Here is a 51,118-nt window from a genome sequence, read left to right as displayed (position 1 = left end):
CTCAAAAGAACCCCACACACACACACCCCAACACACACTCCCCTCCAGGCCATGGCGCACCCCTCTCCCCTCCCCACACAGATACGACCTAGCCCAGGATCAGCTCAGAGGAACCTTAGCCCTGTGGGGCGCGGGGGCAGGATCTGACCCAACACCCAAAGTAGGGGGGTATCCCCCTTCCTGTGGCAGCCACAGCCCCAAGCCTAGAACCAGGCCAGGACTGAGTGATGCTTGAAGGAATGGGAGGAGCAGCCCCTCCGCACGCTCCTGACAAGGTAAGCCACTGCCATGAGTTCCTGAGACACAGTGTCCAGAGCAGAGTCAGCCCTCAGGCAGAGGCCACTGGTGCCCAGCGGCCCCTGCACTTCCCATGGGGAAGTCCTGGCTTCAGGAAGTGGGTTTCCTGCAAACTCAGCCGGAGCTAGTCCCTGTAGGAGGAAGCACAAAGCTGAGAGCCTAGAGAGGGCTGGGAAGGGCTGTGGTGACCTCCAGTTGTGACCAGAGGTGGCCAGAGCTGTGCCCGGAAGGCTGCCTCTGATAACAAAGGGACAAACTCTGCCCCCCACAAGCCAGAAATCCGGGAAGCAGGCTGTAGATCCATTCCTTACTAGCTAGGAGTACTTGGACCATTTACTGAACCTCCTGGTCCTCAGTTTCCTCATCTGCAGAGAGGATGATAACAGTACCTATCTCGGGTTGTGAGGGTTAAGTGAGTTAAAGCATTGAAATATCCCTAGCATATCAAAAGCACTCCCAGAACTTAACCATTATGACTGTCTAGCTGTGCAGCTTTGGAAAAGCCACTTTCCCTTCTCTAACCAAAGGGGGTTGTATCAGATGCTCCTTTGGGCCACTTCTGACTCTAACCTGTCACTTCAGTTGATCTCCACAATGCAGGAAGGGAAGAGGGCACCGCACTGGACAAAGTCCGGGGAACACAGGCAGTGTGTGGCAGAGGAAGTGGGAGCACGCAGCTAGCTGGCTTAGGGTGGGGACAAGGTCAGAGGTAAAAGACCAAAGACTGCCTGTCCCCAGCCTCCTCTGCTGACCAACTCTTAACTCCGTTCTTCCAGAGGAGTTTGCTCCCGAGCCCAGGCTGATTGTGTGGCTACAGAGAAACCTGGCGCTGAAATACTCAGGACCCCCGGAAGGAGAGCCGGCTGCCACACCAAAGAACAAGGGCCAGAGGGGGATGTGAGCTGGAACCTACAAAGCCTTCGGAAGGCATTCGACGCCTCACAGAATACCCATCATTTCACATGTCCCCACTCCCCACTTCTCCCCCTCCACTCCCATGACACTGCTGGCCCAGTATGGCATACTACATACAGTTGGGAATCTATCCATAGCAGTAATCCAAACCATCTTTTCCAACCTGTCACTTCTCTGCTTACAACCTTCCAAGTGTTCCAGAGCTGGGCAAGGTTAGCTCACGCCTGTAATCCCAACACTTTGGAAGTTCAAGGTGGGAGGATGGCTTGAGGCCAGAAGTTCGAGACAAGCCTGGGCAATATAGCCAGACCCCATCTTAAAAAAAAAAAAAAAAACTTAAAAATTAGCTGGGTGTGGTGGTGCCTTCCTGTAGTCCCAGCTACTTGGGAGGCTGTAGGAGGATCTCTCGAGCCTGGAAGGTGGAGGCTGCAGTGAGCTAAGATTGCACCACTGCACTCCAGCCTAGGCAATAAAGCAAGACCCTGTCTCAAAACAAAGTGTCCCTAGAGCCTCAAGGGGAAGTTCAAACCACTTCTGGCATTGTCAGCTCCCCTCCGATCTTATCTCAGTGTTCCCATTGGCCACTGCTCTGAGCTAAGCATCCCTCCAGCGGCCACCCCATCACTCAGCATTCCTCTTCTCCACCTCTCCAAGACCCAGCCCTCCTTTTGCATCATGGCCACTGCTTTGAACTCACGGGACGCTCCTCCGTGCGTTCCAAGGTAGCCCTTAGCGCTCACTACCACGTCCCCTTATTAATTCATGCCAGCTCAGTCGCTGCCACTGGCCTTCTACCTCCAGGAAGGCGTGAGGAGTGCTGTATCCTTCCGTACTCCCACTGTGCCCAGAAGCCCAGTGTTGCCCCGTGAATGGGCCCCGCCATGGGCTGCACTGGACACTAGGTGGCGCCAAAGAGGCTACCCCGTTTCTGACCAGCGCCCGGGACCCATAGATTCCTGAGCCAGACAGCCTTGATCTTTTCTGTAAAAATAAAGACCTTTCTCAGGCAGCCATCCAGGCAATAGGTGAGACGATGATATCATGGTGTAAATTATATCTACAGGTGCCTGAGGAGGCAACACAAACATCTGTGCCAAGATTCCTTCCACAAAGAGCCAGAGAGCACAAAGCTGCCGGCAGGGACCAGCCAGGCACCCTGGGAAGCCCAGCTTTGATCTCTGAAAAGAGAGCTGGGGCTGCCCCCTCCACAGCAGCCTCTGGGACTAGCACTAGGGGTAGTGGGTGAATCAGGCCCAAAATCCTAGTCTGGCAGGGGGGACCACTGTCCCCTGCCTCAACTCAAGTGCACCCCCAGGGCAGCTCACCTGGCACTGGCCACATGCATTCGTTTTCTTGTTTTTTCAAGAGCCAGGTCTCTCTCTCCCAGGCTGGAATGCAGTGGCATGACCATAGCTTAAGGCAGCCTCGACCTCCTGAGCTGAAGGACTCCTCAGGCCTCCCCAGTACCTGGGGCTACAGCCTGAGCCACCCTGTCCTTTCTTTTCCCCGCTCCAAATCAATCACCAATGAAGCCAGCAGAGTCTCCCAGGAAAGAAGTGGAAGGTGTCAGTAGATCAACCCGGCCCTGGGGGCCCAACCCTTGGTGGGTGGCCGGCCTTCAGGGTCACAGGTTGTCTCACCAGCTTGGCTGGATGGGTCTCCTGGTCTTCCTCCTGTCCCTCTGCTTGGCACCCTCCACCATCCCCTCCAAAGCTTCCAGTGACAACCTCATTCCCTCCATAGCACAAGGGTCCTCCTGTACAACAGGCATCTTTACCAAAAGATTAAGGAACACCATGACCCCCAACCTAAAAGAGGCAAGGCCGTTCCATGGGAAATGTGAGGTGCAGGCAACTGGCAGGGGTGGGATTTGAGGGAGGGAAAAGAAGAAATGTACATTTCATAAAGACCCTCCACCCAGTGGTGGGAGCAGGTCATACCCAGGGCTGGCGGTAGGAAAGACAAGGAAGGGACGTCCACTTTATTTTGTCCGTATTCATACATTTATACAGCTCATAAGTCAAAAACTTTACATAGTGACACCATTAGCCCCTGGCCCACCTTTCTCCTTCCCACTTCTGTGTTCAACCCTACTTAGACCCTGGCACACAAAGGTTCATCAAAGGCAGTGGCCACCTCAGACTAGTGCAATACCAGTCCTGCAGGGGAGAGGCCTGGCAAGGTGAGGGTGAGACTCCCACAGTCCAACACAGGTCCCAGACCTTGGCCCACCCAGTGAGGACAAAGGGGCCTCAGGTCTCCAAACTTAGCTCATGTAAGAGCAACTGCCCACCATTGTCCCTGCCATGCCAGCTTATATAGGCATGACCCTGGCCCAGCAGGGAGGCAGGCTGAGGGCATGGCGGGCTCAAGCCCGAGAGCTGAGGGTGGCAGGTGCGGAGTAGCGCTGGCGGGCATGCTTCTCACAGTACAGCTCGTCACCCACCCAGAAGTGCCCGCGCATCTTCAGGTTCAGCCCACAGTCGGCGCAGGTGTAGCAGCCGGGGTGGCGATACCGGCCCTCCTGGATGCGCACAGCCTGGTTCCTGCAGGGGAGGGAGAGGCTTTAGCTCAGAGCCGCAGCACCAAGCAGGAGGCCACCACGCCCAGGGGCCTGGTCCCCACTGTAGCGTCAGGACCTGGATAGAGTCCAAAACCTTCTCAGAGACTTGACTTTTTTTTTTTTTTTTTTTTTTTTTTTTTTTTTTTTTTTTTCCAGACGGAGTTTTCCTCTTGTTGCCCAGGCTGCAGTGCAATGGCGTGATCTCAGCTCACAGAAACCTCCACCTCCAAGGTTCAAACAATTCTCCTGCATCAGCCTCCGGAGTAGCTGGGATAACAGGCATGTGCCACCACACCTGGCTAATTTTTGTATTTTTAGTAGAGACGGGGTTTCACCGTGTTAGCCAGGATGGTCTTGCTCTCCCAACCTCAGATAATCCACCCTCCTCAGCTTCCCAGAGTGCTGGGATTACAGTCATGAGCCACCGCACCCGGCCCGAGACTTGACTCTTGAAGCTGCACGCAGGAATCTCACTTTGATGAACCCCCTAACACACACATACCCCCACCACCGCTGCCACTGCTGGGATGCCTAATTAAAAAAAAAAAAAAAAAAAGGCCGGGCTCGGTGGCTCAAGCCTGTAATCCCAGCACTTTGGGAGGCCAAGACGGGCGGATCACGAGGTCAGGAGATCGAGACCATCCTGGCTAACACAGTGAAACCCCGTCTCTACTAAAAAATACAAAAAAAAAACTAGCCGGGCGAGGTGGCGGGCGCCTGTAGTCCCAGCTACTCCGGAGGCTGAGGCAGGAGAATGGCATAAACCCGGGAGGCGGAGCTTGCAGTGAGCTGAGATCCAGCCACTGCATTCCAGCCTGGGTGACAGAGCGAGACTCCGTCTCAAAAAATAATAATAATAAAATAAAATTTAAAAAAACAAAAAAACACAAACAAAAAACAAAAAAAAAAAACAGGCCCAGTAGCTCACGCCTGTAATCCACACCTGGGATCCCAGATGGCCAGATCACTTAAGGCCAGGAGTTTGAAACCAAACTGGGCAACACTGCAAGACCTCATCTCTACAAAAAATTTAAAAATTAGCCAGGTATGGTGGCACACGCCTGTAGTCCCAGCTACTCAGGAGGCTGAGATGGGAGGATCGCTCGAGCCCAAGAGTTCAGGGCTGCAGTGAGCCATGACGGCACCACTGCACTCCAGCCTGAGCGACAGAGTGAAACTCTATTAAAAATATTAAAGTTTTTTTTAAAAAGTTGTTCCTCCCACACAAAGACCGACCAGTCTGTCCCACATTGCCTGGATTTTTCACAGAGCAGTGATTCTCAGTGTGGTCCTGGGTCCCACAGCCAGCAGCATCGGCATCACTGGGGAATTCGTAAGAAATGCACATTCTCGGGCCTGCTGGCCTCCTGGAGAGGAGGCCCTGGGGTGGGCCCAGCCATCGGCATTTAACAAATCCTCCAAGGGACCCGACACACACACCTTTGAGAACCAGGATGGAAAACATGCTTTTTCCCTATCTGTGCACAGCAGGGGGACTGGATATTCTCCCACTCTGTAGATGAAAACACTAAAGCCCAGAAAGGTTAAGGGATTTGCCTAAAGTCAATCACCTGCCCCTCCCACGCTATACACTTCAGAAATTTACCAGAGAGGGGTTGGTGGGGGCGGGGCGGGGGGTGTTCAGCAACCTTCCAGAGAATGTGGTTGCATTATAAATGCCACCCAATGAGAAAAATGAACCCACCTCGGCCGGGAACGGTAGCTCAGCTGTAATCCCAGCACTTTGGGAGGACGAGGCAGGCGGATCACCTGAGGTCAAGATTTCGAGACCAGCTTGGCCAACATGGGGAAAACCCGTCTCTACTGAAAACACAAAAATTAACTGGGAGTGGTGGTGAGCGCCTGTAGTCCCAGCTACTCGGGAGGCTGAAACACGAGAATAGCTTGAACCTGGGAGGCGGAGGTTGCAGATAGCCGAGATTGTGCAACCGCACTCCTGCCCAGGCAACAGAATGAGACACTGTCTCAAAAAAAAAAAAAAAATGAAAAGAAAAATAAGAAATATGAGCCCATATCGGGAAAATTCAGCCTGCTCCAAAGGGGGAGAAGGGGGAAAAAATCAAGATTTTCCAGGAGGATGTGCTGTACCTCCAGGGAGATCTCCAGAGGCTTTGAAATTATGGAAGATAAATCAAAAGGGATGGGCAAAGGAGGAGAGGGAGAGGGAGGAGATGCAGCTGGAAGCAGCTAGCACAGGCTCCTAAGAAGCCTATAACTAAAGCCCCCAAAGCTGTGGGACACTGCTTCCCCTAGGGTCCCTGACTGGGTGCCCAGTGCTAGCCCGATGGGCCCGGCCCTTCCTGAAAGCATCCAGTGCCCTGTCCCCCTCCCCCCTCCCCTGCCAAGGCTCAGGTCCCCCACCCTCCTCCACACTCACGCGATGCTGGTACTGCACTTCTCACAAGTGTGGAGCTTGGGAGGGGTGGCCAGGGCCCTGGAGGCGGGCAGGGAGGACTGGGGGCTCAGTGAGCTGGGCAGGAAGGCTGGCGTGCCACCTGAGGGCAGGGCAGACAGACACGTGGTGAGAGCCCACCAACCACAGCAGCCTCCCAAAGATGCTCTAAGGTGGTGGTCTTGGAAAGCACCCTTATAAGAGGACCCCTAAAGTCACACTGACGGTGGCACTGGGTAAGGAGGAAGGTGATATTGCCAGACCCATGGCTGAGGCTGGGCAAGGGCATGAAGGAGGCAGGTACAAGGCCTAGTTTGCCCACCTGGGGCCATCTGTGCTCCGTGTGTGACATGTCAGGTGAAGCAGGCGCTCCCTTCTCTAGTGAGCCAGTAATGACAGTGTGATTAGATAATAACCCGAGATGGCAACAGGAGTGCAATGCCTCGGTGTGGCTTTCAAAGGGCTTTTCCATGCATTATCGCATGTGAGCTCTCAAGCCACACGAAGATGAAGCCCAGGGCTATGGGGCAGCTGTCACCCCTGCCTGCAGCTAAGGACGCTGAGGCTCCCTTGGCAAAGGCACTGCCCTCTCCCTGTGCTGCCTCCTGGGACCTTCTGAGGCCTCAGGGCCAAAACAGACAAGATTTGCTCCAAACCTCCTCACCCCACCCCCATGCCTCTGCAAATGCCCCTTGGAGCTAAACATCAGCATTAGAACCAGCTACCTGCCCATCTCCAGGTGTGCCCTGTCCATCTGGGCTCTTCCATGTGCTCCCAACATGGAAATCTCACCTTCAACCTCACTGTTGTTCCTGGAGGCCAATTTCCAGCCTGCATCTCTACTCCCCACTCCCCTGTTCCCTTTCCATTGCCACCCCAATGGGACTCAGCTGAGCTCCAGGAGCCCACACCAGCCACTGGAAAGGAAAGCCTTGGAGATAGCCAGGTGGGCCGGTGCCCAGGGCCAGGGGCACCATTTCCTGGGAAGTCAACTTCTCTCCATTTTAAAATTCAAAGTCATGGATGAGTTATGCAGCCTCTCTGGTCACTCTCCTGCCTGTCCTGTTGCCTCCCTCCCCTTCTCCCTGCTGTTCTAAAGGGCATTGGTGCTGAGCGTCTATAGGAACTCCCATAGCAGCGCCCACTTCCATGGGAGCCGGCCAGGCCTGTCTGCCCCAGTGAACAGAGCTCCCCAAGGGCAGGAGTGGGGTCATAGTCACCTTCTATCCCCAAACTCTGCACACATCTGGTCCCTCAGATGGACACAGTCAGTGTCTGTCACATGAATAACTGAACTCTGGCAAGCCTCCATATGTCCTGCTCACCTGGCATCTGTATTTAATGGCTCTCCTGGGTCAGGGCACTCCTCAGTCTGGTTCCTGAGGGCCCTCACTGCAGGGGCTTGGCCTCCAGTGGTGCCCTGCCATGCTATCAGGCCCCCATTCTCTCGCTCCCACACCCCAAAGCCCTCTGGCCGCCAGCCTCCACCTTCCACGGCGCTTCCTGCCAACATCTTAATGCTGTTTAAGTCTTGATGTTTTTTTCTGAGGCCAAGAGGCCAAGTCAAATCCCTCTTCCTCCAAGAAGCCCTCCCTGGAGGGCCAGCCTCAGGCCCTGCCACCGCTTTTATCACTCGAATGACACTTTCCCATCCCAGCCAGCTACTGCCCACTACTGTCTGGGAGCACGCTGGTGACCCTCCCAGACCGTCAGCTCCTTAAGGGCAGGGTCTGGGGCTTCGCGCCCTGCTGGGCTCCATGCCTAGTCCGGGGGTGAGCGCCTCACAGGCACTTAAGAACACTGGTTCACTGACCCATCCAGTCAGGGCCCGGGATATGGGAGGGAATCTCCTTCCCCTCCCCAGCCCCCGAGGCCCTCACCTCTCTCCTCAGCCTCCAGGGCTTCCTGCAAGAGCCGAAAGGAGCTGGACTGTCGGGGGGCCGCCCGACCCTCGCGATTTTCCTGGAGCATCTTGAAGACTTCCGAGTCCTCGTCCAGGAGGAGGCTTCCCCCTTCCAAGTCCACGCTGTTGGGTGGACGGCAGCCAGGAATGAGGGTCCCTTGCCGGGGCTTAGGCAAGCAAGGGGGTGGAGGACAGGAGAAGAGAGTGGGGGGAGGGGGAGGAATCTGGGAGGTGGAGGAACCAACTGGGCCTGGAGGACCCCATCCCTCTCGGGGAAACCCATCTCCCTCCTGCCCCTCCCAGCCTTACGAGACCCCACCCGACCCTCCGGGCCAGCTGGTACCTGGGCCTGGAGGAACGAGGGCCTGGGGAAGGCGGCAGCACCAGCACCGCCGAGTCGCCAGCTCGGCCGAGGCCGGCCTGTGGGGAGGAGGCAGTCGGGGAGGAGTCAGGGCCGGAGCCTTGGACCAACACACCCAGGAGGGCCTAGCCCGGCTGTTCCCAGGCCCGACACCAGGGGGCCCCCGGCCCTCGCCGACCAGCGGACCCCTGCCCCTTCCCTCGGAGCCAGGGCACAGAGACTGCCAGGGCCCAGAGGGTGAGGGAGGCATGTGGGTTCTGCCAGGGACCAGGCAGCAGGAAGGCAGCAGGTGACAGCTAAGCACAGAGTCCTCTGTCACGCACGCTATTATCTGTGTGCAAAGACATTGCACACTGGGGCCTGGCTCGGATCCCACGGAACCAGCAGAGAGGAAGCACGCTGCCCTTTTGCACTGAGGAGATGGAAACATAAAGGGATGAAGCAAGGGGTCGAGGTCCCCTGGGAGCCAGGGCCAGCGGGGGCAGAGGCCGTCTTCCCAAGGAGAGCTGGTTCCTCTCACGAGAGGCAGGGGTCTAGGCTGACCAGCCTGTCCCTGCTTTGCTGGGAGGTCTGGGCCTGCCCCATGGAGCTTTGGGCAGCCGAGCCCTCCCTGGGCCACACCCTGGCAGCAATGCCCATCTCCAGGTGTGCCCTGTCCATCTGGAGCTCTTCCATGTGCTCCCAACATGGAAATCTCACCTTCAACCTCACCGTTGTTCCTGGAGGCCAATTTCCAGCCTGCATCTCTGTACTCCGCACTCCCCTGCTCCCTGTCCATTGCCACCCCAATGGGACTCAACTGAGCTCCAGAAGCCGGCACCAGCCACTGGGAAGCAGAGCCTTGGAGACAGCCAGGCAGGCCGGTGCCCAGGGCCAGGGGCACCATTTCCTGGGAAGCCAACTTCTCTCCATTTTAAAATTCAAAGTCATGGATGAATTATGAAGCTAGATGGAAAATTGCATAAATCCTTAAGCTAAAGCAAAAACTTCTGGATCTTAAGAAAACAGCCCTAGACCCTCGCCCCACCAGCAGTTCCCCTCACATCCCTCTGCTCTCAGGGTCCGTCAGTAAAACGTTCTATAGGTAAGGAGACTGCAGGTCAGAAGGGCAAAGTGGCTGGTCTAAGCCACCGGAAGCATCAGAGGCAGGGCTGGGACTCCACACCTGGGCTGCAGGGCAACTGCCTGGGGCTGTGCGGTCACCTGAAGGACCTAGAGATAGTTTCTGCAGGTACTCAAGAGCCACATCACATCTCCAGACAGACCATGAGCCCTGCCTGGGGCACCGGCCCAGGATCCCTCCATGAGGCAAGTCCTCATTCCCAGCCAGAGGGAGAGGGGCTTTTCCCACTTGGCCTCTGCTCACCAAGGCATGTGATTACCAGCAAAGGGAACTTGTAATTTCCAGAGGCACCATAAGGGCATCCTGAGCCTCCGGCTCTCTGCAGCCTTGGCCATGTCAGGAGGCCACAAGGACACAGCACTCCTGCCTCTCTAGCTCACAGCATTCCTCCCATACACTCCCACCAGACTGGCCGGCCCAGAGAAGGAGCCCAGCTCCCCCACTGGGAGAGGCAATGCCTTTCTCCTCCCTCCCGTCCTCCCAGGCGGTTAGTGGTTAGGGACCCTTGCCTTCACAGAAGAGAAATTTTGCTGTTCAACAAGTTTAGGATCTAAAGAAAAATTAAGTGGGTTTCTTTCTCATGGGACTTCTTAGAGCTTTTAAGACTCTTAAGTGACTTTTTTTTTTTTTTTTTTTTTTTAATAGAGATGGGGTTTCACTATGTTGCCCAAACTGGGTCTGGATTCCTGGACTCAAGCAGTCCTCCCGCCCCAGCCTCCTGAGTAGCTGGGACTCCAGGCGCGTGTTACAGCACCCAGCCACACAGTGATTCTCCAAAGGCAGCTGTGGGACCACAGCCTCATTTGTAGACTAGAACGTCAGCTCCATAGGGTCAGAGGTGTCACTCTGTTTTTCCACGAGTGCATCCCCAGAGCCCAGATGAGTGTCTGACATGAAGCAGCTGCTCGACAAATATTTGCTGAAGGAATGAGCAGAGTCATCAAGGTCAGAGAAGGGAACTCGGAGTGTCTAGTCTGACCTGAGGCCCAGGGAGAGGAAGAGGGACTGGTCCAAGTCGTCATGGCAGAGGTGGGACCGGCCCAGGTGGGTCTCCCCACATCCAGTTCTGGACACGTGACCCGCAAGCCCCAGGCCCAACTCAGCGGGTATAGGTTGGAGCCTGGGAAATGGAATTTCCAACAGGTTCTCAGGTGTTGCCGCTGGTTTGGGATCCATGCCTCTGTACCTTCCACACCATTCATTTTCCTGGACTGGGGGCAACACGAGGGGGAAGCCCAGGAAGCCTTGCCCTTGAGCATGTGGTCCTGCTGAGACCACAGCTCGCCAGAGGCTTTGCGGAAAGGAGCCAGGACTGACACTGACTAGCCCTGAGACAAGCTCATTCCTGGCTTATCTCAGAACAAAGCTTCCCCCTAAAAAATCCCCCAGCCCCAGTACACCAGGCCTCGCCTGGACCACGGTTTCCCCATCTCCCAGCGTGTCGGGCCTCCTGCTCATCCTTCCCTAAACCCTCCCGCCGCCACCTCCAATGTCCAGCAATACTCGTCACACAGCCTTCCTTCCCCAACTCCCCCACCAGAACGCCTCCTGCTTTTGTAATTAATACCACACTGCTTAGTGCCTAATTGCTCCAAAATTGTTTTGCAAGTTTGCCTTATCTCCACAACTGCATCTTCAATTCCTTAACAAAGGGGACCCATGGAATACATCTCTATGACCACAAGGCCAGACTGGCCCCTAGGTGGGCGTGCAGCAGGTCACCAGGGAGCCCCTCTTCAGAAGCCCCCCCACTCCCCACGCCAGAAAGATCCTGCTCCTTCCTCCTCTGGAGCCCCTGGGTTCTACTGCCCTCCCCCTGGCTACCCTCAAAGGCTCTGCTTTCTGTAATGCAGAATCAACCCGAAGGTAGGGCTCAGCAGCTGGGCTGTATCCCCATCACCCCAAAGGCTGGACGTGCCCCCGATGCCGTCCCCAGCAGCTGTGGCCCAGGGCTGTTGGCTGCCTCACTCCCTCACCATCCCCCACCGTTGAAGAGGAGAAATACCACCCAGGAAGGGGGTTAGGCTGTCACCAGTGGCCACTGAGACCTGGCTGGAAGAGAGTCCAGGGGAGCTGGTCGGATGGGGGGTGGGGGGAGGAGGAGACAGAACCAGCCAAGAGCAGCTCCAGGCAGAACCGCAGTCCCACTGGGGCATCTCTGGGCTGAGTCAGAGGAGGAAAGGAGGGTGTGGGTGGGAGTTGGGCAGGCCCTGGTCTTGGAATGGGGAGGAATGTATTCGAGAGATGCAGCCAGAGCCTAAAGGGAATCATCCCAACAACAGCAGCGAAACTATTTCAGCCGCAGCCCAAGAGAAACACACAGGCAGGAGGAAGTCAGCAGGATGGGAGGGGAGGGGGATGAGGGGAGAGGGATGAGGGGAGGGGGATGAGGGGAATAAGGGGAGGGGAATAAGGGGAGGGGAGAGGAGAGGGGTGGTCAGAGGGGTGCAGGAGATGGACAGGCCACTGGGCACTGCCAGGCAGGTCTTGGGCACAGCACATGTGGCCCACGACCAGAAGCGTGGCCTCCCTGGCTCAGGAGCAGAGCATGCCTGTCGTCAGGGGAAGGAGGCCCTGGCTGCCCAGGTGGGCCTGGCCGCCTGCAGTCCCGGGGCACTGGCAACCCACAGGAACAGGAGGTGTTTCTGTTCCTCCAGCCTGTCCTCCCCTACAGAGCCTCACCTGTCGGCTTCCGGGGCGGCCTGAGTAGGACAGGCGGTCAGCAGCAGGGAGGCCCGGGGAACACGCCAGACTCTGGAAACTGAAAGTGGGAAAGGGACAGTGTGTGCCGGGGCCACCCCCAGCTTGCCCAGGGAGGATGCTGCCCCAGGCTCCCCTGAGCAGAGCTCCTGAGACTCCAAAGAGCCAGCCTGGAGCTGGCAGCCTAGTCGACCAAGGTGCCCACCCACGGTGTGCTCACCTGCGGCTGATGGCCGCCTCTCCAGCGAGGGGGCTACTGAAGGGTGGTGGTGAGAAGGGGCTGCCAGCCCTCGGGCTGAGGGAGGTTGGGCTGGAGTAGGAGGACCTTAGGGAGGAATGACTCTCAGTGTGTGTCCTCACAGAGCCCTGCGGAGAGAGTGGCCATGTCAGGAAAGGCAGGGCTGCCCCACCGAGGCCGCCCTGCCCTCGGGCCTCACTCTCATGCACCAGTGATCAGGGTGCTGAGGCTCCCAGGGGAGGGCACCAGCTTACCTGGAAGCGAGTCGCCAGCACTTCCAAGGAGCTGTCCCCATTGGTCTGCCCTGGAGACGCAGCCTGAGACCTAAGGAGGCAACAGAGGGAGGTAGTGACACAGGGGCCCTGCACCCAGCAACCCCCAAAAGAGGCTAAAACTGTTTCCAGATCTGGTTCTCAACACCAGTAAAAGCTACAGAAAATTTGGACATCAGGTTGTCAACTTTTAACTTTCTCAAACTCAAGACAAACAACTATCATCAACAACCACCATGGTTTCTTAAAAGAAAGGACAGTTGGCCAGGCACAGTGGCCCACGCCTGTCATCCCAACACTTTGGGAAGCCAAGGCAGGAGGATCGCTTGAGCCCAGGAGTTCAAGACCAGCCTGGGCAACATAGGAAGACCTCGTCACTACTAAAATTTTTTTAAAAGTAGCTGGACATAGTGGAGCATGCCTGTAGTCCCAGCTACTTGGGAGGTTGAGGTGGGGGGATCACTTGAGCCCAGGAGGCGGAGGTTGTAGTGAGCCATGATTGACCCACTGCACTCCAGCCTGGGCAACACAGCGAGATTCTGTCTCAAAAAACACCAAGGTCGGGCACGGTGGCTCACACCTATAATCCCAGCACTTTGGGAGGCTGAGGAGGGTGGATCTCTTAAAGTCAGGAGTTCAAGACCAGTCTGGTCAACAAGGTGAAACCCCGTCTATAATTAAAACAAAAAAAAAATGTTATCCAGGCCATAGTGACGTATGCCTGTAATCCCAGCTACTTGGGAGGCTGAGGCAGGAGAACTGCCTGTCCCTGGGAGACAGAGATTACAGTGAGCCAAAATTGTACCACTGCACTCCAACCTAGACAGAGTGAGACTCCATCTCAAACAACGACAACAACAACAAAACCCACTCCCCAAAATGAAAGGATAGTTTGGTTCTAAAAAGTAGAATGTATGTAACTTCATCAGAAAGTTCAAACATTCAATTTTATTAGAGCCGTCACATTATCCTGCCTTTTTTTTTTTTTTTTTTTTTCTTTCTGTTTCGCCTGGACTTTGTCACTGGTGTCACTCAGCCTCAGGTTTGTAGATTGATTTGGGGGATGATTACTTTTTTTTTTTTTTTTTTTTTTTGAGATGGAGTTTCACTTTGTCTCCCAGGCTGGAGTGCAATGGCGCAATCTTAACTCACTGCAACCTCCGCCTCCCGGGTTCAAGCAATTCTCCCTGCCTCAGCCCCCCAAGTAGCTGGGATTACAGGTGTCCGCCAGCACACCTGGCCAATTTTTGTGTTTTTAGTAGAGACAGGGTTTCGCCACATTGGCCAGGCTGGTCTTAAACTCCTGACCTCAGGTGATCTGCCCACCTCGGCCTCCCAAACTGCTGGGATTACAGGTGTGAGCTACCACGCCCGGCCCGATTACTGATTTCATAGAAATAATCCCTTATGACCGGGCGCGGTGGCTCAAGCCTGTAATCCCAGCACTTTGGGAGGCCGAGACGGGCGGATCACGAGGTCAGGAGATCGAGACCATCCTGGCTAACACGGTGAAACCCCATCTCCACTAAAAAATACAAAAAATTAGCCGGGCGAAGTGGTGGGCGCCTGTAGTCCCAGCTACTCGGGAGGCTGAGGCAGGAGAATGGTGTGAACCCGGGAGGCGGAGCTTGCAGTGAGCTGAGATCCGGCCACTGCACTCCAGCCTGGGCGACAGAGCGAGACTCTGTCTCGGAAAAAAAAAAAAAAAAAAGAAAAGAAATAATCCCTTGTATTTTAACCCATGGAGAAACTGAAGCCCAGAGAGGGAAAGTGAGCTGCCTCCAGTTCTAGAGGCCACGGTGACCGGGTCAGCTGCGCACCCTGCCCACTGGAGGCCAGGGTGCCTTTGAGAGCGTCCCTCCTGATCCCTTCCTCAGGGGTCTCCCCAGTTAAACAAAGGGTGAGACCCACCTGCCTCCTTCCAGACAAGCAGGCCCAGCTCCCCACCAGTGAGAGGGGCTCCCCCCTCCCAGCTCCCTGGGTGGAACCCAGCTGGATCCTTGAGTGGGAGGTAACTGAAGTCAGGGCTAAGGGACAGCCTGCCTCGTCCCATCCTGCCACGCATTCCTGGCCGTGAGGCTGCTTCTAGAGATGTAAGGCAACAGGACCCTCAGCCTCCTGGGAGAGCCGTGGGATCAGAGTGAGGGGAGCGCAGGCTCTGGCTCCAGCCTGGAGCCCTGCTTCCTGCCCCAGGGCTTCTGATGCCAGAGAGGCCACCTGGGAGGGTAGGAGGCCGGAGATGGGGGAGGCACGTCAGCAAAAGTTAAGAGACTGGGCCAGGCACAGTGACTCATACCTGTAATCCCAGCACTTTGGGAGGCCGAGGCGGGTGGATCACGAGGTCAGGAGATCGAGACCATCCTGGCCAACATGGTGAAACCCCATCTCTACTAAAAATACAAAAATTAGCTGGGCATGGTGACACGTGCCTGTAGTCCCAGGTACTCGGGAGGCTGAGTCAGGAGAAACGCTTGAACTCAGGAGGCAGAGGTGGCAGTGAGCCGAGATCACGCCTCTGCACTCCAGCCTGGCAACAGAGCAAGACTCTGTCTCAGGAAAAAAAAAAAGTTAAAAGACTGGAGTCTGGGCTTGTCTGGTGCAGAACCAGAGGCCTGACTTACAGCCCAGGCCTACCTACCTCCCCGGAGCCCTGAACCCTCCAGAGAACCCCAGAGGAAGAGACGGTGTTGCCCCATTCCCAGAAACCGTGAGGTGCTCTCTACCCTCCTTCTCGGGGTCCCAACTGCTGCAAACACCCAGGGACCTGAGCGACATGAAGAGAGTCAGCTTCTGCCACACCACAAGGCAGGGCAGTTGGAGAAGGGGCTTGGTAGGGCTGAAGAGAGCAGGACAATGTAGGGGTGGCCAGGACGCAAGAGGTGTCTGACTCATGTTCCAGGCCCGTGCAGAGGGCTCTCCTGACTTGGGAATCTCCTGGCATTCCTGATCTGTGACTCACTGCGAAGCCCCACCCCAGGGAGCCACCTGTTCCCCCTATAGCTTGGCCTCCAGGCCCCACCCTGGCCCCACCTTGGCTTATAGGCTCAAAACCCTAGGAGTAAGGCCCAGGATGGGAAATCCAACGTCACCAGCAGGGCCCAGAGCCGTGATGGGGAGGAACAGACAGGCTGTATGAGGAATGAGCCCCCCAGGTCCTCACTTCCAGCTGGGAACTAAACAAAGGCCATACTCTGTTGGAGGCAGGAGTCCTGGGGACCAGCCTCGGGCATACCTATCCCAGAAGTTTCCCCTCTTCAACCCACTTCATGCCCACACCCTGTGCCCTGCACACTCTTGGGAACCAGTCAAACCCGGGCTTCCAGGTGGCTGGTGCCAGCTCGCCCTGCCCAGCCTGTGACTGCACGCCCAGCCTGGCGCCCACCTTTACCCCACCAGGCACGGGAACACCCCTCAGCCCACCCTGCTGCAGGAAGCAGAGCCCAGGACCTTCTCACCGAGGTGTGGAGAGGGCCCAAGAAGGCCGCTTTAGGGCTGAGCTCTAGGCCATGGGCAGGAGCAAGGGCTGCTCCGTGGGGTGGTGGGGGGAAGGGGAATGCCACAGGCTCTGCAGAGCCGGAGGCCCTACCGGTCCAGCTGCAGCCGCAGAGGCGAGGGGCTCTGGCGGATCTTGCTCTGGGCCTCGGCATGCAGCATGCCCTCTGCGCTTTCCCCGTTGATGGCTACAATTATGTCTCCAGGCCGGAGGTCAGCGTCCTTGGCTTTGCCCCGCTCAGCCACCTGTAGGGATGAGAAGCCGGCATGCTAAGACCGTGGCCCACCTGGGGAAGGGACTTCCCACTCTGCTACCCAAGAAACACAGAGGCTGGCTTGACCCAGGCCTGCCTGCACCCTCCTGCACGTCCCTCTGCCTGCTCATGACACCCAACTGATCAGCCGTCCCCTCCAGAAGCACAGGTGGCAGCCCCCGCCCCACATTGGCATTCCAATGAGCCTCCCAAAGAACATGCAGTGGCAGAATTTCAGGAACTGTGCTTGGAAATACTTTTGGATAGAGAGCCTTGCCCGTGCAAATCACACCTTGCAGGTGACTGCCTGCACAGCCCTCCTGCGAATGCTCCCAGCCCGGCCCGGGTCAAGAGGAGACTGCCAAGAACTCTGGGGCTCTTGTTCTAGTAACCACCCAAAATGGCTGCCTGCAGGTGTCGGGATGGCAACTGGGGAGGCAAGAGCAGGCCCTGTCCTCAGCCCAGTTCCTTTTCACTCCCAAAGTCTGTTCCTGAAGTGGCCACCACATCCCCGTGGCAAAGGGCCACGGCTCCCTTGCAGCCAGCATGCCGGGCAGCAGTAGGTCCCTGGCCCCAGAACAGAAAAAGCCAGCCTTCTGTGCAGAGTGGCGTGAACATGGCTGACCTCGCTTCTGGCAGGACCCCCTCACCTCTTGGAGCCACCATCCTTACCTTGGTCACCATGATGGGCGTGTGGAAATCCCTGCCCCCTGTGATACGGAAGCCCCAGGGCGCCGGCCCGGTCACATCCACTGTGAGCACCATACCTGAGGAACACAGGACCAGGAGGTGAAGTCCGTGCCCCCACCCGGCTCTGGGGGTACTGTAAGGCAGCAGGAGAGGGGCCAAAGGGAGAAAGAGAGGGCACGACAGCTCCCGGACAGCTACTCAGGGTCTTTGGGGTGGGTAGAGGAAGTGGTTAACTCCCTCCCTCAGCCCTGTTTCACTTCCCCCCACCCTGGGAAGCCATGCCTCTGTGTTCTCCCTTCCTTAGGCTTCAGCCCTGGGAGTGACTCCCAGGAGGGGGCGGCCCAGCTGCCAGGTGGGGGGCTTATTGGAGCATGGGGGGCAAGGGCTGGCAAGTGGAGGAGATGCCAGCACCGCCTCCATCTCCCCTCCTCCACCATCAGGGCTCAGTCCCACTAGCGCTTGCTTCCTGTCCCCAAAACCCACAGCACACGGTACTTCCTCTCCACTCTTGGGGAGGGCTGGTGAGTGGCCTAGGGAGAGGAGGGCTCAGGAAGCAGGAGGAACAGGCTGGCACCAGTACAGACTGTGTAAGTCACTGGCCAGGTGAGGGGCTGGTGGGGTGAGGCTGGGTCTTCACAGGGGCCTCCTAGCTGCCCACCTCGTTCTTGGCAAAGTGGCTCACACGGGCAAGACCAGGCTCCCCACCTCCCCCAGGGGCCTGCTGCCAGGGCAAGGAGGCCAGGGTTCATCTGTCAAACTGGGCACACCCACCCTAGATTCCTGATGCTGCCCGACAGACAGCGGTGGTGACAGGCCTCCTATCCATAGCCCCTCTGCTGGGCAAGGAAGTACCCCAGCAGACAGACCCTTGTGGGATTTCCTGAGCCTCTAGCTCTGGAACCAGGAGCCAACCCAGGCAGGAAGCCGCGGTACCAGGCTGGGCACCACCCTGCCCAGCACCCATCCTGGGGCTGCCCGGGGACGCAAGCGCTGCGAGAATCTATCAAGAGCACCAGCGGTCCGTCCGCTCCATCCCCGGCTGCCTTCCCCTTGGGCCCAGGCCTGGCCTCTGTACCCCGCACGGCCGCCACCCCCAGTCCCCGAGGCCGGCTCTGGCGACTGGCGGCCACCCTGAGATTCCCAGACCTTTGAGCCGGTCAGTGGACTCCGCGCTGCGGGCGCCGCGGGGAGGTGCCCAGCTGGATGGCCCGGCTCTCCCAGTTCTGGTGCCTCCTTCGCTCTGAGGGCAAAGTACCCTGCGGGCCGGGGGCTGGAGGAGGAGCGCGCCGGCCGGGGAGAGTGCAACCCGCGGGGGCGCCCCCGCCGATGCGAGGCTCCAAGGAGCCGGGCCGGGGACGAGGCCAGGGTCCCGCGCCGAGAGGGGCGCGGAGAGGAACCGGGCGCCGGGGATGGCGGGCCGCTCGGAGGGGCGCAGGTGGGCACGCTCACCTGGCTGCCGCTCACCTGTTGGGCTGGGCGCCCAGGCCCGGGAGGAAGAGAGGGCGAGGAGACGCCGCCGCTCCCGCTGCGGTCTGCCCGACTCTGGGGAGAGCCCGCCCGGGGCCCTGGGACCTGCCTCCGCCCATGTGATCCCGGGGCCGCCCCTGCCGCCGCCCCTGGCCCGGGAAGCCGCCGCCTCCGCGCGGCGAGCCCAGGCGCTGCCACCTGGCCCGAGCCCGCCGGGGGGATGGGGCAGGCTGTCCCCAGGGTCCCCTGCAGGCTGCGGCCGTCCAGCCGGTGGCGCCTTCATCCTCCCCGGAGCGCCCGCATACCCCCGACCGCCCGGGGCACAGCGGAGCCGGTCCAGTGACGGCCCCGCGCCCCAGTTCGCAGACGGCCGAGGGGGCAGCCACATAAAGCTTTCCCACGCCGGCCGCGCTCTCCCGCTCCGCATCCCCAAGTCCTGGGCAGGGTGGGCTGCCTGGGTGCGTCTGCGGTCCGCCTGCTTCTCCACCTACTCCAGGCTCGGAAGCTGGCGCAGATGCGGCCTTGACACCCACAAATCCCAAACCAAGGCCACCTTCCTCCCGCCAACTCCCTTCCTGAGCGCTGGTTTCTCGCCAGCGCAGAACTTCTCTGCCTGGAACTTCTTCTCTGCCTGGAAAGGGGACCCGCAGGGGCCCTAGGAGATGGAGAGAGCGCCTCCTGGCTGGGGGTTCACTGGACACCCCCACCCCTAGGCTGGTACCTTCCCGTTCCTGTCGGCCCTCACCTCACCCTCTCTGCAGGCCTTCACCGCCCTTCCTGCCCCCTCCCCCGTCCTCTTTCAAGCATCTGGAGCCCAGGCTGTAAGGATGAGGAGAGGGCAGCCAAGGAGGGGACCCAGGTGCCAACTTAGGGAGGAGGAGCTGTACCTGACAACCCTCTCCCCAGGGACCTCAGGGCCACAGATCCGCCTCTCCTTGGGTCTCCACTGAGTCTCTGGCTGCCAAGCTGCTGTGTTTTCAGGGGATCACACCTGTGGGTGCAGCTGTGCCTTGCCTGCCTCAGGTGTGAGTCATTCCCTCCACGCTCGCTCTGTGAAGAGTGGCCTCCCCACGCCCCTCACCTGCCCGTGCCCTCATCTCAGCCTCCCCGCGTTCACACTTCAGCCCCCCTCCTCCCACAGCCTCTGTCCTGGGTGTGCAAACTCCTCTCCCACTGGCTGGTTTCCAGCCTCCTGGCATGACCACCTGGCCTGATTGCACCTGTTCCACCTCCCTGACTAGACTGGAAGCCTCTTGAGGGAAGAGGCAACTACAGGTAGGGTGAGCACAGCCCCGGGGGCACACACTAGCCCCCAAGTGCACAGCTGCGTCTCACCGGCTGTGTGACCTTCAGCAACTTCCTCAGCTCCTCCAGGCCTCAGTTTCCCCATGTGGAAAATGGGGATAATGTGCCGCTTACCCTTCTGTTGTAAAAATTGCTTGGCCACAGGCAAAAGCCAAGGATGGCACAGAGGTGTCAAACAGAGTCCCTGCCTCAAATGGGGAGGTGACTTCTGGGAAGGGACCCAAAGGAAGGGAAATTCATCCATTCAGTTCTTCCACACAATCATTCCAACAGCATTCATTCAGTGAGTACTGAGCGCCAGTGAGTACTGAGCGCCACTGAGTACTGAGCGCCAGGTACTATGCTTGCCTCTGGGAATGGAGAGTGAACCAAACAAAAGCCAATCATTTCCTCAGAGAGCCCCTCCTGCATACCTTGGACAGACTCTACAAACAGACCCAGGTTCATCTGGCAGGGCTTTCTGATGGGTGGGTTGTGAATTCACAAAACCCACCACAAAGACAAGTCAGCGGATGCAGGCAGGGCACAACTCTGGCACAGAAGGGGACATGTCCTGCTCGTAGCCTCTCTGTGGCCCTGGGTAAGCCACGTCACCACCCTCCCCTCTCATGGGTGAGCCATCCCCAGCAGCCTCTGATCCTCCCTTCACCCCCTGCCCCCCCACTCAGGCCAGGTTGAGGCACAGAAGCATCTTTCAGGCAGGACTGTGGTGCAGACAGCCCAGGGTTGGAGGATTTGTTAGCTGCGAGAGGTGCCAGCGCTCCATCAAAGAGAGGGTGTGGAGTTGGTCTCTGTCCCAGGGAGAGGAGGCCTCAGCCCTGATATGTTTTATGAGGGCATCAGGGAGTTCATGAAATAAGAGCTGGGATGGGGGAACGGCAACCTGGCCAGTGGGTTCTGAAGAATGGTCGTTTCCAGGCCAGGATGGGCTGGACCTGCCCATTTAGAACCAGACCAGGGTGAGGATGGAGGTGGATGGAGGACTTGTTCTTCCAGCTGCTGTTTAACCCCTGCTGGGTCAGGCCGCACCCAGGTTCAAGAAACCAGCCAGGGCTAGGCCACTGCCCTGTCAACCACGAACCCCTCCCCTCTGTCCTGGAAGAACTGGGCACCACCACCTTTCACTCCAGCCACCACCTCTTCACACCTGCCTTAGGTGACAGGCCTAGAAGACAGGATTGCCAGGAAGAACATAAAAGCGGCCCAACCCTGGGCCGCCCTAGAGAAGTCCCTGACCTCACACATGACCTTCCTTCTCCAAGGGCCCCTGGATGAGGGCTGCCTGGGCATTTAGTATATTTCAGGAAGTGAGGTAGACCTGACTTCAGCATTTAATAATGATGTGACCTAGAAAGCTTAATTTCTCAGAGCCTGGGTCTCTGAGCCCTCTGTAAAATGGAATCATAACCTGCCATGGTGAGTCTCACGTTAGGTAACACACGGAGAGGCCCTGGTGCCCTGCTCACCTCTCAGCAGCAGCTGAGACACGGAGCTGCCTTTCTTGGCAGAGTGGCTGGACTCTGCCTGGACTATGCCACCACTGTCATCCCACAGGGACCCCCAAGCTCCAGGACTATAAAACCTTGTTGAAGGTCGGGCGCAGTGGCTTATGTGCGTAATCCCAGCACTTTGGGAGGCCGAAGTGGGTGGATCACCCAATGTCAGGAGTTCAAGACCAGCCTGGCCAACATGGTGAAACCCTGTCTCTACTAAAACTACAAAAATTAGCTGGGCATGGTGCTGCAACCCTGTAATCCTAGCTACTCAGGAGGCTGAGGTGGGAAAATTGCTTGAAACCGGGAGGCAGAGGCTGCAGTGAGCCGAGATTGGGCCACTGCACTCCAGCCTGGGCGAAAGAAAGAGACCCCATCTCACAAAAACAAAACAAAACAAAACAAAAACCCTTGTTCAAGAGTAGTTTTGGCTGGCTGTGCCTCACCACTCCCAGCTTCCCACAAAGGACTGCTCAAAAGCCTGAGCCCAAAGAGGAGAATAAACACACACAGGGCTTCGGTGTGGAAATGGAACACACAGAAGAAAAACAGCAGAACAGTTAGAAATGTCATCTAGCCCAGCAACCCCACGGTGGCAGCTCCAGAATCAAAACAGTCTGCAAACAAGGCCACATTCAGTCCCCCATCTCTGATGTCTCCCTGCTACCAGGGCCTGGCACTGTTCATTCTCCCTGCACTTCTTGCCACACAGCTGCCCATTCGTGGGGGCTATCCCAGCCTGCCTGACACTCAAAGGCAGAGATCTTTGGAGGTAATAACGGTGTTTTTCCATCCTCCCCTTACACACACACCTGTCCCACCTGTCTCCCAGCACAGCCCCCAGCAGAAGGAATTCCCATCTTCCCAGACAGGAGAAGGCATCTCCCACCCCAAGGAAAAGGCCTCAGAGACAAAGTCCCTTGTGTCCAGGTTTATTTTACATTCTCTTCCAGAGGGGACGTGGGGCTGGGGGAGAGCCAGCAGGCAGGTGGGCAGCACACAGCAGTCTCCCTGGGGAATATTTGAGCCAGGCTAGTGGTGCCCGGCCCCACAGTGCGGGGTGATATTCCAGGGCCAGGCCCAGGACTTGATAGCCCCTGGGAAGAAGTAGCCTTGAGGCCAGAGCTCTTGCCAGGCCTGGATCGCTAAGAAAGTGCTGCTGTCCCCCGCCTTGCTCCGCCCCCCACGCCCAGCTGGAGGCAAGAAGGCAAAGTGGGCAGTCGGCAAGCTGGGGTGGTGGGAGGAACCCCAGCAGTCGGGGCGGCCTTTGGTCTCTAGGAGGCTAGGAAGCTGGTCCTGGTTAGAGGAACCCCCTGGGGGCAAAGCGGAGCGCTGGTCCCTGTTAGAGGAAAGCTGGAGCAGGATGGGGGTGGGGGACTTGGGGTCTGGTCTCAATAAGGCCTGGAAATGGTCTCCACTTCAAAGCGGACCTCTGTATTTGGGGAGTGGGGTGGGGAGGAAATGAAAGGGCTGTGGGAGGAATGTCTGTGAGTCGTGGGTGGGAATCAGTCCAGGGGGCTTCGAGGGGGGTCCGAGGGAAAGGCTGTGGGGGTCGTCTGCAGATGCCGGGAGCTCAGGTCCTGGGGAAGGAGGATGTGGGCGGGGGTCATGTCCCTCCCACGAGTGCCACTGCTCCCCACCCCATCCTGGCTGGCTCCAAGTTGCCATGGAGACCACTCACACCGGGGCAACGTAATTTCCAGGGAATGTTCCGAATTTCTGGGTCCTCCGGGAGACACCTGAAAGAGGAAAGGCAGGAAGAGCGTTCCCGCTCCCTTCTTCAACAGGGATGCAAGGGTGAGGGCCTGCCCCCTGCCGGCAGTGCCCAGAACTGTAGGGGAGTTCTGTAGGGGAGCCCAGGGAGGGAGTTGGATTTGCTCTCCTCCTTCCTGCCCCCTAGCGGCAGAAGCTTAGATGGGCAAAGCTACACTTCCCACACTCAACAATCAAAGAATCTGAGCAATTAACAAAGGCGCATCACACTGTACACAGCGCGCAGTCACTCCCCACCTCCTCCGCAAAGTGGGGACGCAGGAGGAGGAATCATAGAACTGAAATCGGGAGAAACGTCCCTGGTCTAATACGGCACCCTCACTTAGAGGTGGGTGGGAAGGCCTAAGAGAAGACTGAATGAATTGCCTGAGAGCACCCCGATGCTTAGGAGCAAGCTTGGGACACAGATCCAGGCCTCTGGTCTACAGCCCCACAGAAACTCGTGTCTTGAAGAGGAGGAGGGGGAACCCCAGCGGGCAAAGCATCTGGGGGGCCTGGCACCCAATGCTTCCCCAAAGCCAGCACTTCTGTTGGCTGCCTTCCTTCATGCCCTGAAGAGAGTGACGCCCTGGAGGAAACCAGCACCAGCCCAGGGTCACCGATGGAGTCACTGTGGACCCAGGCCAGGGCTGCGGACCTTCAGAGCCCTGCCCCTTTCCCCTGCACACCCCTGCCTCTGGAGCAGCACTTGGGGAGAGCTCCTGGTGGAAAGGCCCAGAGCTCACACCTGTGTATCCCTACACCCCCCAGCTGGTTCTTCCAGCCTGGGAGGAAGAAGGAATGGAGAAATATAGAAATACAGAAATGTAATAAATATTATTATATTCCTATATATAGAAAAATAGGAATATAAACTCAAATGAACGTCACTCCTGACCTTGGGTGAATGGATGATCCTGAGCCTCCCCTTCCAGGCTGGCACCCTGACTTCCTTGGGGGCAGCCCATGCTCGTCCCACCCCCACCCTCATCCTCTGCCCTGAGTACCTCCCTTTCCTCTTGGCCTCCCCAAATCCTTCCCCTGCCCTTCCCGGCCCAGCTCCCTCATTTCCTCCAGGAAGCCTTCCCTGACCTGCACTAACTAAAATGGTCACCACTCGCCACGTGTGGCTGTTGGGCACTTGAGACTGGCCCATGCAACTGAGGAACTGGATTTTTAGTTTATTTCATTTGAGCTACATTTCAACAGCTGCATGCAGCTGGTGGCTGCCATACGAGAGAGGGCACAGGTCTCACCCATTCCTCTCAAAGCACTTGTGGCTCATAACACAAAAGTGGTACTTTTTCTTCTTGTCTGCATAGATTTGCAAAACTTTATTAGTAGTTGTAAAAAAAATTCCAAAGCTGGCCGGGCGCGGTGGCTCACGCCTGTAATCCCAGCACTTTGGGAGGCCGAGACGGGCGGATCACGAGGTCAGGAGATGGAGACCATCCTGGCTAACACGGTGAAACCCCGTCTCTACTAAAAAGACAAAAAACTAGCCGGGCGAGGTGGCGGGCGCCTGTAGTCCCAGCTACTTGGGAGGCTGAGGCAGGAGAATGGCGGGAACCCGGGAGGCGGAGCTTGCAGTGAGCTGAGATCCGGCCACTGCACTCCAGCCTGGGCCACAGAGCGAGACTCCGTCTCAAAAAAAAAAAAAAAAAAAAAAAAAAAAAAAAAAATTCCGAAGCAAAAGTGTATCGAGTAAATCTGAATACATCTCTAAGCACCGCCTCCCTCCCTCCCCCACCAGAAGGTAGGGGCCATTCACAGGGTAGTGCTTACGGTCCTGGGTGGGTCAGGAGACTGGCTGGCAGCTGTACTGGGATCAGATCAGGAAGGGTGGGCTGCCAGGTTAAGGGGCTGCCCAAGCAGCCCCCCAGCTCCTCAGGCCTCAAAACCTACTTGGGGAGGGGCAGGGGGCTTCTGGCCACTCTCTTCTCTGTGGGGACAGCCCATCCTCTGAAGATGAGACCTGCACAGGGCCAGCCCACTCTGGGGAAAGAGGCCATGTGAAGCCTGGTAGGTTGGTCACCTTGATTCAGGCCGAGGCCAACCTGAGGCTTCCTGCATTTGTCCTTGGTCAGAGCTGCCCTTGGGCCAGCCCTGAGGGGCTGGGACCTTGCTCCACTCCCTTTTCCTCCCAGGCTGGAGGAGCCAGCTAGGGGTTGGAGGATACACAAGTGTGAGTCCTGGTCCTTTCCACCAGGTCCTTTCCCCAAGGGCTGCTCCAGAGGCAGGGGTGTGCAGGAGGAAGGGGCAGGGCTCTGGAGGTCAGGAACCCTGGCCTGGGTCCCCGGTGACTCCATCGGTGACCCTGGACTGGTGCCAGTTTCCTCCTGGGCCTCGGCCTCTTCAGGGCATGAAGGAAGGCAGCCAACAGAAGTGCTGGCTTTGGGGAAGCATCAGGTGCCAGGCCCTCCCCAGTAGCCCGGTCGGAAGCTGAGTTGGGGGTGGTCGGCCATGAATCTTTGCTGAAGTAGCACTGGCAGGCAGCAGCAGCCTACCCACATCCCCTGGGGCCCTGAGATGCCTCCTCCCGGCCTGCCCACATACCCACAAACCAGCCATCGTCGCACTGCTGCATGACATCCACCCTGTCCCCCTCGCGCAGCTCCAGCTCGTCTTCGTTCTGGGGCCTGTACTGGTACATCGCCCGGTACCTATGAGAAGCATCATCATGGCAACTGGAGAAAGGGCCCAGAGGCTCTAACCCAAGTGTTGCCACTTCCTGTGAATGCCCCAGGGTCCCTTTATGCTCTCACTAGCCCCTGCCCCAGCTCTTCGGAGCGACTCTGCCTGTGCTCAGTGCAGTCTTTCCCAGGCCTGCCTTCTGCCCTCTGGCCCCTAAGCCACTGAACCCTCGCCTCCTCTGAGCACCTGGTGCCTTCCTGTCCATTCTACCGGTTCCACACTTCAATTCTACATGCACTGACCTCAGGGCTAGAAACCCAATGAGGAGACCAAGGCCACAAGGCCACGCAGCTGCCAGGAGGGACTGGGAACATCACAGACCAGCGCCTCCTCCCTGCACCAAATCACCATAAGCTCTTCGAGGACAAGGGCTACCTGGTAGATGTTTCCCAAATCCACAGGTGGGGACTTAGGGGAGGGTGCAATATGGGGTACTGCCTGCCAGTGACCCCTCCCCCTGTCTGATCAAGCCCTCAGATGGTACTCACGGGGTCCAGTGTATCTGAGAGGCGTTAGAAGAGGTCCCCAGGTCCAGGGGATGGCTGGGACCTCGAGGGTGAGACAGAGCTGGACCAGGGGTGCCAAGATTCTGAGGATTGACAGGAAGAAAGGGATGTCAGAGGCAGGAAGATGATGGATGAACCAAGAACACCGAGGGTCAGGAGCCCAGGCTGGCTTTGGGATTCCATTGAGAGCTCCCTGGGCCAGAGCTCGGTAGGCTGAGGTTCCCCAGGCCAGGGTGGGGCTGCCATACTAGCTTCTGCCCTGTCACCCCACTCGTCTGTCCCAGGGCTGTCTGGGAAAGATTCCCAAGTGTGGACAACTCACGGGGCTGGGGGATGGGGGGTGGGGAGGAGGTGGGCTCTCTGGTGGAGGCAGGCTACCTCACCTGGGTCTGGGGTCTAGGCTCCTGGGTGGAGAAGGAGAAGCCAGTGCGGCGGGGGGAGGTCTGCCCTCCCCAGTCGGTGGGGTCAGCTGGGCTGCGCGGGGCTGAGGGGGAGCTGGGGTGATGGGCTGAACGGGCGGCAGCGGTCAGGCGGGGCGATGCGGGGAGCTGGGGGCCGTCGTCACAGAGCCGGAGCCGGGGTTCACGAGACACCTGCACGTAGCTGGCGGGGAATATGCCTTGGCGCCCCGTGCCCGTGATGCGCCCCTCGTACCAGTTCTCATTCACTTTGCGGATCAGGCAGATGTGCTCTCCCTGAGCGGGGAAAGTCAGTGTCTGTGGGGCTTTCCTGGTGCCATGCACCCCTGGTGCCTTATCTGGGATGCATAGCAAGGTCCCTCCCCAGAGCTCCAATCACAGGTGAGCCCGTGGCTAATAATGCAGATCCAAACCCAGCTCCGCCAGGTCAAGCTGTGTGGCCTCAGGCAGGCTGCTCTGTCTCTCTGAGCCTTATTTTCTCCTCCGTTAAGTGAAAATAACCATACTGTCACTATGAGGTGTGAATGAGATCAACAGTCCACTCCTTAGGCACACGGGACAGGTGCTACCACTACTGCCCTGCCTGGGTCCTGTTCCTGCCTCACGCTGGGGGACCGTCATGAGTGTGTCAAAAACACACTCCCCAGGACAGGCAAGGAGTCCTCAAGGCCATAGGCTGGCTGACATTAGGTAGGACCACTCCCTGGGAGGGTGGCCTCCAGCCCTTGCCTTCCCCTGCTCTCTCCTACCCCCACCTCTCTCCATCCAGCCACCTTCTTCCCCCTCTGTCCCTGGGGCCAGCTCTTCTGGGTAGCATTCACTATGGTCTGTCTTTGGCTGATTTTGGAAGCATAGTCGCTGCTCCCCAAATCAACTAAAGGCAGACCACGTCTCTGCTTTCTAGAACAGCATTTTTCAAACTTGTTTCACCACAGTCCACAGTTAAAAACATTTTAATAACAGCCAGAATACATACATATGTGCGTACACAGAACCGCCTACAGTAAGACAAAGTGCTCTTCCTGCCCGCGACGCGCGCTAATGTTTCTGTCTATACCTTTAAAAATGCTGAGTATGATCCCCTGCAACCTGCAGTTGAAAATATACATAACTCTAGAAGTTTATGATGATCTTTTAAAAATGGACCAAAATTACTTGGGAGGCTGGGATAGGGGCAGGGGCAGGAGGATCGCCTGAGCCCAGGAGTTCAAGGCCAGCCCGGGCAACACAGTGAGACTCTGTCTCAAAAAAATGCAGGAAAAAAAAAAAAAAAGACTACACTAAAGGAAGCATAATGAAAGAGACTGGGGAAAATTTTGAAATCCTAGGTGAAGCTAGGTACATCAGACTCTTTTTTTAAAAAAGTGTTTTTAAGCCAGGTGCGATGGCTCACTCCTGTAATCCCAACACTTTAGGAGGCCAAGGTGGGTGAATTATGAGGTCAAGAGATTGAGACCATCCTGGCCAACACGGTGAAACCCCATCTCTACTAAAAATACAAAAATTAGCCGGGTGTGGTGGTGGGCGCCTGTAGTCCCAGCTACTCTGGAGGCAGAGGCAGAAGAACTGCTTGAACCCGGGAGGCAGAGGTTGCAGTGAGCCGAGATGGCACCACTGCACTCCAGCCTGGCGACAGAACGAAACTCTGTCTCAAAAAGAAAAAAAAAAATGTGTTTTTAGTCCACATATTTACCTACATCTTCGCCTGCCCCGACCCACCCCACCATCTCCTGCCTGGCCCACCTTGCGGAAGGACAGCTCCACCTCCAGGTCCCCCTTGAAGGTGTACTGGGCCACAGCCTCTCCATATTCCAGCACCTGGTAGGTCGGGGGCTTGATGGGCTTGGGGATCTCATCTGCGGGCAGCACCTGCATGAAGAAAGGTCATGAGAAAGATTTGGCCTGGGCATCAACATAGCACAGACTGGGGGTTCCTGTGAGACAGCAAAGAGAAAGTGGGCCTGCCCCTTGGCAGAGAAAAGATATAAACACCAAAAACAAGTCCTGAGGGCTGCCAGGGGTGTGCACAGCCAAGGGGAGCTGGAGGATGGGGAGGAGTCTGGGAAGGCTCCCTGGAAGAAACATTTTCCATAGGGGTATGTGGAGTGGGCATTACTGAATGAAAAATGCCAAGAGAAAAGATGGAAGCCAGTCCGATTAGAGAGTTTAAGTTGGACCACAGAAGACAATGAGGCATTCCAAGCAGCAGGGAGAACTTGGGGAACTGTTCCAAAACTGAGGATTCACCCTTTTCTCACTGCCGAGAACCGGGTGTCCCCGGGTTCCAGTGTCTTGGTTCCTCCTCCCCATCTACCCCAGCAGGAGCCCAGAATCCTCATGTTCTCTTTATTTCACTCTGCCCGTAAAAATCAAGCAGCCAATCAACTATTTCACACAAAGACAGAAATGACTGGTGGAGTGAAATACTGTATATACTTTGTGAAATTTCAGGACCAAGTGGATTATTGGGCAGGCAAGGGAGGCCTAATGATATCTATCAAATCAAGAGCCTGAATTAAACAACAACCCAACCCATGGGTCAAAGAGGAAGTCTCGAAGGAGATGAGAAAACAGTCAGAGTTGACGAAAAATTAACATGTGTGAGATGTAGCTAAAGCAGCATTCTGAGGGAAATGTACAGCATTGACATTCTTACATTAGGGAAAAAAAAGTTTCAAATGAATAGTCTAAACTTTCACCTAAGAAACTTAGAAAAAGGACAAATTAAACCTAAAGCAAGCAAAAATAAGGAAATAATAAAGAAGCAGAAATCAATGAAATTGAAAACAAAAACAAGAGAAAAACATCAATAAAATCCATAGGTCAAGTAAATTAATAAAGCTCTAGCCAGAATAAGAGAAGACACCAACTGCCAACATCAGGAATGCAAGAGAACATATTGGCCAGGCGTGGTGGCTCATGCCTATAATCCCAGCACTTTGGGAGGCTGAGGCGGGTGGAACACCTGACATCAGGAGTCCGAGACCAGCCTGGCCAACATATAGTGAAACCTCATCTCTACTAAAAAAAAGTACAAAAATTATCTGGGCGTGGTGGCGCATGCCTGTAGTCCCAGCTACTTGGGAAGCTGAGGCAGGAGAATCACTTGAACCCAGGAGGTGGAGGTTGCAGGGCACCAAGATCCCGCCACTGCACTCCAGTCTGGGCGAGAGCAAGACTCCATCTCTCAAAACAAAACAAAACAGAACAAAACAAAACAAAGAGAAGACATCACTACATATTTTACTGACATTAAAACGATAGTAAGAGACTATAATGAACATCTTTATGCCAGTAATTTGGATAACTTGACATATCTTAAAAGTCACCTATTGCCCTTTATCTGTCAAGCCCAGAACCTGTCTCTGGAATCAAAAGACCTGGATTCAGATTCTAGCTCTTTTACCTAATAACTTGTCACTGAACCTTGGCATCCCCATCTGTAAAACAGAGATAAACTATCACTCTCTGGGCAGTGAGAGGAACCAGGGCAGTAATACACCTGAAAGAGGTTATGTGTGTATATGTGATTTATAAACTGTTGCATACTTCCCACTCTTGCTAGTTGCCATTAGGATGATTCCCAAAGATAGCTTTAGAAAGATGGATCTGAATGGTGAAAGTCTGGGACACGGAAGGTTGAGGAGCTGGCTGCTGGGTCCTCCCCTTGGCTGGGCTCCACCCTCATTTAGCAAACATTTCCTGGGGTCATGCAGAGCATTGGGCCAGGCCCTGTGGGGGCCAAGGACAATCCTGAGACATGGCCCAGCCCCTCACAGTTTTTTGCCTTAGGAAACCCGAGGTTTGCACTAAGTCTCTCCCAACCCCTGCTTACTCTTGTCCCTCCTGCTCACCTCCACATAATTAGCAGGGAAGATGCCTAGGCGGCCATGGTGCTCTCCCTCCAGCCAGTTTTTGTCCACCTCCTTGTGGATGTAGACAATGTCACCCTTCTGCAGAGTCAGCTCCCTGCAGGTGACGACCGCATGGTAAGCTGAGGCGCTCCCAAGCCTCCTTCCCTTCAGACCCTCCCCAGTACACCTTATTCCTCTCACAGCTTGGGGATGCCCACTGCAGCCCAATCCCCTCCCCATCCCGCTCTGGGATGGCAGAGACTGCCTTGGGTGGAAGGGGAGGGGGAGGAGGGCACTTACTTGGGGGACTGCGCCTGGAAGTCAAACTTGAGCCTGGCGGCCTTTCTCTAGGCAGGGGAGAGGACAAAGTGGGCTACCTCAGTTGGGCGGGTGGCAGATCCAGGATGGTAGCCTTGGGACCACTCCAGGTTCCCCACACCCAGGTCCCCTCCTTACCTTCTTCTCTTCCCTCCTGGCTGGGCTGATCCCTCCGTTAGAGGCACTAGGGTCTGTGGAGAAGCACAACCTCAGTTTGGGGAGGCCAACCCAGCGGATGGGGTTGGAATGGGGTTGCACCCCCACCTAGGGCAGGCACTGGCAGAAGCAAGGGGCTCTGTGACCTGCCACCCCTGGGGCACCAGCATGCCTTGTGGGTGGGCAACTCCGAGAGAAACAGAGCAGGGCTGGGTCCTTACCTCGGGTTGAGGAAGGGTAGACAAAGTCCCTCCGACCTAGAAAGGGGCTTCCTCCATCAGCCATTCTGCGGGGGCTCAGGGACCGGGCGGAACCCAGGTAAGGTGCATTCGGGGAGCTGGAGCTCCAGGCTGAGGCCGGGCTGCACGGGGCACAGAGACTGAGCCTCCAGCCTGGGGTTCCGCGCCCCACCTTGGTCACCCCTAGACCGCTCTGACCCCCATCGCCCCCATCCCTGCCGCCTCCTCCCAGGGCGTCTCCCGGGTCCTGGGCTCTCCACAGGATGTCCTACTTCCCGAGTCGCTGAGCCGGGAAGGGTGAGGCCCGGCAGGGCCCAGCGGGAGTGCCTGGGCCGTGGCGGGGCCGCCCCAACCGCGCCGCGTCCCCGGCGGCCGCGACCCTCGCCCTCCGCTCGGGGTTAGCTGCCCTCGTTGGCGCGGGAACGGCGTCCCGCAGAGAGTGGCGCTGCGGTCCCTCCCGGACACTGGGCTCTGCGGTTCCCTCCTCCCCCGATTGGGCCCCGCGATAGCCCCCGTCCGCCCCGCCCGGCCGCGCCACGTTCCCTCCCGCCCGGCCCGGGACAGCCCCCTTCCTCCTCCCGCGTCTCCCACTCACCCGGCAGGGGGCCGCTGCTCCGGGACCCGCCGGGGCGCAGGCGAGCTCTGTGCGGGGAGACGGCGCAATCAGGGCCCGCGACCCCGGGACCGAGCGGCAGTCGAGGCCGCCGCCTCCGGAAAAGTTCGCGGCTCGGGAGGGGAGGAGAGCGGGCGGGACGCGGGGTCCTAGAGGCGCCCGCGCGGCGGATCCCGGAGCGGGGCGGGAACTAGGGGAAGGGGCGGGGGTCCCCGAGGCTGCGGCCCGGGGGCGGGACGGGGCGGGAGCCCGGGCGTCGGGCTGACGTGGAGTCCGCTTAGAAAGGCTCCTCGGGGTCACTTGCGAAAGTCGATGCCCTGTATTTTATTTATGGAGGAGCGAGCCCGCCAGCGCCCAGGAGGGCCCGAGGCCTGTGCGCTCCGCCAGAGGCCTGACCTCGTCTGCCCGTCCTCCGCCCAGCCCAGCCGCCAAGGCTCCCGGCCCGCCCCGACCGTGCGGTCAACAGCGTGCCCCGCGGGTGAACCCAGGGGGCTGGCACCTTGGGGAACGGCAGTCGGGTCTCAATTGCCCGTAGGTCCTTGTCCAGCTCGGCACTCAGCTTGGCCAGCTCTCTCTCCAGCAGCACCTGGGGGCGGGGAGAGGCTGGGCAGTGAGGGGCAGCGCACGGTGGGGGTGGGGGCAGCGGTCAAAGGTCGGCTGTGAGAAGACAGGCCGGCGCACTGGGCCGGCGTAAGGACAGGCCTCAGCGCACGGGCCGGGCTCCTGCCGGGAGGTGTGGCCCGGGGTGCCAAAAGGGCATCCCCGCCGCCGCGGCCTCTCACCTGCCCTGCAAGCCCCCGGAGTGCCTTCGCGCTTCCTGATCCCGCCATTCCGAAGCTCTACCAGTTTCTGCCAAGTTATCTCTCTCTTCCAGCACCAGTGGGGCTCCCCATTTCCTCTCCCATCTTCTCCCGCCCTCCAAGGCCTGGCTTCACTGTGCCCATCCAGGTTCCCCCGCCACCCCAGGGACTGGTGCCCCCACCCTCACGCTGCTTCCTGCCAGCCTCTGCTATGGGTCTCCGCCGGATCAGGCCCTCAGAGCTTCTCAAGGGTCCAGCTCCACCTCCAAGAATATTTCCTGATAATCCCAGTGCACACTGACCACTCCCTTCTCTGCTCCTGCTTTGGCCAATATATTTATTTAACACATGTTTACTGAGTGCCTCCTGTATGCCAGCCACTGTCCCGAGTGCTGGCATTACAGAAATAAACCCTGTGGGACTGGAGAGAGAGCTCTTAGTTCGTGGCCTATGCCCGTGGTCACTGGGGCCCCCAAAACCCTAATCTCCCTGGTTTATCAGGCTGCTGTCCCCAGCACCCTGCAGCACTCACCTCAATGGGCTGGGAGGGCTTCTCACCAGGGTCGTCCACCAGCGGTTTCTTGGGCTGAACGGTAGGAAGGGTGTGTCAGAGCAGGTGAGCTCACTTTCCAAAATGTATCAGCTGAGGGTGCGTGCACACCCCGAGAGCCAGCCAGCACTCACCCTCTGCCCAGTCTCTAGTTCCTGCAGAAACTGGTTCCAGGACTCTTCTGTCCAGACACTGTCTCCTTTTTCTCGGCGTCTGGGCACCTGTGTGGAGGTGGGTGGGCGTCAGCTTGTGAAGAGGGCTCCTGGGACACTGGCCAGGCTCAAAATGCCGGCTTGCAGGCCCCTGCCCTTCCCGTGGGCCCACGGTGTCCTCCAAGGGATTCCAGCTGAAAGGACGTCGTGGCACAGGGGCTTGGCCAGCATACAGCCGGGGCTGACCAGGGAACACGCTGGGTGGGCTACCTGATTTGGGGGCTGCAGCACAGTGGAGAATGCTCCAGGTCTGTAGCTGAAGGTGCTTCTAGGTAACTCTTCAGAGTGGTCCCAGCTTCTTCTGAAGAAAGGGAAGGACATCTCTTCAGCTTCCTTTTAGAGAGACTGAGGCAGAAGCCAGCACACAGCCCTCTCGCCCTGCCCTTGTCCCTGCTGTGGGGTCTGCTCTGCCTCTGACTGCCCTGCCCTTACTCTGGAAGCAAGGTTAAACTGTGGAAGTGTGTGAGCTCCAAGCTTAAATTCTAGCTCCATTGTTTAGTGGATGTGTGACCTTTGAACAAGTTACTGATCCCTCAGAGCCTCAGGCTCAGAACCTGTAATATAGAAATGATTTGGTGAGAGAACATGTGTGAGGTGCCCGGGAGAAGGCCTCACACATATATTTGCTCCAGGTGTGGCCCGACCCTCTCCTGCGGGCCATTTTGCTAAATCCTGCACGTGTGTTTGGTCTGGCCCCATGACTGTGGCTATGTGCATCTGTTTAGCTTTGAAGAAGCTGGTCTTTCTGGGTGCTGTGGCTGAGTGATCGTACACCCACGGGCAAGGAAAGCCAGAGGCAGCCCTGCCCTGCAGCTCTGGGCAAGTTATTTCTGCTCGCTGGGCCTAGTTCCATGAGGGTGCTGGATTCAGTGACTCCATCTGTGAGACTACCCCAGCCACTGCAGTACAGCATGGTCACATCTGCCTTAGCTCCCCTCCAGGGCCCCATTCCTGGCTGGCTTACATGAAACGTTCCAGTCTCTGTTTGAAAGTTTCCACCGAGAGGAACCGCTGCATCCGGCTTATCAAATAATGCAATGTCTGACCAAGGGTTGGGATTTGTTGGCTGTAATTATGACTCCATTCTGATTTTGGTAATAATAAAAGTGACGGTGAGAATGGATTGTGTCATTCCTAACCTAAGGAAGCTGTAATCATAATTAAGCCTGTATATTACTAATGTTGTGCAGACTTGCTATGTGCAAAACATGATGCGTGATACATACATGATCACACTGAATCCTCTGGGCATCACCACTTAAAAGATGGGGACACAGAGGCTCAGATTGAGTGAGGTGCCCACAGTCACATGGCTAGTGGTAGTGCACAGGCTTAAACCCAGAACTTAGTGTCCAAATCTTGAGCCCTTTGCCTCTGAACCTTATCAGCGTTGCCCAGAGCCACAGGCCAGTTTCAGCCATGCTAATGAGATGAGTCCCTCCCTGCAAGGGAATAAGAAACTCAAGGATTTAACTCTGAGAGCAAAGATCCTGATTCCCACGGTGGTGCTGACCCCGCCAGGGCCCCAGCAGCCCGGCGGGGCCTGTGGTTTGTACAGAGGAAAGGAATGTCATCCTTATCCCTCCAAGGGGCTCCTCTCTCTGTGCTATCAGGCGGGAACTTGGGTACTTCCATATCCCATTTTCTCTCAGGTTTCAAAGTGGACAGCCCCACGTCCAAGTTCCCCTCAACAGTTCTGTCCATGGCTGCCCCGGCCGCCCTGCTCCCTGTCTCACAAGACTGGTGGGATCTTTGGGGCAAGAGTTCCTGCTGCTGACCACAAACGCATCACAGGTGTTCCTGGCCAGGAGCAGGTGCCAGGTCCACTCCTGCCCTCCCGTCCCCTTTGGCCCTGTAGGGAAGAGAGTCTATGGGGGTGGTGGAGACCCAGAGATGGGACAGAGCCCAGAGGGACAGGAAAGTCAGACCCCACTGCCGGCTGCTGCTCCGAGGCTGCGCTGGCTGTGGCCACGAGGGGGCGCCCATCCCATGGGGGTCTCACGGGCCGCGCCTCTCCGCAGCCCTCGGCCCCTCCCCACTGTGCTCACCCACTGGAAGATGCTGCCGGGCTGGGCCTGTGGGCAGGTCTTTGCTGGGCTCCTAGATGCCTGGGGTCTGCAGAGGAGGTACACGAAGAAACCATTGAAGGTGGGAAGAGACAGGCCGGGACTGGGGCTGAGGGTGCCTGGGTGATTATTTAGGGTTTCAGCACCACCCCCTTGCTCCTGGGTGGATGGTGGGGACAGGGTGGTTGGTGCTCAGGGACACTGAATGTGGGCGTTGCCCCCAGAGTTTTACAACGTTTACTAAATCTTCAAAGCAACTCCGGGTAGGTGATGATCTCATCTTATAGATGAGGAAAGGGAGGCCCAGAGAAATCCCGGCCAAGGAGTGGCAAGGCGCCCATTCCCGGTACAAGCTGAGGCTGTTAACTACCACCTACCGGGGGATTTGAAGTGCTCTGGAAATGAGTTATAAAAACCTCTCAAGCTGAACGGAGCCAACTGGAGAGCCCCAAAGCCAGGCGGGGCTGCAGGTCCCAGCCCCAGGGAGGGACGGACACAGGTGCAGAGCTATGGCAGGCAGGTGGGCCCGCATCCACTCACCTCTGGGTGGCTCCTCGAACGTCCAGTCCAGCTCCAGGTCTGCAGGAGCAAAAGGGACCAGGTCATGGGACGGGGCAGAAAGCGAGGGCAGGGTGCCCTGGGAGGCAACCACAGCCGCTCCCAACATCCCTAGAGCAGGGGGCTGAGGGCTGAGTCAGGGCCTGAAGAATGTCCCAAGGGAGGGAAGGAATTAGGAGGGCAGCTCTCTGGAGGGCTTGAAATGCCTCTGGCAGGCTTGGGGCCTAAGCGAGCCAAGAGGGCAGCCGCCTTGCCCAAGCCCTCCTGCTCCTCCCTCCCCGTTCCCACACACACCCTCTCCTGACCTTTGTGGACTTGCCCTCGCCACTCAGGCTGGGGAAACTCGACTTGCACCCTCTTCCAAACGCTTTCCTTCCCCATTTGCCCAGACCCACTCCTAGCTCCTCAAGGTGCCTGGGAATTTCTTCCTGGGAAGAGTTACTGACCCACTGCTCCCCACGGCACGTGCACACACACACACACACACACACACACGCTACAACGGCACCTGCCTAAACGCCAGCCACATCACCCCTCACTGGACCCCACACCCTCCTCCGACTCCTGGATTTGTCTGCTTTCCCCCATAGCAAACTGTAACCAGTGACCATAAAGACCTCACCATCTCCAATCCCCCTACTCCCCGTCTCCCTAAACAGGCTTCTGCTCACCACTGCCCATCCACCCACTCTTATCAAGGATGCTGGTGACCTCCACGTTGCCAAATCTGACGGTCAATTCTAAGTCTTCATCTTACTCAACCCATCAGTTGCATTTGTCACCACCGGTCACATTCTCCTTTTGGAATTCCCTTTCCACTTGGCCCCAGGGAGATCTCTCCGTTTTCCTCCTACCTCCCTGGCTCTACCTTCTCAGTTGCCTTATTGGTTCCACCTCATTTCTCAAACTTCTAAGCATCCAGGTGCGTGGGGGCTCAGTCCTGGGTCTGTTTGTCTCTCTATCTCCCTAGGTGATCTTGTCTAGTCTTATGGATTGTTGTTTTCCAGAGATGGGATCATGCTATGTTGCCCAAGGTGGACTTGAATTCGTGGGCTCCCAGGAATTGAATTGAATTCCTCGGTCCCAAATAGCTGAGACCATAGCTGTGTGCCACCGCACCCAGCTAGTCTTAAGGCTTTCACAACACCATCTAGTCCCATGATTCACAATCTTGGCTGCACACTAGAGTTACTGGGGAAACTTTAAATCAAAATCTCTCTTTTTTATTTATTATTATTTTTTTTGAGACTGAGTCGCCCATGCTGGAGTGCAGTGGGATGATCTCAGCTCACTGCAACCTCTGCCTCCCAGGTTCAAGCAATTATCCTGCCTTAGCCTCCAGAGTGGCTAGGATTACAGGAGCACACCACCACTCCCGGCTAATTTTGGTATTTTTGATAGAGACAGGGTTTCGCCATGTTGGCCAGGCTGGTCCCAAAATCTCTTTTGAGTGAGTCCCAGGTATTTCCATCTGCAGTTTTAGAACTTGTCCCATGAACTAGACTTGGATATTCATCCGCTCACTCAATCTCTTCACTCAGAGGGAACATGTGTCTAAAACTGAACACCTCTTTTCTTTTTTTCTTTTTTTTCGAGACAGAGTCTTGCTCTGTCGCCCAGGCTGGAGTGAAGTGGCATGGTCTCAGCTCACTGCAACCTCCGCCTCCCAGGTTCAAGCAATTCTCCTGCCTCAGCTTCCCGAGTAGCTGGGATTACAGGTGCATGCCGCCACACCCAGCTAATTTTTTGTGTTTTTTTTAGTAGAGACAGGGTTTCACTGTGTTGCTTAGGCTCGTCTCGAACTCCTGAGCTCAGGCCATCCACCCACCTCAACCTCCCAAAGTGCTAGGATTACAGGCGTGAGCCACCGCGCCCAGCCTGTGAATGCCTCTTAAACCTGCTCCTCCTATAGTCTTTCCTGTTTTGACAAATGGCAACTCCCATCTTCAACTTGCTGAGGTTTAAACCATCCTTGACTGTCTCTTCCATGCCATGTCCAATCCATCAGCAAATTCCAGTGACTGCAATGTATTCATAGTCTCACCCTGTCCCACCAGGGCCACTGCTACCACCCTGGTCTAACACACGATTACTTCTCTCCTGGATTAAAGCAAAGTTGTAAAGGCGGCCTTTACTCCCTAGCCCTTACCAGGCAAGGGAACTGGTCACCCTGCTTCCACCACTCCTTCCCCACCCCTCAGCCAGGCACAACCTTTTCAGCCATTACCTGTCAAAGCATGGCACTCTTCCGTTCAGTGGCTCCTCCTCATTTGCACCGTAAAAGCTGAAGTCCTTGTAATGGCCCACGAGGCCCCACATGCCCTGACCCCACCACCTCTCTGACTCCATCTCCCACCACATGCTCCTCGCTCCAGGCCAGGCTCTCCTTGCCAGTCCAGAACATGCTTCTACCCCTGGGTCTTCGGAGCTCCCTTTGCTGGAATCCTCCCCCCCAGCTCTGCCAGGCCAACTCCTTCACTCCCTCCGTGGTCTGATCAAACGCCACTTACAAGTGGCCTTCCTGGCCCCTCCTGGGTGAAGCAGCAGCCTCCCTGCTTGGGGCACTCCCCTGGTCTGGCTTTATTTTTCCCTAGCCCTTTCCACCATCTGCCATGTCAAAGGTGTGTGTTTAATGTGTGACTTCCTTTGATCTTTGGCACCTAGAATAGTGCTCAGCACGTGGTCCATGCTCAATAGATGGTCAAGGACTCGCTGAATGGATGGGTGACTTCAGAGCCAGCTCCTAGGCACCCCCGGGGTTGGCTGCATTTTGAGTTGTGGAAGAAAACAATACTTCCAGTAAGGGAATGACCATGAACAGTGGCATTCCAGCCTGGCAGGGAAATCAGAGAGGGACTTCAGGAAAGGAATGGTTTCTCAGTCCCCTCAGAGGACACTGGGGGACAGTGGCTGGTCAATGTCCTTCTGGGGATGCTCTAGAGACCACTGCTGGCTCTGAGTACAGGGAGGGGATAGCCTATTTTCAGGACTACTCATTAGAGCCTCGGGGGAGGTGGAGAAGAACCCGTTGAGCAGCTAAGTCCCCTTTTCTTTCCCTGTCTCTCCAAGCCCCAGGGGCCAGAATCCACTTTGGCAGGGCGAGGACCCTGGAAGGGTATCTTACCTGGCATTTTCCGGTGAATCTGCTGGAACATTCTCCGGTACCAGTCTCTGGGGCTGTCAACACTCTGGGATCAGAAAATGCAAAGTCAGTCGTCCCTGCTTATTCACCCTCCCAATAGCAAGCCACAGAAGTTTTCCCCTAGTGAGTCCTTTCTCTGGCCACCCCTGAACCCCCGATAGGCGAGCTGGGGAATGCTTCTCTTGTGATCTCTTTAATAACAATAGCTTCATGTAACACATCCTATATAAGTAAGATACATGGCAAGAAGTCCATCGAAGTGTACGCAATAATGATGTTATGAGATTTGGGGCAATTTACATTTTTTCTCTTTGCTTTTCTTTATGTCTAGTGTTTCTACAAAGAACACTTTTCTTTTTGGAGGAGACAGGGTCTCACTGTGTCACACAGGCTGGAGTGAAGTGGCATGATCATAGCTCACTGCAGCCTCCAATTTCTAGGCTCAAGCAATTGTCCTGCCTCAGCCTCCTGAGTAGTTGGAACTACAGGTGTGCACCACCTTGCCTAACTAATTTTATTTTATTTTTTGTAGAGACAGGGTCTCACTATGTTGCCCAGGCTGGTCTGGAACTTTTGGTTTCAAGTGATCCTCCTGCCTTGACCTCCCAAAGTGCTGGAACTACAGGCGTGAGTCACTGCACCTGGGCCAAAATTGACAGTAATAACGTAGGAGTGAGATGCGTGTTTTGCATCACCTGCTTCATTCAAGCCTCAAAACAGCCCTGGGAGGCAGGAAGGGTATGTTACCATCTCCAATTTCTAGATGAGAAAGTGGAGCTGGCCACTGGGTGCGGTGGCTCACGCTTGTAATCCCAGCACTTTGGGAGGCTGTGGCGGGCGGATCACAAGTTCAGGAGATCGAGACCATCCTGGCTAACATGGTGAAACCCCATCTCTACTAAAAATACAAAAAATTAGCCGGGCATGGTGGTGTGCGCCTGTAGTCCCAGCTACTTGGGAGGCTGAGGCAGGAGAATGGCGTGAACCTGGGAGGCGAAGCTTGCAGTGAGCCAAGATTGCGCCATGCACTCCAGCCTGGGCGACAGAGCAAGACTCCGTCTCAGAAAAAAAAGAAAGAAAGAAAATGGAGCTGAGTCAAGACACAAAAATGGATGGAAAAGGGCAGTGTATCCCCAGTCCTAACTGGACCCCCAGATCCTTCCACTCTTGCCACAGTGAGAGATCTTCTCAGACAAGACTCATTCATTCGGCCAGTCAATCGTTCATTCAGCAACCATTTCATGAGCGTGGTGACAGGCCCTGGGGATATGAAACTAAGAGAGGGTGCCCGCAGCCTCAGCCCTTATAGAAGGGGTTCTCTACCTTTGAGACACTGATGGGAGTTCTAGATCTGTACCCTGCACAAACCACTTGAGCAACTCAGGCACACGAGGGTGTCCGTAGCTTCATGAGGTTTATGGCCCCTGAACCCCACCACGGTTGAACCCCTGCTTAGTCTGGGATGGTTTGGGTGTGGCCTTTATTGCCCCACCCCCACTTTAATGCACACAAGTCGAACTTCCTGTAGATCCCTGGGCCCCATCTCTCTGTGGCCCCCAGCCCTGGACTCACGGATCGCGGGGCAATAGGCATTCCGCTCTCATCCACGGGCCCGATTCCCTCGTACTTGACCCAGCGCTTGTCCCGACGCTTGCTGTCCTTGGTCCATGTGGCTGACCAGTTCTGGGCATGCTGGGAGGCAGGGATCTTTGTGCTTGCAGAGGGCTTGCTCCCAGGGCCTGGCCAGGTCTGATAACACGTGGGGTCTGTCGGGTGCGTGCAGGAGCGCGTTAGTGAAAGGCAGTGGTCTCCACCTGAACCTGTGTGTCCCTTAGCTCCTCAGAGCATGGATCTCTGTGAGTTCCAAGTTTCAACAGCGCCTCGTTTGTTTGAGTGGATGACTCCATTTGTTTGTTTAAGTGAATTTAAATGGATTTTGAGAATGCTGTGCCTGGCCCTACCCCCATCCTTCTTTCCTGGGACCATCCTAAGTGCTTTCAGAATAAGGTCTGGAAATCATTACTTGTAGAGAATGCAGGGGACATCCCAGCTGGGGTGTGGCAGTAAAGATGCTGGGCTTGGAGGGGACAGACTTGAATTCAGACCCCAGCTCTGCCACCTACTGGCTGCCAAGGCCTGGGGCACATCAGTCACCCTCGCAGTGTCTCAGTTTCCACTTCAAAACAAGGGTCATCGTGACAAGGATTCAGTGACAACTAGTGTGTGTGACTGTACCCAGCACAGTGCCCGACCCACAGTCGAGAGGCTCTCAGTGAAGGTCAGAAACCCATTCCCTAGACATGGTTGTGACTGAGTCCTCAACTTACCCATAACTGTTAGCCTCTAAGTAGCTAGGGTAGCAGTATAAAGGCTTTGAGACCAGATGGACAAGGGTGTGAATTGCAGCTCAGCCTCGGTGGCTGAACGTCTCTGTGGGCGGGATTCCTTACTGGGATGCTATCAGTCACCATCACCCCTACTTTGTCAGGATATCAAGGGGTTAAATGAGGTGAGCCTTGTAAAGGGTTTTTACAGTGGCCAGCATGCTCTGGGTGTTCCATAATTGTGTGGGTGTTTTTGGTTGGTTGGTTTGTTTGTTTTTGAGATGGAGTTTTGCTCTTGTTGCCCAGGCTGGAATTCAGTGGCATGATCCTAGCTCACTGCAACCTCCACCTCCCAGGTTCAAGCGATTCTACTGCCTCAACTTCCCAAATAGCTGGGATTTCAGGCGCCCACCACCACATCCAGCTAATTTTTGTATTTTTAGTAGAGACGGGGTTCTGCCATGTTGGCCAGGCTGGTCTCGAACTCCTGACCTCAGGTGATCCACCCACCTCGGCCTCCCAGTGTGTGTGTGTTTTAAGTGACAGGGTCTTGCTGTGTCACCCAGACTGACAGAGACAGGGTCTTGCTATGTTGCCCAGGCTGGATACTTGTTTGTTAAATGAATAAATTCCTTTACACAGCACCTGTCTCAGGGGAATGCTGCATAAAAGATGTCACTTTAGGAGAGACATATTCAGGGCTGGCCTGCACCCAGGAGTTCCCAGGACCTCTGGACCGGGACCTAGAGCTGCCTCTCTAACCTCCTGCTGGGCAGCCTGTTGGGCCTGAATGGGACAGTCTCCACCCCTTCCCAAGCCAACAGATACCCACATCACCTCCACCCTTCCATCCCCAGTCCCTGCAGGAGGTCCCCCAGCGCCCAGGGCTCCTGCACACTTCCTTTCCCTGGCACCGGGCTGGAGGGCAGGGGAAGGGATGCATCAGCCTGCTTTCCCCAGGCGGATGATGTCTCTTGCAGAGTCAGCAGGCTCCTCAGGGAGAGGCTTGCAGTGAGCCCAGAGGCCTCTGAGGAACCTCCTCATGGCCTCAAGAACCCCATCTCCCGCTGCTGCCCCTCTCGCTTCACACAAGGCAGTGCCAGATGGCAGGGCCCTGACCTTCCATCTCCGGCATGAGGCTCCTGAGCAGACCTACCCGGGTGCCGGGAAGCATCTTGTCTTGGTGTGTAGCAGCCATTGCACACAGTCCTGGGCGCGGGGTCGTGGAACTGGAAATTAAGGGTGTTGGAGCCACCATTCCGGATCACGGGCACCTGCGGGGAGGGGCCAGGAGCGGCAGCTCAGGGCCCAGCAGGGTGGGAGGGAGGGATGGCTACTAGGCACAGCCCATACTCCTCGGTGACGGTCCCAGGGCCACCTGACGATTTTGTGGGAAACCAGCGAGGCCCCCTAGAACTCTCTTCAGCCCTCCCTCCATCCCTTTCATCCTCTTGCCCCCACCTGACTAGCTAGTGTCCCAACCAACTCCCGGCCCCCAAGACACCCTCCTTCCTACTGACTCACTCACCCGTGTCCCCCGGGAGGAAGACCCTATGTGGGACTGGAGGTGGCCAGGGATGAAGTCGTCCAGGCTGAGCCCAGCGGGAAGGCTGCGGGGTGGGCCCTGCATGCTTGGGTTAAGGTTGGAGGACTCAGGGCGAGCCAGCTGCTCCTCTGCGTGTCCTCTGTGGGGAAGGAGGAAGGAACGGAAAGCCCTGCTAGGTCGGGCTGCCCATGCCCTCTTGGCTCGACCCTGGGATAGGGGAGGAGGGGCCGGCTGTGGGAGGGGGTCAGGATCAGCTGGGTGCGAGCTCAAGGACCCAGGAAACAGGCCACACCAGGCACCCGCCTGCAGGCTGCCCGTGCCTGCCGGCTCCCAGAGGCACAATGGGCCACTTGTTAGGCCCAGGGCAGGAGCTCTGGGTGGGAGTGGGGGAGGGGGAGCTTGGGTGAGGAGGAGGGGAGGGGCTGGCCAGGAGCCCGTGGGGCTCTCCCTGCACGGGTGCAGCCGGCTTCCCCACTCCCCCGGAGGGAAGGTGCAGGGGAACTGGGGCAGCTGGCAGAGCAGGGGCCTGGGCCAGGACTTTGTTTCAGTTCCCTCTGCCTCCCCCAGGCCCTGTGTGGGCATCTCTTGCCTGCGGCACAAGGGATTACTCAGCCACCCGCCCACTGCCCTCTAGGAAGCAGCCAGCAGGGCCTTAAGCCCGACAGGGCCACGGGGAGCATCGGGGGGGCATTTCCAGGCAGGAAGACCCACTCTTGCGAGGTCACAGGGAGCATCAGGCCCTTCTTTGGCCTCCTTCACAGAATGAGGACTCAGAGGGCTCTGGGTGGGTGTAGAGAGAAGCGGTGGGTGAGGGCAAAGCTGGACCTGCTTATGCCCATGGAGAGGTGGTGTTGAGTGCCCTGGGGTGTTCTGCATGTGGCCACGTGTGCACGCACATACACGCGCACCCTGGCTCCACTTTCTCCTGCCACTCCAGGCTGTTTTGTGAGTGGAGGGTCTTCCCTGGCGGCACCATGCCTGCCCGCAGCCAGCTTCTTCCACCTCATGCCAAGGCTGGGGAAGGGGAAGGGAGCCCCAGGCACCCAGGGAATGGAGGGGCAAGAGGGGAGCCCAGAAGGGTGGGTGCAAGAGGACAAAAAGGGGCTCCCAGTTTGGGGTGTCCAAGCGCGCGTTTTGACCCAGAGCACTGTGCTGTGGTGTCCATCCCTCCTCATCTTGGCTGTGGGACTGGACCAGAAACAGCCAAGCTCTGCCACTGCCCAGGACTGGATGGAATCAGATTTGCCTGTGCCTGTGGGGTCCTTGGGGGCTCTCAGGGAGGGCTGCAAATGCATTGGGAGGAGCTGTGTGTGTGTGTGTGTGTGGGAATCTGGGTGCAGAGCTGTGAATATGACTTCTGGGGGGCCACTGGGCAGACCACATGAGCTGCACGGGGGTTGTGGGTACAGGGGGGTGTCAGCTGGACAGTGGTGGGAGGTGCAGTCATATGAGCAGTGTAAGACTTGGGGGGCCCGGAGGGGATGAAGGTAGAATAAGGCTGGGATGACTCATCCCCTGGACCCAGCTCCTGCCCAGGGCTGGCGAGGGTGCAGCCAAGGCTGGGGGCAGCTCCCTGTCTCTGGTTTGAGTTTGTGGGGACTTTTGACATTCGAGTTGCTGCGACACAGCTCTTCTGTGCCCATGCCTGACTGCGGGAAGTGGAGGGCTGAGGCTGGAGGAGGAGCAGCTCCCCAGCTGGGTCCAATTAGGACTCCCACCAAAGCAAAACATGCAGACACACCCCAGTCCCCACACTCCACCTCCCCTTGCGGGGGGAAGTTGAGGCAGGGTGGGGTGGAAGCTCAGGAGGCCTGGAGCAGGCCAGCTCCTCGCAGTGCCCCTCCTTGCCCAGCGCCCCTCCTTGCCCAGCTGACTGCTTCGGGCCAAGTTGCCGGTCAGCAGCGGCTGCCTGGGCCATCAGCTGACAGCGCCTTCCTTCCCTGACCTCCCCGCCCACCTCGTGCTCAGTGAGAACTGCTCTCTTGGAGGATGGGCAGGGCAGGAGGTCCCCCACGACCTGTAGTCAGAGGTTGCTGACCCTTGGTGCCCCCATCTGCCCCTTCTCAACCCTGCTCCCTGTGACATCCCCCCGGGAACCTCCAGGGAAGGGTGGTCCGAGTTCTTCTCTTGGCAGCCTGGTCAGGAGACTTACGGAGGACTCCCAAGGAAGAGGGCAGCATCTGGGGACTGGTTCCCCATGTAGCAGAGAGCGGAGGGGTCCTCCCAGAATTCAGGCCGCCCCTCCACGCAGTCAGCCAGCCCCGGGAGCGGGCGAAGTCCCGGGATCGGGAGAGGGGAGGCAGCTCTGCTGGGGCGGACACCGGCTTTCCTGCTCTGAACACTGCCCTGGTCTTGGGGGCCTGGCCCTAAGCGCTTACCCAGGTATTTCTAAGCCACAAGGCCACGTGTACAAGGACAGGTTTCTTGAATTTCGCTTTTTCTGGTATGAGGACTGATGGGGGGTACTTCCCACCTCTTCCCAGAGTTTGGGACGCGGACCCCGGGGAGGAACTCGGTGAGGTACTCTGGGGTTGGGCATGGGTCCCTCCCGCGGCCTCGCCTACTCCCCGCCCCTCCTTCCCCGGACCTACCTTCCCCGGCGAGCAGGTGGCTGGGCCCAAGGCCGTCCGGGAGCGCAGGAGCATCCCTGCCCGGCTGCTGCCTGGCGCGGGCGCTCGGGGAAGAAGGGCAGGGAGAAGCGCGGGCCGTCGCGGCCCTCGTGACCGGGTCAGGACGGGCCGGGCCAGGCTGGGCGCCCGAGGAGGAAGAGGGAGGCCGAGGGGGCGCGCGCTGGAGGCAGGACCGTGAGAGTCGCGCGGCGGGGCGGGCGGAGTTTGGGTCTCGAATATGGACTGCGGGCCGGGGTTGGGCCGGAGAGGAGGGGCGTGCGAGTGCCCTCCGTCCGTCGGGGCGCGCGCGGGGACACTGGTTCCCTGCAGAGGAGGCCGGGCCGGCGGTGAGGCGGCGCCGGGAGGGGCCGCCGAGGGTCCCCGGGGAGCTCTCTCTTGTTTCCCAGCTGCCATCCCGGCCCCTACCGCGGGGCTGTCGTCTGGGAGGGGTCGGGCGGCCCGACGCGGGCCACTCAGAGTTTCCAGCGACATTTCCAGAGTGTGGGAAGCGAGCGGCCGCGCGGCAGAGCCAGGACAGGGGGCAGGAGTGGTGAACCGGGCGGAGCCCGGACAAGGCGGCAGGAGTGGTGAACTGGGCAAGCCGGGGGAGGCGCAGGCCGGGAGCGAGATGAGGACGCCCGGCGGGCAGAGTGGCAGAGTTGACCAGGGGAAGGCCCCGCCGCCCGTCGGCGCTGGGGGAGAGGGTGTGCCTGCGGCGGCGCGCGGCCGGGCGTGTGCAAACAAACAGGCGCGCGTGCACTGCGAACGTGGGGACGCTCACACACGTGCAAGCACAGGGAGGAAATCAGCCCAAGGGAGCGGCCCCTCTGGGCGTGCCGCGCCCCTAGAGAGGATAAGGGTGGGGTCCCTTTTTCGGGGATGGGATTAGGAGGGTCTTGGTGTTCCCGGACATTGTGTGTGTTTTGATCTGCCTGCTTTTCCGCTGTTCTCGCTGCTCTGAGCTGAGTCCCTAGAGCCCCGGCCCTTTTGCTCCCCATCCACTCTGGCCATCCCCTCTCCCTGTCTCTGCCCCAAGCCTCTGTGTGGCACAGGGCCTGCTTCAGAAAGTGGGAGTGGGTAAGGAACATTGACGGGCCTGGAAACACTCTGGAATCCTTTCTAGCCCTTGGGTTGGCTCAGGGATCCCCAAGCCCCAAACCAACCAACCAGCAAATAGTTGCTGATCAACTTTAGATAGGAGCTGGGTATGATCAGTGCTAAATTATGAAAACTAATGTCATCTCCTGCATTTCTACTGGGTGTCAGACTGGTGCCAGAGGCCACCAAGAGCTTTGGAGTGTTTTCCAAACTCACCGCTCAACTCAAAGGTTGGAAGGAAAGTGGAGAAAAGACTAAGCGATTTTCAGTCCCTCCCACCATTACTGCTTTAGTCTTATCTTCTCCCTCCTTCAGGTAAAGGAGCTCTCCCCAGTTGCCTTGAAACGACATCACACGTGAAAGCTGGAGGAGATGTTTGGGTTGAGAAGCTTCAGATAGGCCTGCTGGCCTCTTGTGCCTGCGGGGCTGCCATGTAGACACAGACAGCCTCACCAGCAGCAGTGGGACCACTGGGGGACACATCATAGGGAAGCAAGTCCAAGGCTTCCCAGGAAACATTTCTACATGATTCCAGGGGTTCTGAGTCTGCCAATCCTGGGGCATCTATGTAAAGGCAACTGTTGCCCTGAGCGGGAGCTGAACAAGATGACCTTCAAGACTCCTTCCAAGAACCTGCCTCTCCAGGAAGGTGGAGAGATGGGGATCTCGGGGGCACTGCTGTGGAGGACAGCTGAGCAGGGGAGGAACCCTGGGACACTTCTTGAGGGAGGCAGCAGTGCACTGCCCCTCCCCTGAAGCTTAGATACCTGCTTACCCACCCCAGGTAGCCTCTTCCCTCCCTCAGGGATAAAATAGGTGCCCATTTTCTTAGACACGCATTTTTCCCACCTGTCAGGGTCCTTGGGACTAAGAAGGACCACATCACTTTCACTTTCTTCCTTCTTCTCCCAAGATGGTGAAGCTGAAGCTCTTCCGACTCCAGGAATCCTGGCCATACCCCCTCACCAGCAGCAAGCTTCTCTTATTCTCTAGGGCTCTGACCTGGACTCCAAGATAAATATTTAGTGTAGAGGGTGCAGCTGAGCTGACAAAATTCCCCACTTCCTGTTTCTCACAAAGGGAGGTGGCAGCCATGGGCAAGGAGCTGGGGACTGGCCACCAGTTTCATCTCTATGGGAATCGGGAGTTGAGTAAACAGCTTTGTAGGAGGAGGCGGGGTAGGTCTACGGGAGACCTGAGCTTTCTTCCTGAGCCGCTTTGATTTCTGCCTGTCTGCTTAGGCCTGGGCTCTGCCGGGTTTATCACCTCTCTCAGGTCAGAATCCACCGTGTTCCGTGCTGCCCATCTGGCCTCACAGCCGAGAGGATGGGAGACAGAGGGTCACAGAGCAGGGAAAACATAAGGAAATTTGACTGATTCCTCCCTTTCTGCCCTTATCTAAAGAGAATAATTCGTTCTCTTTGAAAAGTAGATTAAGGGGGGAAAAGTAGCAAGGTTTGGAGATTGAGCCAGGAACCAGGTGTCAGATTTCCCGACGCCTCCCTCTAGCTCAGCTTCCCTTGCTACCTCCACAGCTGGCATGGTTAGGGAGAGGCTAAGGCTGGGAAGATGGTCCTAGATAAGGCGGCTGGCCAGCTGGCTGTCAACAACAGAACAGATTCCTTTCCTTTCCAAATCCCACTGCACTCTCCCCTTTGCAAGCACGACTCCCCTGTCTAAGAGGGACCTCCCTCCCTGTGAGTCGCCGCTTCCCCACCTCTGGCACTGCCCTTTGTCGGGGGCTGCCTCTGCCTTCTCAGAGCCACCTGAGCCACAGTAAACACAGTTACGTAACTGCCCTGTTTTCCCAGCTACCTGATCCCAGGCACCAGTATCCCCTGCTCAAGCCCTTGAGGCTGCACCTTTTGTTCTGTGGGTAGTCCCCAACATCACCATCAACAGGGGTCTGTCCACATCCCCTGCCCCCCATCCCCCGCCTGCAGGGGAGGATGAGCCAGGGGACTACCAGTAAATGTGGCTCTTCACAGGGAGGGGGAGAAGGTGGTGGAATGTGGGTCATTCTGAAAAGCAACCTCTGTCACCAAGGATGACAGATGGGGGGAAAGAGCACTGAAGTGAAGGCGGGGTGAGCGGGGTAGGCAGAGCACCCAGTTTTAGTTCTCAAGTGGGAAGAGGGAAGCCAGGGGTCCCAGAAGACATGAACCCGGACTCAGTTCTTGAGGAGCACCTTGCTCTGGTGCTTGGAATTGGCAATTCAGATGAGTCACCCTCTGAGATCTACCCTGGACAGTTAGGCGGCCCTAGCTCTGTGCCTCAGTACTCCCATGGAGATACAGGGCATCTGCTCTTCCTTTCTTCTCCTCCCCAGGGATGAACTTCAGGTGCTTTGAGTAGATTTTTTTGGAGGTTTTGCTCTCAGAATTCTGAGTGTTTTCTTCCTTCCTCTAAGCTGAGCAGTTAGACCAGAAGGGGTTAGCACAGAAAGCACTGCCCGTTTCCAGCAGTTTGGACTTCTCTAGAAGGCCACAGTGACACAATGGTGAGGAACTGAAACCAAGTCACATGGACACACCAGCAAGAATCTGGACTATGTTTCATCCCCTGGGCTCCATTCCTTTCTCCTGGGTCCTCTCTTGATTCCTGCTCCTGCAAATGTTGCCAGCCAAGTTCTACTGATGGCCCTTTCCATGCCAACCACTCATGGGAACAGGAGCAGGCAGAAGAAGAGAGTGCAAATGACCCATTTTGGGGCTTCAAAGGGCCTTCTATGCTGACAATGGCATGACCTGGCTCATCTGGAATTCAAGATTTCTGGTAGACTCACTGTATACAGAGTGAGGGATCTGAGGGGGAGGGGGAAATGCCCAGTACAGGTCAAGTATGGTGGGTGTTGGAGCCTGGCAGCCAGGATAGGTGCATGGAACCCCATAGGAATAGAGAATGAGGCTCTCAGGTTTGCCTGGCACAGACCTTTCCATAGCACATGCATGATGTAATAGGCATCTATTCTGGGTTCTCAGGGCCAGTCTCCCAAAGGCTGCGGGAGAACTCAGCCGTTTGCCCAATTTATCCCTCCTGTCCTCAAGGAAGTTTTGATGCTGACATCACATCCACGGCTGTTCTCTCTTCCTCTTTTCATGGATGAGAAAATAAGCACAATGTACAGATGGGGTGTCTTTGAGAAGAACTGAGCTGGGTGAACCTCTCTTAGTTCTCAGGAAAGATGAAACAAACAAGTGGCTGTCAGCTCTAGAAAGTCTATTTTATAAGGGAAGGATAAATAAGTGATGACCTCAGAGGGAAAACCTAGCCAAGTCAACTCAGCCACAAAGGAGGGCACAGACCCAGGAGCTGGGAAATTAGGTCTGCATCAGCCTTCTTTCCCAGCTCAGGTAGACTGCGATGGGTAGGATAAGAGGGCTGATCTGCTGGCCCAGTGGATACCATAAGGTACGGCTCTGGCCTCCAAACAAAGAATAACCTTGTCTTCCCACCTCCTTGAATTCTATGATTAACCTTCTCCTTAACAGCATCAACATTAAAAAGTCTGCTTCATTTACCATTAAATTATTCATCCACTGTATCAAAATTACATTTTCTTTCTAAAGCCTGAACGCTGTAATTAAAAAAAAAAAAAAAAAAAAGGCAAGACCATGCAATTACATGCAGCAGGCAACAAAGCGAGGAGCAGATCTAGATGGAACAACGGGTTAATATAAATTTGCACTGAAGTCCTTCATTTCCAGGCTATTTAAAATCTTTCCACAATTCCAGAAATATGGGCAAATCTTACTTAATTTTACTGAAGGTTTAGCTAAGGTGTAGGGACATTGCTACATCAGGATGCCATTGGGATAACAAAGAACGCAATGCATACTCATCTTATTGGAAATTAGAAACCTGGGCCTGTGGCCGGGAGCGGTGGCTCAAGCCTGTAATCCCAGCACTTTGGGAGGCCAAGACAGGCGGATCACAAGGTCAGGAGATCGAGACCATCCTGGCTAACCCGGTGAAACCCCATCTCTACTAAAAAAAAAAATACAAAAAACTAGCCGGGTGAGGTGGCGGGCGCCTATAGTCCCAGCTATTCGGGAGGCTGAGGCAGGGGAATGGCGTTAACCCGAAAGGCGGAGCTTGCAGTGAGCTGAGATCTGGCCACTGCACTCCAGTTTGGGCCACAGAGCGAGATTCCGTCTCAAAAAAAAAAAAAAAAAA

At 56.9% G+C, this 51,118-nt stretch overlaps 2 protein-coding genes across 8 annotated transcripts; both read right to left on the bottom strand.

Annotated features, from left to right (window-relative positions):
* Window positions 1–3,159: 3,159 nt before the first annotated feature.
* PDLIM2 (PDZ and LIM domain 2) lies at window positions 3,160–19,155 on the bottom strand. 4 transcript variants are annotated; one of them, XM_007961891.3, is made up of 10 exons: window positions 18,368–19,155; window positions 17,204–17,298; window positions 16,372–16,523; window positions 12,768–12,837; window positions 12,496–12,641; window positions 12,258–12,336; window positions 8,435–8,511; window positions 8,069–8,214; window positions 6,174–6,291; window positions 3,160–3,758 (listed from the first exon to the last, which is right to left on the bottom strand). In XM_007961891.3, exons 1-10 carry the CDS (start codon window positions 19,113–19,115, stop codon window positions 3,581–3,583), a joined length of 1,809 nt encoding a protein of 602 aa, XP_007960082.2. In that variant the 5' UTR covers window positions 19,116–19,155; the 3' UTR covers window positions 3,160–3,580. The 4 variants fall into 4 exon arrangements, with proteins under 4 accessions (XP_007960082.2, XP_007960083.2, XP_007960084.2 ...); XM_007961892.3 differs by having other exon boundaries at window positions 18,671–19,130; XM_007961893.3 differs by having other exon boundaries at window positions 18,686–19,130.
* A 3,247-nt stretch (window positions 19,156–22,402) lies between these two features.
* SORBS3 (sorbin and SH3 domain containing 3) lies at window positions 22,403–48,075 on the bottom strand. Of its 4 annotated transcripts, none has more exons than XM_007961896.3 (21): window positions 47,792–48,075; window positions 43,218–43,374; window positions 42,846–42,963; window positions 40,938–41,131; window positions 39,348–39,411; window positions 36,206–36,244; window positions 35,648–35,714; window positions 33,810–33,900; window positions 33,522–33,608; window positions 33,370–33,423; window positions 32,537–32,623; window positions 32,020–32,066; window positions 31,407–31,546; window positions 31,168–31,220; window positions 31,012–31,058; window positions 30,712–30,826; window positions 28,601–28,726; window positions 26,822–27,133; window positions 26,421–26,521; window positions 25,795–25,901; window positions 22,403–23,225 (listed from the first exon to the last, which is right to left on the bottom strand). In XM_007961896.3, the coding sequence occupies exons 1-21, from the start codon at window positions 47,896–47,898 to the stop codon at window positions 23,164–23,166; spliced, it is 2,175 nt and encodes a 724-aa protein (XP_007960087.2). In that variant the 5' UTR covers window positions 47,899–48,075; the 3' UTR covers window positions 22,403–23,163. The 4 variants fall into 4 exon arrangements, with proteins under 4 accessions (XP_007960087.2, XP_007960088.2, XP_007960089.2 ...); XM_007961897.3 differs by having other exon boundaries at window positions 42,846–42,918; window positions 47,792–48,074; XM_007961898.3 differs by lacking the exon at window positions 47,792–48,075 and adding an exon at window positions 45,827–46,569.
* Between the last annotated feature and the right edge of the window lie 3,043 nt (window positions 48,076–51,118).

Source organism: Chlorocebus sabaeus, chromosome 8 (genome assembly GCF_047675955.1).
Source record: "Chlorocebus sabaeus isolate Y175 chromosome 8, mChlSab1.0.hap1, whole genome shotgun sequence".
NCBI lineage: Eukaryota > Metazoa > Chordata > Mammalia > Primates > Cercopithecidae > Chlorocebus > Chlorocebus sabaeus.
The sequence above is the reverse complement of the archived record's forward strand: the minus strand, read 5'-3'. Positions and strand labels throughout refer to the sequence as shown.

Excerpts from the sequence above, each read along its gene's own strand:
- SORBS3 (XM_007961896.3), bottom strand. The coding sequence starts at position 47,898 with ATGGCCAGGATTCCTGGAGTCGGAAGAGCTTCAGCTTCACCATCTTGG. Across the intron at positions 33,424-33,521 it reads AACTAGAGACTGGGCAGAGG|CCCAAGAAACCGCTGGTGGA; the intron begins GTGAGTGCTGGC and ends CCTACCGTTCAG. Across the intron at positions 31,547-32,019 it reads GAGCAGCGGCCCCCTGCCGG|CCCGGCCTCAGCCTGGAGCT; the intron begins GTGAGTGGGAGA and ends TGCCCCGTGCAG.
- PDLIM2 (XM_007961891.3), bottom strand. The coding sequence starts at position 19,115 with ATGCGGAGCGGGAGAGCGCGGCCGGCGTGGGAAAGCTTTATGTGGCTG. Across the intron at positions 16,524-17,203 it reads CGCCCATCATGGTGACCAAG|GTGGCTGAGCGGGGCAAAGC; the intron begins GTAAGGATGGTG and ends TCATCCCTACAG. Across the intron at positions 6,292-8,068 it reads CCTGGAGGCTGAGGAGAGAG|GTGGCACGCCAGCCTTCCTG; the intron begins GTGAGGGCCTCG and ends CCCTGCCCTCAG.